Here is a 72089-nt window from a genome sequence, read left to right as displayed (position 1 = left end):
CGCTGGATGGCGCTCTTGCTTAAGGAATAGTTTAATTTTCTATTCCAACACCTTCCCTACTGTTACGTGGGCTGGAGTTGGAATAGAAAATTAAATTATTCCACAATCCTGCGCCCTCCAACGCAAGTCGTTGTAACGACTTGCGTTGTGAAAACCGCGTTGTAAAGTACCGTGATCAAAATGATTGCGTTGTACTGACATACCTCCCAGTGGGCTGCCTACGATAGGAGCTAGAGAGTTGATGGACCGCTCAGTTGGAGGAGCAGATAGAGCCCCTTGGAGAATCAGTGTGCTCAGTTTGGACAGATCGATGGTTCTCTGGAGCATGGTAGTCCCTTGATGGCAGAGGACAGATGCCTGCTCCTCTGAGCTGCTGAAATCAGTCTTCCCTCCAGCAGGTGGAGATTGAGGAGTTGTGGATCGATGAGAAGACAGACCTATGAAAAGGTGAACATTTCGACCTCCACAGTCCTCTCCGTCTCCCAAATAGAATTGAAGGTTATCTGGAGCTGCCCTGTACCTCGTCCTGCTAATTGTGCTAAGACCTGGAAAGTTCTGAATACCAGTACCTTCTGGTCTCCTTGGTACTGGAAGATGGCTATTGCCTTCTGTGGGAGATACTTGCCTGCTGCTTTTGGCCCCACTGCTAGTCTTCATTGAAACTGTACACTGTCCCATTGGTTCTGTAAACTGTTACCAAAGGCTAAATGCTTAGTATAGTAATGTGCTTATGAAATTATAGTTTTTAGGACGTTATGTTTGTGTGTATACTAATTTATCTTTCACACTCACTTTATGCTTTTCTTTATTCTTTGTTTGTTTTAACCTCTTAATCTTTTTACCACAGATTTAAGTTTGTCTCCTTTTTTAGGCCTCGCCTGAGCCAGCGCATACACTGCACTGGCGAGACATTTAGTAAGAGGGCTTTAACACCATCGCTGCTGCAGCAATTCTCCTCATATGCTGACTCTTAATTTTCCCATTGTTCATGACGAGCTCAGTTCGTCATCAGCACAGCTCAACCGTGCCTCATGACGAGCTGAGCTCGTCATGAGCAGCGAAGGGGTTAAATAGTCCCACCACACGTTTTTGCTTGTGGCCTAAAGCTTGCCAATACTCGTGCGGCTACGCACACAGCCGCCATCTGGCTTTCCTATCTTTTTCTCATTAAGCGCATCGCTCACACGCACCCTTAAAGCGTGCGCACCAAATCAGCATTAGTTATTCACTTCTGCATGGCGTGTGCTTTAAAATATTATCATTAGCTATTTATATCGCTCGCAGGCACCCTTACAGCTCCTGCACTAAATCAGCATTTAGGTTTTGCTACATGGGTGGTTTTAAAGACACTCCCGGTGTTCCTGCAGCAAGGTCGCATAACTATTATTTAAAGTTGTTGAAACATGCAGACAGCGCGGCTTGTTTTTTATTTCCTTGTAGCGCTCCTCAAAGCACAGCGTAATATGCTTACTTATGAAACCCTCCATGTCGTGATGTTGTCTTCCTGTATACTGAATACAGCTTGTATGAGTCCTTGTTCAAGCCACATTACTAATGAAGGCGCTACTAGCGACAGCGGCAGAAGTCTCCCAGAGCTTTCGGAGTACTGCTCCGTCCATCACTTCCGTTCATTTGTCTGCAGTGTAAATGAGCAATCCATGGTTGGCTTCTTCCTGTCCACTGAATACAGCTCATGTGTGAGTCCTTGTTCAAGCCACAGTACTAATGAGGGCGCTGCTAGCAGCAGCGGCGGAAGTCTCCCGAAGCTTTTGTAATACTGCTCCGTCCAACACTTCCGTTCATTTGTCTGCGGTGTAAATGAGCAATCCATGGTTGGCTTTCATGACCAGTCCAGTGCTGTCCCTCCCTGAGACGCTTCCTCCCAGCATCACACTGTGCATCTGTTCTTTGTCTTCTGCAATAAATGTGGCCAACGTTGTGGATTGCTGTACAAACTGCGAGCTTAATCGAGGCCTTAAAATTATGGTTTCAAAAGTAACAAGCATTGGCAAAGCCGATAGGTTGCACCATCGAGACCAATTGGGATAGTCTGTGCTTTTTGACGATGCTGAGCAGCAAAAAACATAAGCATTGGCAAAGCTTTGGGATGCATATTTTAGCAATGACATTAGTGTTCCATACACTGAGCTTGTTCACTAAGACGTCTTTGGTGAACCCGAAAACATTCAGCAAAACAATATTAAATCATTGTTACTGGTCCTGTACATTTTCAAACCTACCACTTTTTGCAAATTTTCTGTTTTTGTTTTTCTGCATTTGAGCTCCTAACGGGCAAATACCATTGTCTGCAAACACTTTTTGATTTGTTCACTGTTAATACCACTGTGGGCATGATCATGTCCGACCTTCACGTTAGAAAGAACCGTCACACCCATATTTACATCGTCTTTAAATCTTGCTTTTTTGACCATGGCTGCTGGCTTTAAGATGCATACTTTGACAAGAAATTCTTAGCTGGATAGCCTCACTGTCCCCAGTAAACTTACTGTGAAATAAAATGCAGTGTTGACCATTGTCGTGAAAAAAGTGATGAGGTTTCGAATGAATCCATTGCCACAAGTTTCTAAAAAAAAAATAGTGCCCTTTAAAGCCCATCTAAACAGAATGTTGTAATTCATCATCATTTGACTTTATTTGGGTTCTAAATAAAACATAAAAGTACACATAGCAGCATAAGTTTAAAGACAAGTTGGAGTATAAACCTTTAAATTCAACAAACAACATTAAAAGTATACCCAATTTAATGAATTGTCTGAATGATGCTCCCAAAATGAACTAGCAAAGACACTATGTCACGGCAGCATTACTCAGCACCACCACAGCATCACTCAGTGCAACAGCAGCATCACTCAGCTCTACCACAGCATCACTCAGCGCCACCACAGCATCACTCAGCGCCACCACAGCATCACTCAGCATCACCACATCATCACTCAGCATCACCACAGCATCACTCAGGGTACACAGCATCACACAGGGCCATCACAGCATGACTCAGCCCCACAATAATATCACTCAGCACCACCACAGCATCACTCAGCACCACCACAGCATCACTACGCGCCACCACAGCATCACTACGCGCCACCACAGCCTCACTCAGCGCCACCACAGCCTCACTTAGTGCCACCACAGCATCACTCAGCGCCACCACAGCATCACACAGGGTCACCACAGCATCACTCAGCGCCACCACAGCACCACTTAGCGCCACAACAGCATCACTCAGCATCACCACAGCATCACTCAGGGCCACATCAATATCACTCAGCGCCACCCCGGCATCACTCAGCAACACCACAGCATCACTCAGCACCACCACAGCAACACTCAGCACCACATCAGTATCACTCAGCATCAACTTTGCACTAGTACACCACCACATCATCACTCAGCAAGACCTGACTATCATTCAGCATCACCTCAGCATCGTCTCCGCACCAGTCACTACCACCTCAGCATCACGCAGCACCACCTCAGCCTGCTCTCAGAATCTGGCATCTGTTGATTCTCCCCTAGCATCTGGCCGCTGCTAGTTTTATAATACAGGAACTAGTTCCCAACCTTCACCCTCCGATTGTTTATGCCCCCTCAGCTTTAACAAACAACCATTGGAATAGGCAGAAACAAGTTGCCAGCATTGCAATAACAAAAGAAAACTGAGGACATTTTTTATTGTAAATACTGTTTTTAATATGGCCGTTCGGTTGTACATAATGCCTTCTTGGTCATATATAAGGTAACTGTTAGACCTGGCACCATTGGCGTGGGTCTCCGTTCCATTTTTGCTGTTGCCTCAGGTGTTTTTGCTGGTGTTAGATGCTTTGGGCACTCTGCCACTGCTGTCCAGTGCCACAGTGCGAGTGCTCCCTACTGTAAATGAATGTATTAATTTGTGATTCCATGATTGACTATTTGGTTTACCTGTCAGACCCTAGTACAGTGCACTGAGTGTGCCCAGCGTGTGTAAAACCAAATGCTGCTAGTGGGCTTGCAGCACTGGTTGTGTCACCCACAGAAGCGGCCTTATAAAACGTGTCTAAGGTCTGCATTGCAGAGCTTGTGTGCAGTCTGGTACTGTCATGCTGACTGGGCAAGTGCACCCACTTGCCAGTCCCTAAACCTTCCCTTTTCTTCATATTAGTCACCCCTATGTCAGGCTCAAGGGCAGGGTGCATTGTAAGTATAAGGTAGGACAAGCCCTGATGTGTGTGGCATGTCCTAATAGTGAATTACAGCCATTTTCATTTTTTCACTATTGCAAGGCTACCTATTCTCTACAGGCCAGAATGGGCTGTTAGATTATTACATGTTTATAATCCTAACAGACTCAGAGAAAATGGTAAAATTTGAGTTTAGTATGCCTGGACTCAGAATAATAAAATACATATTTTAGTGAAGTTTATTTTAATATTCTGTGTTTGCAAATACCACTTTTAGAAAATAGGTATTTGCTTGCCTAACCATTTCAGCCTGCCTCTGCTAGGATGTGTAATCCTTTGTCTGGGGTTGTGAGTGACAGGGCTGGGGAATTCCAGGAGACAGGCTGGGGCACCCCAGTGGTGAATAGAGAGATCTGCATCTAGATGGGAGGGAGGAGTTGCACCTGGGATCTGAGTAGGACTGGGCCTTCCCTCTACAATGCCGGCTCCACCCCTGTGGTGCGTCTGATGTCTCTGCCCTGCACACTGAAAGAAGAGAAGGAAGACTGTCAACCAAGTGCTCCAGGACTGTACTTGCCTTCACAATGCGGGCTCCACCTCCTGTGGGGAGTCTGATATGCCTGCCCTGTGCTGTGAAAGGAAAGGAGAAGTCTGGTAAACAGAGTGCTATAGAACTGGTTTGGACTAGGTACATGCCCCTCTCTCCTCAGAGAACAAAGGATTTTGGGTTATAAATGTTGGGACCCTGATCCCATGAAATTAGATCACTTCTGGACTTACAAGACAAAACCTCTGCTGAGGGGAGGAACCTGAAGAAACTGAGGAGAGACTATTCCCAAGCTGAAGTGCTGCTAGGGGAAGTGGCCTGCAGTGGTTGCCTGACTGCCAAAGAGAGGAGAAATAACTTTGTGGACTTTACTTTCAACTTGTGCAAAGATCTCCAAGGGCTTGGAAGAGAGCTTGCCCCCTGATCGAAGTCCCAGGACCAGTGGACTTCACCAGCCTTTGTGAATTGCTGCTGGAAATGCTGTTTCAGTGGCTACAGAGGCAGGGAGCTGTGACCAACTCTCCCGACCGGCCCAGTGTCCTGTAGGCACCGCATCAAGCAACATCCACCTCGAACAACGCAAGTTCTGAGCTCACTGACTCCATCCTGACGCCGTCACGAACCGTTGCCTGCACCGTGACTGGTGGACACCGCGACGTGCAACGCCTCTCTACACCGACAAGTACTGGTCTGACCGACGCGGTCACTGCTGCTGACTTCGAGTCCTGTGACTGCACCAGAGTTGGGCACCGCCTCACACGCTTTGCGACGCACCGCCCGACTCGCACCACTGTCTGGGCGGATCGACGCCAGCTCCTGAACTGCAGGCTGCAAGCACCACATCGAAGCACCGCCTCGCCCTGCAATGCACACCTTGGATCCACCGACTCTGTCAATGGGCCGCTGCCTGCACCGCATCGAGGGACACCGCGTCCTGCAACACTTCCTTTTCTGCACAGCGACGAACACCGGAACCAGCTCGCACATCCGTGCCGGCCGCCTCAAGTGAAAGTTACTGTGACTGACTCTGTCGACATTTGAGTAGGCCCGTACCGACGCAGTCCGCTGGATTTGCTAGACTCTGTGTTATTTCAACAACGCTGTAGCCAGACAGGGCTACCGACTCGCACAGAACCATGTTTTAAGCCTTTTAACCAGAACTCTTGAAATCTAATAGTACTGTAGATTATTTTTGTTGTTTATTGGTCTTGTGGTAACTCTATATAAAATATACTTATTTTTGATATACAACCTTGTGTGATGTCCATTTGTAGTGTTGTCACTGGGTTACTGTATGTGGTCACAAATGCTTAACTTACAACGCCTCTGAGATAAAGCCTTGCTGCTCGTGCCAAGCTACCAAGGGGGTGAGCAGGGGTTATTTTGGGAGTGTAATCCCCTTATCCTGACTAGAGGAGAGGGTCCCTCTTTGTCACAAGTACCTACCTGCACCAACTAGAGAACCCCAATTCTAACAGTAACGAAAATGCTTCTGACACTTTTTTATTAAAAACTTTTCAGCATGCTGCACAGCAGCCACACTTCTCCACAGCACAGCTTAAAGACATTGGCAAAGTCAATAGCTCTTGCTAAAAACTTATAAGGCCCCAAAGGTGAGACCTATTGGCTATGCCAATGCTTGTTAAAATGGTTTTTGTTTTCTTGTCTTCATTTCTGTTTTTCTTCTTTTTTCCTCTGCCATTCCTTCTCTTTCTGTTTAGCTTCTTTTTGTCACGCTCACAAGCTTGTCTACCTCTCCCCGAGTACACTGCCCCAGTCCTCTCCTACCTGAGCTGCATGACTAACCACTTATAAGGTCCCAAAGGCGAGACCTATTGGCTATGCCAATGATTGTTCTGCAGGTTATGGTCCTATTAGCTCTGCAGCCTGTTTCGTCGTCTTAAAGGTTGTGCCACCTCTTTCGCATTATTAGAACTGGCTTGTGGGTTTCTGTGAACAAAAATCAGCAGGAAGAACTATCCAACTAATGCCCCAGCAAAGGCCTGCAATATCAGAAACAGCTGAACGTTCACATGTTCTAATTAATGTGAAGAGTTTTATAAGGGATTTCCTTCACTGTCTGTGTGGCAAAGAGCTGCAGATTCAGATAGGGTAGAGAGAGGCATAGTGAACGGTTCGAAATGTTCGATTTTGAGTGCTACATTGACGAGGAATGTTTTCACTGCCTGTGGGGGCCATGTCTCAGAATACCGTTGCAACTTAGGCAGGCTACTTAAATGAAAAGAGAAGGCTATTATATCCCATTGGTTTCTTTTCCCCCGCTTCTTTGTGCCATTATATGGAGAATTCAAGTATATACTGGGTTGTCATTTTCCGGTTGGAAACAATATTGATTTGCATACCTGTTAATTTGCTTTATTGGATCAACACATTAAAACGTGGTGAAATATTTTGTACTGAAAAGGGTTCCTCATGGTTATCATCCAGTTCAAGCGTTTACAGCCATTAAATGTTTTTGTTTATTGCTTTTAGATGTCTGCTTCACATTAGTCTGTGTAGAGGTAGCAAGCAGTATAGTTTCAGGGGTTGTATTGAGCCAGGCTGAGTCTCTCAAATGATGCTGCCAGGCATTTAGTACAGGGTAGGAACGGATCACTGAAATAATATCGAGCCCATTAATATCGACTTGCAAAAATATCGATGAGAAAATATCGAGGGACAAAATATCGAGTTTCTATCTTCATACAGGTAAGTACAAAAATATCGACTCTAAAATATCGACTGTAAATAATATAGACTGTCAAAATATCGTCTTTTTATATGTCTTTAAATTAAGTTAAAAGTAATATAAAAATAAATATATTTAATATAAACTTAGTTAAAATGACTAAATAAATGTAATATTAATAAATTATTAATGTAAATTACATTTTATTTTTATAAATATATATATATAAATACATATTATTAACTAAACATATATAATATTTTTACTGTAGCATAGCAAATTGGTTAAAATTTATTGTAACAACTATAGTGAATTCAACAGTAGAAAAACTCTGGATAGTGTAGGGGTAAAAATTACTATTCCCACTCCAGTGGGTGCAACAGTAGGGAAAGCGTTGGATAGCGTAGGGGTTAAAATTACTATTCCCACTCCAGTGGGTGCAACAGTAGGGAAAGCATTGGATAGCGTAGGGGTTAAAATTACTATTCCCACTCCAGTGGGTGCAACAGTAGGGAAAGCGTTGGATAGCGTAAAGGTTAAAATTACTATTCCCACTCCAGTGGGTGCAACAGTAGGGAAAGCGTTGGATAGCGTAAGGGTTAAAATTACTATTCCCACTCCAGTGGGTGCAACAGTAGGGAAAGCGTTGGATAGCGTAGGGGTAACAATTACTATTCCCACTCCAGTGGGTGCAACAGTAGGGAAAGCGTTGGATAGCGTAGGGGTTAAAATTACTATTCCCACTCCAGTGGGTGCAACAGTAGGGAAAGCGTTGGATAGCGCAGGGGTTAAAATTACTATTCCCACTCCAGTGGGTGCAACAGTAGGGAAAGCGTTGGATAGCGTAGGGGTTAAAATTACTATTCCCACTCCAGTGGGTGCAACAGTAGGGAAAGCGTTGGATAGCGTATGGGTTAAAATTACTATTCCCACTCAAGTGGGTGCAACAGTAGGGAAAACATTGGATAGCGTAAGGGTTAAAATTACTATTCCCACTCCAGTGGGTGCAACAGTAGGGAAAGCGTTGGATAGCGTAGGGGTAACAATTACTATTCCCACTCCAGAGGGTGCAACAGTAGGGAAAGCGTTGGATAGCGTAGGGGTTAAAATGACTATTAATTAATTAACAATTAACAATTTTAATTAATTTACATATTTAATTATTTATTCTTAAATAACTTCCCACCCTATCCCCCTATAAACTCACAACCCACTACAGAAAATAATTTACTAAATAATAATTATTTATCAATTAAATATTTATAATTAATTACCAATTATATTTTAATTAATTACCAATTAATAATAATTTATCAATTATTATTAATTAACATAATTAATTATTTATTATTTAAATACTTCCCACCCTATCCCCCTATAAACCCACAACCCGCTACAGAAATATGTTACTAAATATTAATTAAATATTAATTAAATATTTATAATTATTTACCAATTATATCTTTATTAATTACCTATTAATAATGAATTAACAATTATTATTAATTTACATAATTAATTAATTATAATAAAATTACTTCCCACCCTATTCCCCTATAAACCCACAACCCGCTACAGAAATTAATTTACTAAAAATTCATTATTAATTATTTATTATTTTTTACCAATTATATTTTAATTATTTACCAATTATTAATTAATTAACAATTATTAATAATTTACATAATTAATTAATTATAATTAACTTACTTCCCACCCTATTCCCCTATAAACCCACAACCCGCTACAGATTTATATTACACAATTATTAAAAATTATTAATAACTACCTTATTTTCGATTTTTTTTGTCTATATTCTATCTAGTCGATATTATGTCTAGTCTATATTTTTGATTCAATATTTTGGCTATTAATATCGATATTACTCGATATTTTTGTAGTCTATATTATGTCTGGTCGATATTTTGGCTAGTCTATATTTTTTACTCGATATTTTGTCCAAACGATATTTTGGAATCGATATTATGTCTGTTTACCGGTAGGAACACAGAATTGTGGGTGAAAGGAGGCTATGTAGAAAGCCAGTTAATTTATGCAGTGTTTTGGAAGTATATAGATTGGTTTCTGTTTTGCGCTTGTAGGTTTTGTGTGTCTGCAACTACTAATAGTGTCTTGAAGTAGAGAGCTACAATGTTTTTCTTCTTCTGGTATTTCATTTATTAAATGCCTGGTTCTTTTAGGAAATGCTTAGTGTGTCTTCTGCGTACACAAATCTTCCCTTTTTATGTGTCTGTGGCCCGCCGTCCCCTTCTTTCTCGCTTTGTCGCACACACTTTCTGCTCCTCTGTCTCAAGTTTATTCAGCACTTCCTGCACAAACTACCTATCCCTCTCGATCTTCCTTTCCATCTATTCTGTGCAGCTCTCGCCCCTAATTATTCACCATACCACATAATTCCACTACACAAATATACTCCTCACTACGCAATTCCACCCCACACAATTCCACAACTAACTACCCACAGAAATCCACTTCAAACCAAAACGTATAAGTAAAAAACATGGCAATTTACACCGCCAATAGTTTTAACTCTTGCAAATGTGAGACCTATTGCATTGCAAATGCTTTTTTTAATTTGTTTTTTTACCCTAAGCCAAAACCACACATTTCTAATCTAAAATCATTTGTGGTCCCAAACCAATATAGAGGCTTGTTATTGCTTGATGGTCTGCAGCCGGGGCTCCTATATAGGAGTTCACCATTTAAAACTGGCTTGGATGCAGCAGAGGAAGATCATTACATGCGTTTTTTGTCAAGATGACCCAAGACGCTAACAGAATACAAGTATTTTGGAAGTAAGTATTTTATTCACTGGGTACAATGGATTCCCAGCTGCCCTACCCAGAACCTGTATTTTCCATTAATCCAGAGTAGATTGATAAAAACAGTGACTAGATATAATACACATTTCTTTCTTATACAATAGGCGGAAAAACAAATGCAAAAGCAAATGCCATTAGGAACATAAAGCAGCATAAATCATTTAATAAATACGATAAAAGACAGATTCAATACAACACAATCTTACAACTGATTAGCAATACCTGTTCTGTCCTGTCCAGTAGGCACAACAAGTGACAATGCACTTGGAAGTGCACAACCCAATTTATAATAATAGCCAATCAAACCTTTTAGGTATTCTGACATAGGTCCTTCCAATGGTGCAGAGTGATCCTAGTCCTTCCTCAATCTTTCCAGCTCAAACTCATTGCACTTGGACATCCACCTAAGGATCCGTTTTTTGCATCCCCACCACCACAGGTTGATGTATATATATATTTATTTTTTTTACTTTAACTGCTCGGTTCGGACCTGTTGGAGGCTCCCTTTCATTCATTCAATATTCATTAATAACTTTATTTCAGTCAGATGACCATAAAAGTGCACATAAAATACATCAGCACGATCAATAAAACAATAAATAGTCATAAAATGTTAAAACAGAATTAAACTACAAGTTATCAGAATACAAAGGATAATAGCAATAGGTACAACAATTAAGTTAAAAAAAGTTTGTCTCCTACACCACATGCTGAAGAGATAACGTGAAACCGCAAACACAATGGGAGGATGGGTATCATAGGTCAATATCCTGCAGGCCTGTGTAAAATGCAAGAATCCCAAATTCTTACAAACAATTGCAGAATAGGCAGGGCAGAAAAACAATACATGAGTTACATTCTCGTTTTTATAGTTACATGCAGGGCAAGCTTCATTATTAGGTTTTAACCATTTATATGTGAAAGACCTAATAGGTAGAGTGCCATGCCTTAGCTGGAGATATAGCTTTCGAGCAAGCGGGGGTTCAATTATGTCCAAGAATTCCTCAATTTTGGATTCAGGTTTGACTAGGAAGAATTTAGATGTCAACCTACCCAGTGATGTAGAGCTCGATAGCATCTGAGCGTTCTGCATGTGTATATGAGAAAGAAGTTCCTTCTTTGATATCCCTAGGCAATAAGTCTCAGGGTTTTCCCACAGTTTCAAAAAGACCTAACCGGGTACTGACAGCACAAATGTGCCGAAGCCAAGGGAACTTTTTGTGTATAAGAAGAGACAAAATCGCAGAAAATTCCGCTCTATAAGCGGCCAGTTCGGGGACTGACCACAACCTCTTCCAGTACATAATTGGCCTTGCACTGATGATCTCTTCTATTGGGACCATGCCAAGATCGAGTCTAAGAGGGATCAAAGGCGTACTAGGCGGTAATCCAACTAAATTTCTCACAAAAGACTGCTCTACCTTTTTGAGGTTCATTATCTGTGTGTGTCCCCAAAGTTCAGCCCCATAGATTGCCGCCATTCTAGCCTGGCGGCAATATATTTCCAGAGTTGGTGACACCGGCCTAAAGGTTGACTCCCTAAAAACTTTGCTTATACCCCCAGCGAGCTGGGATAGCTTGAGTGTGGACTTAGCAGTCTGCGTGTTCCAATCAAAATTCTCAGTTAGAGTAACACCCAGATAAACAAATGTTTTAACCCTTTCAAGGGGAGTACAATGTAAGACCGGATTTGGGCGTACCCGCTTAGGGGGGGTCAAAAATCATAAACTTAGTTTTTCCAAGATTGATTTCCAATCCCCGAAGCTCACAGAACTCCACAAATCCATCAAGTGTTTTTTGAATACCCGATGATGTTCTAGACAACAACAGAGTGTTGTCTGCGAACATCAGAGCGGACACTCTACCCGTGGCCAATTTAGGGGCATCATTGTTACCCACCACATTCAAATGCTCCACAAGGCCATTAATGTAGAGGCTAAATAGTGTGGGTGCCAACACGCACCCTTGGCGAACTCCTTTTTGAACAGGGAATTGGTCTGTGAGTTCGCCATGCCTACCACACCTGACCTGGGCAAAGTTGTTTGCATGAAGCCTAGATAGAACGTTTAATGAGTATGGCGGGAGTCCCAGGTCTGCCAGCACCTTCCACAATTTATCACGCGGAACCAGATCAAATGCCGCCCGCAGGTCCACAAACACAAGGTAGAGGCTGCCACCCTCTACCTTTGCTGTTTTCCAGTACAGGACCTGCAGGCGAAATATCTAGTCTAAGGTAGATGTACCAGACCTAAAGCCTGCCTGGAGTATAGAAAGGATCCCATTCTCTTCGATCCACCCGAGAATCCTATCAAGGATAACCCTCCCCATCAGTTTTTGTGATGTATCAATTAAGCTGATGGGTCTATAATTAGAGGGGGTTAACGGGGAGCCCTTTTTTAGAATAGGGACAATTTCTGCTCCTAGCCAAGTAGGGGGCAGGTCGTCTCCCTGCAGAATACCATTAAATAGAACAACCAAATAAGGGCCCAGATTTTGGGTTGTGACCTAAACAAATCCCCGGCAGTTTATCCAATCCTGGAGCCTTATTAGGGAGCAATTTGCCTATAGCTGTCTCGACCTCAATCAAGGTGAAGGGGTCAACTGGAGCGGGGTGCGTAGAGGCTTCAAAGAACCATTATGGCCGGATTTCCCCATCTCTTCGATGAGCGGAATAATGGTCTCATATAATTCAGCGAGTTTGGTGATCGACGCTTGTAAGTCTGGCCATTTAACCCTTTGCCTACAGTTTGTTATTGTTAGTGGCACAGTGCTCACCCGAAGTTGAGCCTTTCAACCCAAAGCTCCCCGATTTAAGGGACAGAACTAAGGCATTATGGTCGCTGTCAAACCTTTCAATGACCCTAAATTCATACAGCCTATCCCAATGCCTAACCTCAATAAAAATATAATCGATTATTGAGGTCTGATTTAATCGATTAAATGTGGCTCTCCCTGGTCTGTCAGGCTCTACCCTCCCATTGCATGCTCGTAATGATGTAACTAGCGCAAATGACTGCATTTGCAATGCAAGAGGGGTCCATACCTTGACTTGAGGGGTCAATGGCTCTGGGATAGCCCAAAGCAAATCCACATCGTCCAGGTCACCAAAGTTCGGGTCCATAAGGGGCTCAAAGTGACAATTACAGTCTCCACCCAAGATGAATACGGTAGAGGAATCAATCGAGTGGATGAGGGTTATCAATGTTTCGATAGCTTCTGACTCTAGACCCCGCCTGACTGGCCTTGAATATACATTAATCAAAGCAATATTTGGCCCATTAGGCGAAATCAGTAAAACACACTGGACATCCAATGAGTTAGTTAGGATTGGTGTTGCCTTCACTCCCAGGTGCGTGCCAACCCATATAGATAACCCACCCGAGGGCCTGCCCCTGTCACCCATGCTTGCCAGGATATGGTATGTTGCAAAACCCTGGGCTACACTTTCTTTTAGCGCCCAAGTTTCCTGCAACATACAAATATCGTGCAAAGCCATAAAGGAGCCCCACTATGGAATGGGCAATTTGCTCTTAAGTCCCGCCACATTCCAGGATAAAATTTTGACTTGGGCATCAACCAAATCATGCTTGGTTTGTTCACAGTCCAAGGGGCCAGGAAAATCGTTAGAAGCAGACAAGCTAGCTGCTGCGCCTTGCTCAGGCTCTCAATTCAGTAGTTATTGATTATCAGAAAAAGAGACAAATGCAGGCTGAGTGATTTGTTCTGTTACCTGTTTTTTTGCTAATGGGCTTAATTTTGCATTAACAACTATGTTAGCAGTGGTGGGTAGCATATTGATTGGAGGCCCCGTCTGTCAATCGCAATCATCAATGCCCAAAAAGGCATTGAATCTATTTGCAACTTTCAGCGGGGTAAACGGCGACAAGTAATCCATCCTCCTATTTCTATTTCTGTGGCTCCTAAATGGTTCAGTGTCCCACCCAGGTAAGTTTTAAAAATTCGCAGGGTTGAATACATGCGTCCTATACCGTTTGTTAAAAGGTATAGAGGGGTTAGTCTGCAGGCAAGATAAAGCCCCAGGGTATGTTATAGGGGTCACTAGAGGTCTTGGATAGAAATAGGTCAATTCACAGGGAACAATTGGGTTTCCGGCATTCCCTGGAGACCAATTTAAAATGTATCTAACGGCTCCAGGGTCTCTGAAGTTGATAACAATTAGGTCCCCCTTTATATCTTTTACTCTGCTTCCTAACCATTGGAGTCGCCGGACATGCAGGATCTCACCATTGATATTATAAGGGAGTGGTCGATTTTGGCTAAGCCAGTGCATAGTTTTGTTTTTTAGCTGAGAGAACCCTTCCCTCTTGCCATCCGCTAATGTGGGGACTCCCGTGAGAACAACCACAAAAGGTACCGCTTCTGGGGGTAATTCAAATTGGCGCCCCCTATGGTTCCCTGCCCTAACAGGCCTAGTACTTCTCCTCTCATCTCGATTGTCTCCTGTACATGATTTTTTATTATCTACCTTCTGTACTTCACTGACATCAGGTAATGCCAATTTTTGGGCTAATTTAGAGGGTATTGTCCTGTGCTGTTTGGGGTTTATAGGCTTGTTGGTTTTAATTACACCTTTATGGGCAACAGGAGTGGAAGATAATACTATTGCTGCGGGAGGCGGTGCCGGCTTCGGAAGGTACTTAATCAACCCAGCGTTGTTACTAATAGCCAGCTCTAAATTCCCCAACCGTTGCTCAACCCTCTTCAGCCTCTCTATTATAGGTAATATAAATGACCTAATTAAGTGTTCCAGACTTTCCAGAGGAGCAGTAGTGAGTGTTTCCTTTGGCGGGCAATGTAGAGGGGTGACTAAGCCTGGTGACGTTGGTACTGTTATTATGGGGGCTTTTGGAATTTGTGCAGTTGTGATAGGGGCCGTTAAAATTGGCACAGTTGTTTCAATAGCCTTTGTGGTTTTACCAAAGTCGGAATGGCTAATCTTGGTTCTTTGCGGATCACCACCCCTCTTTCTTCTTTTACTTGGTGGTGGGCCAAGAACTTTAGGCATCACAGGTTTCTTGATCTTCTTCTTGGCAATCCCAACTACTGGTAAAGGTGGCTCGACTGTCACATCTGATCCTATAGGAGAATTACTGCTAGGAAGAGATATGACGTTCGTATACAGATCATTAGACACATCAGGTAAAGGAGATATGTCTCGCAGGAGCATAGGAACGCTATCTATTGAAAGAGGATCATCAATTTCAATGTGGGAGGTTACATCAAGAGGGGTAGTTTGTTTCAAAGGGTCCAAGGGAGGTCTATTTTTCATACCTTCAACAGAGCGTCGCCGCTCAGCGCGACGTTCGGCCAGTACAGTCTCCCTTTCTATATCTGGGATAACCTTAGTGAAGTAGCTATCCAGTATACCTTTACAGGTTGCTCCTGACTTCACCGATGGAAGTTTTTCAGAGTTCGAGGCCATGGTTACACAAGCAAAGAGAACAAACAGATAGTCCTTAAAAATAAAATGTTAGGGTATGGGCCCAGCCCGGCCTCCTCTGGCCTCTGAGGGCCACAGAGGGCCCGTCCTTTGCCCGGGCTTAGCCCGGCGCCGCCCGCGCGCCGCCCGCGCGCGTCCCGCGACGCGGAGGAAGCCGCAGTGTTTTGTGTGCCTCCGGGCGGGTGAAAGGGCGTAGGTGGGCGGAGCTATCCCAGCCAGGGATTGTGGGGCCTGTAGTCCCCCCGCTCGGCAGCCGAGTCCGATGTAAAAAGCGGCGGCGGGGGGTACCAGTAAGTTAAGGCAGCGGCGCTCTCAATAGCACGGACCCCAGCGGTAAAGCTCCCTCAGACCCTGTAAACAGGCAGCAGTCTCAGCATAAAATGGCAACAGGTCGTGACAGGTAGGCAATGCGGGCTCCCTTTCACAAAGTTATGCTTACTTTCACTCGAGCAACACATCCTCTCAGCAGACTCCTCCAATCTATCATTAGGTTTCCCGGGATACCTACTTTGCGTCTTTTGGACCGTTACATAATGAAGCTGTATCCACTTCACACAAATTATGGACCTACCCTTCCAACCTTTGACATTCCATTACAGGACATGCTTCCCTTAAGCCAAAATAAAGGAGGCTCCTCCGCTGTAGAGTGTGGTGAGGTTCACGCCACAGCATCCTCTTCATCTCATTCCTCTATTTCAACCCAGTTTGTACGACTCGTTGAACACATTCCCCTAACACTATATTTACTCTTTTCACCATTCTGTTTTCTCTCGCGTGGGATAAAGCAGTTTTGTGATGTTTGACACATTACTGTTGCGATTAGATCTCTAACGCTGTGGAAATAAACTTTGGGATGTTGTCTGTAACAGTCTATTCAGGATAACCCTCTCTGCTAAATATCTCTTCGGAAGAGTCCACACCATTTGCAGTCTTCACTTCATTCAAGTCTACTGGTACGATTGGAATATTTCATCACATCCGACTTGTTGCTCCAAGCCATTCAGCTTCTCATATGCTGCCAGGGGCGGCTCCTTCACCTGGGCGGAGGAGCATCGCCCCACTGCTTTCTCGCAGTGCGAGAAAGCCTACACATAAAATGGTTATAACTTTTAGGTATTACCATTTTGTTTGCTTTGCGAATTGCGGGTGGGTGGCAGGGCTGCTCTGCTCTTTGGGCAGGGTAGGAGTGGTTTGCCCACTCCTGAGTGCCCAAAGACTGTTTGGTCTGCCCTCTCGGGCTGCCCATACCAGTCATGCGCACTCTGTCCTTGGCTTAGGGGAGGGAGCCTGGCTGCCTGCTTCCTGTTCCTCTCGGAGGCAGGGGAGCAGGAGCAGGGAAAATGCGGGACCCGGTGGAAAGGTAAGTTTAATTTTTTTTTTATTTCCCCGTGATACTCTGCGATCCCCCTGTGAATCCCCCCACACGCAGCCCTTCATGCCCCCCCACCGCGAGCAATGCCGGCCATTACTGTATGCTGCTCTATGTACCGGTCCATGACTGGCCACCAAAAGGCAATACAAGCCCTTGTTGTCTTGGCAGACATTCCACCGTGATGCTCATCTAACAGTGACATCAATTTGACTGATCAGAATCATTAGCCTCTCAAAACGTCTCATAATTCCTCTCACATTGAATCATTCTAAAGATACTGCCTTGTACTCACCCAAACCAGGGATCTCATTCAAATCTCTGGACCGTCACTTGGTAAGATGTTTGCTTACCTCAATAACACCTCCTCTCTGGCTGTCTCTGACACCCATGCTTCAGCTATAACAGCCCCCAAACATGCTAAATCAATGTCTGGCACCAACTTTTCCTCTGCCCTGTCATCAGCCTCTACCAGTAGATGAGACACAATGTAAGAAAGTTGTTTATTTTGGGAGGGTGGTCATACACTTCAAGGAATAATAACAGTAACTTATCAGGGTGAACTCCAAATCTATTTATTTTACCTGAGCTCAGCCCCCTGGTGACTATGACACAGAGCAGACAGGCTTAACATACGGCAAGTATTTTGAAGTACCAAAATAGCAATTACAAAAAAAATCAATAAAAATTCCAAATCAAATTTTAAAAATAGAGTAAAATGTATTAAACAAAATAAAAAAAATCCAATAAGGGGAGCTGGAAATAAGGATTTCAAACTTCTTAAGGAAAAGTATCACCAAAAGCACTACCACCAATGATAGTCTATGGAAGCGATAGGCTTGCTTGATTTCAGGCCGACTGCAATGGAGGGAGAGTCTGATACACCAAGTGGATTTTACCTTCTACCTTTTTTATGTAGCTTAAAATCCCCCGGGGGGACGGGGGGCAAGCTGTTTATTAATGTGAGGCATGGCCTTACCACTTCTTTTCATGACAAGCAGATCAAACAAAGGTTTAGGATTCGTCCTTGGTTCAAAATGAATTCCCCATACAAAAGTTCTAAAGTGCTAGACTCTCCAGCTGCCTGCTATCTTCTCGATTGTAGAATACCTGGCTTCCACACCCCTCAAGGTCCTTGAGGCAAAAGCCAGCCTTGGCTTGCATAATAAACACAGCACCATTGCGTTCCTGGCATCAAGAACTATAATTGTTCGTCATGTGCATTGTAAGCATTTACAATGCTATTCCTGATATTAAAAAATACCTGTTGGCACTCTTCTGACCATTCAAATTTCACTTCTTTCTTCATCCATGACCTCAAAGACTTCGTAAGTTCGGAAAAAATGATCCAAAAACTTTGTATAGTACTCCGTTTATGAAGGACGGAACAAAGTTGACTCTGTCCTTCATGAACCCAGCAGTGGGGGTAACTGGAATGAGAGCATGTGACTCATCTGCCTTCAGTGTCTTTCGATTGCCACCAGTTCAATCACAACACTAATGGCTTCCGGCCATGGAAGACAATAAAGCCCAGAAATGGTCTGCTGAAGCTGTGGACTTTGAGGGCGTGAAAGATTATGTTCCTCGCTTAGCGAATGATGTTGGCTAACAAAGAGGGGAAGGGGTGGGGGGGATTCTGGGCAAGTCTTAGGGCTGGTGTGGCTCCACAGGTCTTCCAGTGTTCAGACAGCTCGTCACCAATGTCATGATTAGCCACAAATGCAAGTAAGTTTGCAGTAGGTATTTCATTCACAAGATACAATCAGTCCAGGCAGTGCTTGATTTCCAAATGCTGCAGGCAGCACCCTTCATCCTCAAAATTCGCTAGCCTTTTGTCCCTACCAAGCAGGTTCTTAGCACCAGAGCATGCTGACATTCTAACAATGTGACCAAATATAACCATTTTATGTTGGAGGTTGCATTGAAATTTGGACACAGATCTATTTTATTGTACCTGTAGGTATGATTTGAGCTGAGATGTTATCTCATTCTTTAAATTTGTACAACTTTTACTCCACATTCTCATTGAGCAGGGAGGATGTATTCTAATATGTGGCCCTTTCTGGACACTAGCCATCCGGCACTTGCAGACATAATCTATGTCCTGCTTTGTTTCTTCAAACCTACTTTGCCCAATCATCTCTGATTTCTGTCTGGATTACCAAACTTACCTTCCATTTTGTTTCTGATAGGATGTTCTTCTCGGGTTGTTGAACACACCTTTGGAAGTCCCTGCTTTGGATGTTAGCCCTTACTATTTAGCTTCCCGAAAACCCCCGACCTCCATATTTCTAAAATAATCAGTCTTTCCTCAGTCCTGTTCCTGCAGTGTCTCCTCCGTATTAGATAGATAGTTTATACATTTTCTTCAATGACCAGCTCTTAGAGACAATTGCATTTGATGAAATTACATGAAAATCGACTAGGTGGTTTGGTTTGGTTTAATTGTATTATGGGGAGCACAGGTTGTAGTAACGTTTCACTTTTGATGTTTACTTCAGGACAGCTTTTGAACAGATCGGCAGAGTGGGCTAAAGAACGGTGATGGATTAAACCCAGATCTTTTGACTGGGTGTGAGTGTTTGATTGGTTCAGATGCTCCGTCCATTACCACCCCCTTTTGAACCTCTTTTGGCCGCCATAAGTGTCGCAGTGTATGCTCAGACGTGAGTCCCTTGCTCACTTTGCCACTGGATTCAAGCAAGCCGGGCTGAAGATAGCTGGAATGCCAGAAACCGGTCCTCGGAAGCTTGTTTCCGGTCCAGGGAAGGAATGGCTTGGCAGTTCGGGCTGGACTGTTCCCATGAGGCACAGGGTCAGACTGATTTGCATATAGCCATGTCTGAACTGGGGTGGCAGAGTGGGCTAAAGAACGGTGATGGATTAAACCCAGATCTTTTGACTGGGTGTGAGTGTTTGATTGGTTCAGATGCTCCGTCCATTACCACCCCCTTTTGTACCGCTTTTGGCCGCCATAAGTGTGGCAGGGTATGCTCAGACGTGAGTCCCTTGCTCACTTTGCCACTGGATTCAAGCAAGACTGGCTGAAGACGGCTGGAATGCCAGAAACCGGTCCTCGGAAGCTTGTTTCCGGGCCAGGGAAGGCATGGCTTGGCAGTTCGGGCTGGACTGTTCCCATGAGGCACAGGGTCAGACTGATTTGCATATAGCCATGTCTGAACTGGGGTGGCAATGTGGGCTAAAGAACGGTGATGGATTAAACCCAGATCTTTTGACTGGGTGTGAGTGTTTGATTGGTTCAGATGATCCTTCCATTACCACCCCCTTTTGTACTGCTTTTGGCCGCCATAAGTGTGGCAGGGTATGCTCAGACGTGAGTCCCTTGCTCACTTTGCCACTGGATTCAAGCAAGCCGGGCTGAAGACGACTGGAATGCCAGAAACCGGTCCTAGGAAGCTTGTTTCCGGTCAAGGGAAGGCATGGCTTGGCAGTTCGGGCTGGACTGTTCCCATGAGGCACAGGGTCAGACTGATTTGCATATAGCCATGTCTGAACTGGGGTGGCAGAGTGGGCTAAAGAACAGTGATGGATTAAACCCAGATCTTTTGACTGGGTGTGAGTGTTTGATTGGTTCAGATGATCCGTCCATTACCACCCCCTTTTGTACCGCTTTTGGCTGCCATAAGTGTGGCAGGGTATGCTCAGACGTGAGTCCCTTGCTCACTTTGCCACTGGATTCAAGCAAGCCGGGCTGAAGACGGCTGGAATGCCAGAAACCGGTCCTCGGAAGCTTGTTTCCGGTCCAGGGATGGCATGGCTTGGCAGTTCGGGCTGGACTGTTCCCATGAGGCACAGGGTCAGGCTGATTTGCATATAACCATGTCTGAACTGGGGTGGCAGAGTGTGCTAAAGAACGGTGATGGATTAAACCCAGATCTTTTGGCTGGGTGTGAGTGTTTGATTGGTTCAGATGCTCCGTCCATTACCACCCCCTTTTGTACCGCTTTTGGCCGCCATAAGTGTGGCAGGGTATGCTCAGACGTGAGCCCCTTGCTCACTTTGCCACTGGATTCAAGCAAGCCGGGCTGAAGACGGCTGGAATGCCAGAAACCGGTCCTTGGAAGCTTGTTTCCAGTCCAGGGAAGGCCTGGCTTGGCAGTTCGGGCTGGACTGTTCCCATGAGGCACAGGGTCAGACTGATTTGCATATAGCCATGTCTGAACTGGGGTGGCAGAGTGGGCTAAAGAACGGTGATGGATTAAACCCAGATCTTTTGACTGGGTGTGAGTGTTTGATTGGTTCAGATGCTCCGTCCATTACCACCCCCTTTTGCACCGCTTTTGGCTGCCATAAGTGTGGCAGGGTATGCTCAGACGTGAGTCCCTTGCTCACTTTGCCACTGGATTCAAGCAAACCGGGCTGAAGACGGCTGGAATGCCAGAAACCGGTCCTCGGAAGCTTGTTTCCGGTCCAGGGAAGGCATGGCTTGGCAGTTCGAGCTGGACTGTTCCCATGAGGCACAGGGTCAGACTGATTTGCATATAGCCATGTCTGAACTGAGGTGGCAGAGTGGGGTAAAGAACGGTGATGGATTAAACCCATATCTTTTGACTGGGTGTGAGTGTTTGATTGGTTCAGATGCTCCGTCCATTACCACCCCCTTTTATACCGCTTTTGAACAAATCGCGGCATCTATTTGTCATGGAAACCTAAAAAAACACTGATCGCAAACTGTATTCTTAATAATTAAGCTAATAGACTAGCAGGAGAAGACACGTCTGCCTCACTGCTGTAGCGAGTGAAAACTTCGTCAAATCCTCTATATTAAAGAAACCGTCACAGGCCTCCTAAAACATGCTGATAGCTACATATATGCCAGGATTTGTGAAACTGGACTGGTGGGGGTAGTGGACTCGGACATACTACGGAACAGACTAATGTAAGTAAGTAAATAAATAAAACAATTTAACTTGCGCGCGCTGCATCGCTCAGTTGTCGAGGGCAGGAGGAGAGGAGTGGTTTACCCACTCCTGAGTGCGCAATGGCTGTTTGGTCGGCCCTCTCGGGCTGCCCAAAACAGTCATGCGCACTTTCCCACAGCCTGCATGGAGAACATGCCCACCTCTCTCACCCTTGTCTGTCGCCATGTCACGTCTCTCACACTATTGATTGGCTTATGGGAGGGAGCCTGGCTGCCTGTTCTTGTCGGAGGCAGGAGACCAGGAGCAATGAAGACGCGGGCCGGCCTTGTGGTAAGATTATATTTTATCATGACCCTCTCCTGTGAACCCTCCCCCCCCCGCACGCCTGCACCCCCACCCGCATGTTCCGACTCAGGAAGAATGTCTGGAGAGTGTGGCTGGCACTCCCTGCTACATGAGCATCTGATCTATAGGTTGAACAATCAGGAATACATATTTACCGCCATATGGGATTCCCTTATTTGTGAAAAGGCATAATGGCCTTACTACTTTTTCTAGGTTTCAGGCTGACACTCCTGCTTCTGACACATCATACACTCTCTTGACTTGCTATTGAGATGTCTACATTCTTAGTTTTGTGTTGGAGAAGAGGACTCTACTGACTTGTCATTTACCCATTCGAAGGGCGACATCCTCCTACACAATTTTTGCATACCGGCCTTAGACCTACAGTTGTCACATATTCGCTGGATCGTAATGACTTTATTCCATTTGTGTCTTCTGTACCCATGACCTCTCGTATGATTCGCTGTAGATCTGTCGTTCTCTTTCCCGTAAGAGAATTCCTACCATTATATGGATGACATCTACTGGCTACCTCTGTGGCCTTTGTATTTGTTTTGTTACAGTTGTGAGTAAGGGATGAAAACTGTGTATGCATTACTTGTCATATAATGATGTACCTGTATTCGATCTGTTTAGTGCTTTCTTTTAAACTGACATGTATACATTTATGATGTATACTATGCAAATAATTGACTTGTAACTGCAATAAAAATAGTTTAAACCAAAATGTCCAGGTTAGTACGATTTTATACCTAATAAAAATAATAAATGAAATTGAAAACAATTCATTTAGGAGTCTTGCTGCTCGCATATGGTAACAAGTGGAATCCCAACAAGCAGATGCACAACCTAAATAAAATCCCTTAAATAAACAACGAGAGAAAGGTTATATCTCGGTTAATGGTAAAGAAAGAGCCCGAGTGATCTCCTGCAAATAAATAATCGGATCTAGAGCTTGCAACACAATTATGTTACAGTGAGAACCAAGCGAAATGGCTCTTGTGCGCAAAGGATTGGATTATAGATGCTGGAATCAATACCTGTCTGGGGCCATTGCTGTATGTAGGGCTAAATGGATATGAACGGCCAGGGCAACAGGACGCTTCAACCATTAGATAACTTTGGAAACATACTTTGGAAGGAGCAGAACTTCTGCATAATGATCTGAATGCAGCAACAGCCTCTGAGAAAAGCATGGAGGTCAAAATGAAGTCACTATAAGTGCAAATGTTGGCAGCAATCTGATCTATGTTGTAGCTTCTACATCCCGATGCTTGGAACGACTCCTGGTGGCCCCAAGCTCTCAAGAATCCACACCCACCCATGGACCACGCATGCAACCTTGGAATCATCTTGGACTCCAAACTCAAAATGGAGCTCCAGATCCGCGCTGTCACTTCTACCTGTTTTCACACCCTCTGTCTCCTACATAAAACTTTCAAATGGATCCCCACGAACACAGGAAAACCGGCACCCACACCCTCATCAGTAGCAGACTGGACTATGGCAATGCACCCTACACCAGGATCAACAAGAGCCTCAACCGCAAACTCCAGAACATCCAGACCGCCTCTGCAAGACTGATCCTTAACCTACTGCTCCATTGCCACATCACCCAACACCTGCGGGCACTACACTGGCTCCCTGTCGAGAAGAGAATCACCTTCGAGCTTCTCAGCCACGCCCACAAAGCCCTCCACCACACCGGCCCTGCCTACATGAACCACCGCCTCTCGTTTTACGCACCCCAAAGATCCCTCTGCTCAGCCCAGCTTTCCTTTGCTACGGTACCACGCATCAAGAAGACCGGAACAGAAGGTCATTCCTTCTCCTTCATCGCGGCAAAGGCCTGGAACACCATCCCTCTCTACCTCCGCCAGCCACCCACTCTCCCCAAGTTCCTGAAGGACCTCAAGACCTGGCTCTTCGGCGAATCACCATGAGCATCCAGCACCCCACGTACCATGAAAGGCCAGGGAAGACCTCTGACCCACTTGGCCTCTGACCATCCTCCATGAGCGCCTTGGAGCTGGGCGCCCTCCAGCGCCTTGAGATCCTTCCAGGTGAGTAGCTGTGCTTAACAAACCCTTGATTGATTGACTGATTGATACATTAGGCTGTATTATCATCCATGCATCATGGATAAAGACAGACATTCTGAATCTTGGGCCCATGATGCTCCATTGGAAAAGAAACTCATGGTCTGAGTCCAGTTACCACTCCAGTCAATTGCTGACTGTGTCTTGGCCTCAGACCCATGTTCTGTGCAACAAATATCTAACAGGTTTTTGATGTGTTTAATTTTGCACTAAAGGTTTTAATTTTAATCTTCATGTTTGCAAACCTGCTTGCTCTTTCATTCGAAATAGCTATGCAATGTGGTTGTAAGTGGTTTGAGGGAAGGTCATGGTGTGACCATGTAATATATGGGATAAAGTACTCCCTGGTGTACATGATAAGGATATTGCAAGTCATCTCGGAGCTCCATAACCTTATAAAGGGACTTGGCCTAAGATCTTGCTCCTCTATACGGTTATGGAACTCCTCCTGACTTGCGATATCCCTATGTACAGCAGGGGGTACTTTATCCCTTATATCATATACACACATACATACATACACTCTTTTGGACATTTGGGGTCTGGCTTAAGTGTGGGTTTAAGTGGAAAAAACTGCATAGAAATTAACTAGGATATTTTAATCTATGGGAACAGTAAATAGCAATTTAGAGTTTGGGAAATGTGCAACTAATTTCTTATAACAAACAGTCCCTAGAATTTTTGCCAGTAAGGAGAGGCTAATCAACTGGAGCAGCTGTACAAAATCCACTGAATCAGGAGCGAAAGGTGAACCAAGTTAAGGGAAAGTCAAATTTTATGTCCAAAATGTATCCCACGCATTACATGGCAGAAAAACGAAGTAAAAGGCATTTTATCTAGTTTGCCATACGCAATACTGAACACAAGTGACATTAAAAAAAAAAGGATGGGCTTAGCAATACACATACTCCCTACTACGACAGTGTATGTTTTATTTTGCAATTCACATCTAGAGTACACAAATATCCTTCTGTTAAACATATTCAAGCTCACTTTGCCACTGGATTCAAGCAAGCAGGGCTGAAGACGTCTGGAATGCCAGAAACCGGTCCTCGGAAGCTTGTTTCCGGTCCAGGGAAGACATGGCTTAGCAGTTCGGGCTGGACTGCTCCCATGAGGCACAGGGTCAGACTGATTTGCATATAGCCATGTCTGAACTGGGGTGGCAGAGTGGGCTAAAGAACGGTGATGGATTAAACCCAGATCTTTTGACTGGGTGTGAGTGTTTGATTGATTCAGATGCTCCGTCCATCACCACCCCCTTTTGTACCACTTTTGGCCGCCATAAGTGAGGCAGGGTATGCTCAGACGTGAGCCCCTTGCTCACTTTGCCACTGAATTCAAGCAAGCCGGGCTGAAGACAGCTGGAATGGCAGAAACCGGTCCTCGGAAGCTTGTTTCCAGTCCAGGGAAGACATGGCTTGGCAGTTCGGGCTGGACTGTTCCCATGAGGCACAGGGTCAGACTGATTTGCATATAGCCATGTCTGAACTGGGGTGGCAGAGTGGGCTAAAGAACGGTGATGGATTAAAACCAGATCTTTTGGATGGGTGTGAGTGATTGATTGATTCAGATGCTCCGTCCATCACCATCCCCTTTTGTACCACTTTTGGCCACCATAAGTGAGGTAGGGTATGCTCAGACGTGAGTCCCTTGCTCACTTTGCCACTGGATTCAAGCAGGCCGGGCTGAAGACGGCTGGAATGCCAGAAACCGGTCCTCGGAAGCTTGTTTCCGGTCCAGGGAAGACATGGCTTGGCAGTTCGGGCTGGACTGTTCCCATGAGGCACAGGGTCAGACTGATTTGCATATAGCTTTGTCTGAACTGGGGTGGCAGAGTAGGCTGAAGAATGGTGATGAATTAAACCCAGATCTTTTGACTGGGTGTGAGTGTTTGATTGATTCAGGTGCTCCGTCCATCACAACCCCCTTTTGTACCGCTTTTGGCAGCCATAAGTGTGGCAGGGTATGCTGAGACGTGAGTCCCTTGCTCACTTTGCCACTGGATTCAAGCAAGCCGGGCTGAAAACGGGTGGAAGGCCAGAAACCGGTCCTCGGAAGCTTGTTTCCGGTCCAGGGAAGACATGGCTTGGCAGTTCGGGCTGGACTGTTCCCATGAGGCACAGGGTCAGACTGATTTGCATATAGCCATGTCTGAACTAGGGTGGAAGAGTGGGCTAAAGAACGGTGATGGATTATACCCAGATCTGTTGACTGGGTGTGAGTGTTTGATTGATTTAGATGCTCCGTCCATCACCACCCCCTTTTGTACCGCTTTTGGCCGCCATAAGTGTGGCAGGGTATGCTCAGACGTGAGTCCCTTGCACACTTTGCCACTGGATTCAAGCAAGCCAGGCTGAAGATGGCTGGAATGCCAGAAACCGGTCCTCTGAAGCTTTTTTCCGGTCCAGGGAAGACATGGCTTGGCAGTTCGGGCTGGACTGTTCCCATGAGGCACAGGGTCAGACTCATTTGCATATAGCCATGTCTGAACTGGGGTGGCAGAGTAGGCTAAAGAAAGGTGATGGATTAAACCCAGATCTGTTGACTGGGTGTGAGTGTTTGATTGATTCAGATGCTCCGTCCATCACCATCCCCTTTTGTACCGCTTTTGGCAGCCATAAGTGTGGCAGTGCATGCTCAGATGTGAGTCCCTTGCTCACTTTGCCACTGGATTCAAGCAAGCCGGGCTGAAGACGGCTGGAATGCCAGAAACCGGTCCTCGGAAGCTTGTTTCCGGTCCAGGGAAGACATGGCTTAGCAGTTCGGGCTGGACTGCTCCCATGAGGCACAGGGTCAGACTGATTTGCATATAGCCATGTCTGAACTGGGGTGGCAGAGTGGGCTAAAGAACGGTGATGGATTAAACCCAGATCTTTTGACTGGGTGTGAGTGTTTGATTGATTCAGATGCTCCGTCCATCACCACCCCCTTTTGTACCACTTTTGGCCGCCATAAGTGAGGCAGGGTATGCTCAGACGTGAGCCCCTTGCTCACTTTGCCACTGAATTCAAGCAAGCCGGGCTGAAGACAGCTGGAATGGCAGAAACCGGTCCTCGGAAGCTTGTTTCCAGTCCAGGGAAGACATGGCTTGGCAGTTCGGGCTGGACTGTTCCCATGAGGCACAGGGTCAGACTGATTTGCATATAGCCATGTCTGAACTGGGGTGGCAGAGTGGGCTAAAGAACGGTGATGGATTAAAACCAGATCTTTTGGATGGGTGTGAGTGATTGATTGATTCAGATGCTCCGTCCATCACCATCCCCTTTTGTACCACTTTTGGCCACCATAAGTGAGGTAGGGTATGCTCAGACGTGAGTCCCTTGCTCACTTTGCCACTGGATTCAAGCAGGCCGGGCTGAAGACGGCTGGAATGCCAGAAACCGGTCCTCGGAAGCTTGTTTCCGGTCCAGGGAAGACATGGCTTGGCAGTTCGGGCTGGACTGTTCCCATGAGGCACAGGGTCAGACTGATTTGCATATAGCTTTGTCTGAACTGGGGTGGCAGAGTAGGCTGAAGAATGGTGATGAATTAAACCCAGATCTTTTGACTGGGTGTGAGTGTTTGATTGATTCAGGTGCTTCGTCCATCACAACCCCCTTTTGTACCGCTTTTGGCAGCCATAAGTGTGGCAGGGTATGCTCAGACGTGAGTCCCTTGCACACTTTGCCACTGGATTCAAGCAAGCCAGGCTGAAGATGGCTGGAATGCCAGAAACCGGTCCTCTGAAGCTTTTTTCCGGTCCAGGGAAGACATGGCTTGGCAGTTCGGGCTGGACTGTTCCCATGAGGCACAGGGTCAGACTCATTTGCATATAGCCATGTCTGAACTGGGGTGGCAGAGTAGGCTAAAGAAAGGTGATGGATTAAACCCAGATCTGTTGACTGGGTGTGAGTGTTTGATTGATTCAGATGCTCCGTCCATCACCATCCCCTTTTGTACCGCTTTTGGCAGCCATAAGTGTGGCAGTGCATGCTCAGATGTGAGTCCCTTGCTCACTTTGCCACTGGATTCAAGCAAGCCGGGCTGAAGACGGCTGGAATGCCAGAAACCGGTCCTCGGAAGCTTGTTTCCGGTCCAGGGAAGACATGGCTTGGCAGTTCGGGCTGGACTGTTCCCATGAGGCACAGGGTCAGATTGATTAACATATAGCCATGTCTGAACTGGGGTGGCAGAGTGGGCTAAAGAGCGGTGATGGATTAAACCCAGATCTTTTGACTGGGTGTGAGTGTTTGATTGATTCAGATGCTCCGTCCAACACCACCCCCTTTTGTACCGCTTTTGGCCACCATAAGTGTGGCAGGGTATGCTCAGACGTGAGTCCCTTGCTCACTTTGCCACTGCATTCAAGCAAGCCGGGCTGAAGACGGCTGGAACGCCAGAAACCGGTCCTCAGAAGCTTGTTTCCGGTCCAGGGAAGACATGGCTTGGCAGTTCGGGCTGGACTGTTCCCATGAGACACAGGGTCAGACTGATTTGCATATAGCCATGTCTGAACTAGGGTGGCAGAGTGGGCTAAAGAACGGTGATGGATTATACCCAGATCTGTTGACTGGGTGTGAGTGTTTGATTGATTTAGATGCTCCGTCCATCACCACCCCCTTTTGTACCGCTTTTGGCCGCCATAAGTGTGGCAGGGTATGCTCAGACGTGAGTCCCTTGCACACTTTGCCACTGGATTCAAGCAAGCCAGGCTGAAGATGGCTGGAATGCCAGAAACCGGTCCTCTGAAGCTTTTTTCCGGTCCAGGGAAGACATGGCTTGGCAGTTCGGGCTGGACTGTTCCCATGAGGCACAGGGTCAGACTCATTTGCATATAGCCATGTCTGAACTGGGGTGGCAGAGTAGGCTAAAGAAAGGTGATGGATTAAACCCAGATCTGTTGACTGGGTGTGAGTGTTTGATTGATTCAGATGCTCCGTCCATCACCATCCCCTTTTGTACCGCTTTTGGCAGCCATAAGTGTGGCAGTGCATGCTCAGATGTGAGTCCCTTGCTCACTTTGCCACTGGATTCAAGCAAGCCGGGCTGAAGACGGCTGGAATGCCAGAAACCGGTCCTCGGAAGCTTGTTTCCGGTCCAGGGAAAACATGGCTTGGCAGTTCGGGCTGGACTGTTCCCATGAAGCACAGGGTCAGATTGATTTACATATAGCCATGTCTGAACTGGGGTGGCAGAGTGGGCTAAAGAGCGGTGATGGATTAAACCCAGATCTTTTGACTGGGCGTGAGTGTTTGATTGATTCAGATGCTCCGTCCAACACCACCCCCTTTTGTACCGCTTTTGGCCACCATAAGTGTGGCAGGGTATGCTCAGACGTGAGTCCCTTGCTCACTTTGCCACTGCATTCAAGCAAGCCGGGCTGAAGACGGCTGGAACGCCAGAAACCGGTCCTCAGAAGCTTGTTTCCGGTCCAGGGAAGACATGGCTTGGCAGTTCGGGCTGGACTGTTCCCATGAGACACAGGGTCAGACTGATTTGCATATAGCCATGTCTGAACTAGGGTGGCAGAGTGGGCTTAGGAACGGTGATGGATTATACCCAGATCTGTTGACTGGGTGTGAGTGTTTGATTGATTCAGATGCTCCGTCCATCACCACCCACTTTTGTACCTCAACATATTCATGCAGCCAGAAAAAATAACCTTTCCAGGCCAACCATCTAATATTTGGGTGGAAAATGTCTGCCCATATGTTTTTTATCTGTTATTTACCTCTTAGTTTAGAGTGTCGACCTAGTTACAGGAAATAGAACCAGCCTGCTAGAGAGAAGATTTTTTTGTACCAGGAGCATAAGTGTTCTGTGCCTTGTGTAAGTGTAGATCCCAGCATTGTAGAGTAGTAGAAAAGAAAATATAATTTGGGCTTGATTAGATAACACACTGTAGTATATTATATGTGCACATTTCATCTTTTGCAAAATTATGCGCACAAAGATGAAAGTCTCCCAAGTGATAAAAATTGCTGGTCTAGTCCAAAGGTGGAAATGCAACTAAAGATTCCAGTTGCAAAGATAAAACATTTAGTCACTAGTACACCTTAGCCACCACTTCCGTTCCTGCGCATGAGTCAATATGGTAGAGGGTGACTTATTCACTCACATAACTGGGGACATTTGAATCGTGCTTGTGGAATGGGAAATGGCCCTTGAGACAGTGTATGCCTTTCTTTGAGTTATATTTTGGAGTACCCTCACCACTTCTACCCAACTACATCAAGGTTATTACATAGTGGACAATATTTTTACCAGTGATATATATGTGTAAATATATTGCCATAGAAAGAAATGTTTTTATTTTGGTAATTACTTTGGCGCAACTTGATTAATTTTCATGAAACTTTCTAAAAAAAGTTCATCCATCTCAACTTCTTCCCCGATCGTTAAGCTGGGGCCCAAAAAGTGATGAGGGTCTAACAACATTATTATCCCATGTTAATTCCTATAGGGAACTTCTGCAACAGCTACAGATTAAACAGCTCAATGCAATTACACCAAAATTTGAAAAAAGTTAGAACTTTATTCAAAAAGCGTGCTTTTTGTGATTTGGTGTAAATCCATTTACACAGTTTCTGTCAGGTCCCTGATTCCTGAAAATGTATTATTTAAAAGATATATGGGGCAGGATGAGCACACCCTGACCCCAAAGGACATGTGGTATCCCCCTATGATTGGTCATCCGCAATATGGGCAACATGTTGCGGCGGCCAATGGAGGACTCAGTGACGTGGTCTCCGTTGGAATACATGTATGTAAAGTCTGTTTTTGAGGGCCGCAAAAAGGAGCACAAATAACAGATTTTAGTCAGAATAGGAATCATTTGTGAGTGGTACCATAGTAATTTTAGAAATTGTGGTGTGCTCTAAAGTGATTTTATCCTGTGATCACGGTGATCCTCTGCAGGATTTTGATAAACCATGTTTGAGAGAAAACTGTTTTCTCTTATGATTTTCTCATAGAGGTAATGGAAGGCATGCAGGAAAGAGAAATGAGAGGACATTTTCTATAAGTTCACACTGTCTTTCTCAACCATGTGAGAATAAAGTCAGATATTCTGAGTGAAATACATACTTCCAACAGCTGCAGTAGTCTTTCAGTTGAGTCCCTGGTGTTCTAATTTATGACAAAACTGTGGCATACCTGAAGCCATCTTGCTGGCATCAAAGCTGTAAAACATAAAGCATTTCCTTTAAAAATGAACATAACAAGGGTGTTCTTTTTGTCACAGAAATTATGGTTAGTGTCTCGAATATCTTTCTCATCCATTTCAGTAAAACATTCTTAGATGCAGAGTGAAGCTCACTTTTAACACCAGCCGCCTGTCAGCTGACTCCCAGTCCCTAGCGATCAACTGCAGCTTTACCACAAAGTTCGAATGAGCTAAAGCTCTGAGTTTATGACAAAAGTGTGGCAAACATGAAAGCCATCTTGATGGGATCAAAGCTGTTGAACTGAAAACATTTCCTACAGAAGATACTGTAGTAAATGAAAAAATAAGGGGTTTCTTCATGCAGAGAAATTATGGGTAGTGCCATAAAAAGCTAAAATGAGGACACACTTTCTATGGGTTCTCAAATATCCCCCCTTCCAATTCAGTAAACCATTTGGGCATGCAGCGTAAAACAGGTTCTTAGGACACCAGCAGCATTCTGTCAGTTCACTCTGTAACAATCAATTGCAGCATCACCATAGTGTGCTAACATTTTGGGGCAGATTTACAAGGTCTGGCGCATCTCTGCAAATCCGCAGGGTTGCGACACGCAAAACCACCTGTGCTCCACCACTGATGCGCCGCATTACAATGCGGCGGGCTATGGCGCATGGATGGGCAGATGCGTGTCGCATCCCCCAGCGTAAAGGCGGCACATTGCTAGAGTCGCGTCACCAGCACGACGCGGCTCCAGCAAGGCTTAGGGGTGCCCTATGCCTAACATGCTGTGTCACTCCTTACGCCTGCTTCAAGCAGGCGTAGTGTTTTGACGCATCATGGCCGTAAAAGTGACTCAGTGAAATCTTGTAGATTTCACTGCGTCACTTTAGCGAGGTGAACCTGCGAGGGAACGCCCAGCCTGCGCCAGAATGCCCACATGAAACCTGCATCAGGTTTCATATGGACATTCTGGCATAGGGTGGGCGTTCCCACAGGGCTTTAGAACGTGACGCATCTCCCTAGATGTGTTACGTTGTAAATACGGCGCAACATGGTGCATGGTTTACGCCGCCGCTGCATCACAGAAGTGACGAAAAGGTGGCGTAAATGTGTCTCAAGGGGCTTGTAAATGTGCCCCTTTGTATTTAACCCCTTCGCCGCAGGGCTAAGTCCCCCGTGGTGCGGGGAGAGGGGGCCGAACGCGGCGCCCGGTGCTCATGACGAGCTCGGCTCGTCATGCAGCACGGTGGCGCTTTGCTCATGATGGGCTGAGCTCGTCATGAGCACCAAAGGTGTTAGGATAAATGAGGGACTCCAGAATGCCATCTTGTTGAATTTAATTCCTTTCTTGAAAAGCAGGCAGTAGATGAGATTTGAGTAAATGAGCAGGGAGATGTTAATGCAGGCGTGAAATCAAAGGGTTGAAAATATGAGGGGAGGTTTTAATAATTTGAGGCATAACCTTTAATCATTTAAAGGGAATAAACCTAGTTAAAAAGGGATGTCTGTTCAAGTATGGCATCTCCTTTTCTGTTTACTCAACCTACCCTTTTTCTGAATCACTTAACAGCTCCCTAATTTTATATAATAACATGTTGGTGGACAATTCAATACATATGTATATTCACTGAAAGAATGGTTAAAGTGACATTATAATTAGGTATGCTAATAAGATCTTAGTTTATGGAAAAAAATATAGAAAACAGTAAAGAAAACAAAGATTAAAGTGGTGGTATAGTTAGATGTTCAAATCAAGTAAACAATAATGTTTAAAAACAAAAAACATACTTCTGAAATTCACCAGTAATAGTTTACGAAGCTAATTATAACTCACGCACCACCATGCACTGGTCATAACCTCACATATTGCATCAGCCATGACATTTTAAATACATCATTGATGACCAATTCAAATATTTTAACCTAATTTTTCATCATCACAGTAGTTTGTTTTTTGTTTGTGTTCTTGTATGTGATCCTTGGCGAAATTTGTTACTTTAAAAATGTTTTATTTCATAGCTTGAATATGTATTAGAAAATAATTATTTAGATATACTAGAAACCTTGCAACATTTATTGTAATAATTTTTAAAAATGTTAATATTTTAATTTAAAATGCATGTTTTACAGTTTTTTTTAAATAATGTAATATGTGTATGTATTTTTTATATTTATAAACATTTTATTAAACAAATATAACAGACTAGCAGCCCGTTCCGATGTTGTTCAGGTATGAATTGCTGCCGGCCAGTATTATATTGTTTTGTAGGATTTCGTTTTGAAAGCATTTCTTATCTCTGACAGGCTTGTGAAATGCTCCGATTCACAGTGCACTGCTGATGCACTTAAGAGTGCGCGTTCAGTAGTTTGTGAACTCGAGTTTCCCTACTTTATTTTTCCTTGCAATATTATATAGTGCGAACTCGACAACATGGCATGAGCACAATTTACATTACAGAAAAACACATTCATTTGTGGTAGGCACGGGTAGACAAAGCGATTTGCCTGGAATCACAGGATTTTGAGCTGATGCTGAGATTGGAACGTAGCTCCCCAGCTCTAAAGTTCGCAATTCTAGAATTTGTGTCGGAAGGTGTGTCTAAAAGTGTATGTCGGTGCTGGCCATCAATGAGAGTGACCTGTGCATTTTTCAAATGGGTGGTGAAAAAATATGAGTATGTTGCTGGAGATGTGGGCCGCCGTGCCACCAGTGTACTTTCTTTCCGCATACCATCACTCCGCATACTTTCATTACGAAAGTACCATGACTCCGCAATGCCGTTATAACGCATGGCATTACATTTTATATGCTTTTACCACGCATACATTTACAACGAAATTAGTTATGTTTTGGGGTGTTTGGGTATTTTAAGGGTTCAGATATATTTTTGGGTCATGGGGTACAGAGGTAGATTTAGGGTTTAGAGATAGGTATTGGTTTTGGGGTACAGGGGTGTTTTTAGGGTTCAGGGCTAGGTTTGGGTTTTGGGGTACAGGGGTATTTTTAGGGTTCAGCAGTAGGTTTGGGTTTTGAGGTAGAGGGGTATTTTAAGGGTTCAGGGTTAGGTTTGGATTTTGGGGTACAGGGGTATTTTAGGGGTCAGGGGTAGGTTTGGGTTTTGGGTACAGTGGTATTTTTAGGGGTCAGGGCTAGGCTTGGGTTTTGTGGTACAGGGGTATTTTTAGGGTTCAGGGGTAGGTTTGGGTTTTGAGGTACAGGGGAATTTATAGGGTTTAGGGCTAGGTTTGGGTTTTGGGGTACAGGGTAATTTATAGGGTTTAGGGATAGTTTTGGGTTTTGGGGTAAAGGGTATATTTATAGGGTTAAGATGGGTTAGTGTTTAAGGGTGTAGGGGTATTTTAAGGAGTAAGGGTGGGTTATGATTATGGGGTGCAGGGGTATTTAAAGGGAGCAGGGTGGGATTAGCACACGATATGAGACATGGCATGAAAGGCAGAACATACCACACACCCCCAGCTTTTGTCACGCCCCCAGCACACGCCCACAGCACAACGCAGACACACCCACAAGAGACTACTTTGCTAGCACGGTTCTTTTACCTTTTAAATGTATATGGTGGGCGTCTGCATAGCCTGTGTCCTTCTGCTGCAACTGCCCTTTCCAACGCTGTATTGGGTGTTGTGATTGTGGTTCCTGAGATTACCCGCCTCAAAGGTTTGGGCTCTCTCTTTATTATATTAGTATGGATATACAGCACAACTGTGATATATCTTTTGTTACATATCGTTGAACCTCATCATCGTTTACGTTCGGCTGAAACTAAGGGTACGTACAAGCCTGGACCCTCTACTCCATCATCCTTGTGTTGTCTTGTCTTCACCTCGCCCACTACACATGCCACTCCCAGTGTCTTAACAGCTGCTCACAAATGCAACATTAGACCCACCCTTTCACAGTTCTTGTGTATCTGCCATCTGTGTTTGCAGCAAGTATTGAACCACTGGCACCCACATGTCCTTTGGTCACAAGTTTAGGGGCATCAGGTCCCAATAGTTTGTCAGCTACTCATTGTAATAAGCCACATCTCGTAACCAATTGGCAGTCTTTGGTGTCGGGCCACGACTCCATTTCATTAGCCAATCCTAACAATGGTGAGATCAGCTTCCTGTTGGAGACTTAGAAAATGTTACACCTCAAGGGGTGTAAGAGTGATTGGATTGTCTACTATGTCAGAAATCACCTGTCTCACTATTAGGTGTGTCATCACGGGCTCAGCCAGCCCAGTTGCAAAAAGTCTCCAGGCTCCCACTCTCACCTGTCGGATTTGCTTGTTTCTCTAAGCCATAATTTGTGCAGCTTGTCAGGTGTGTGGTATATTCTATGTATGAAATTAAGGTGTATGAGTCAGAGTTTATAATTTGCTGAGAGTTCTCCGGTCTGCTTCAGCAATATCCCCAGTGTGCATCAGAGAGTAGCATTTGCAAGTCTCCCTCCCATGTGTGCTGAGCCAGGAGATCCAGTGTCTGGGGTTCTCTCTCACTATGGCCATATATGCCACCAACCTCATAGTTGAGCGGGAGGCCAGTATTTGCTCTAATATGTTGAAGCGCGTACGTGGCGGGAAGTCATATTCAAGCTCACAGCTTGCTGCTCTGAGTCTATAATATACCTAGGCTGAGGGGTTTTAGGTTTAAACCTATAAGAACTGATAAAACCCCACTGAAAGAAAAATAGCCCTCACCGGTGAAAACAAATAAACACTGGAAAAACACCTGCACAACTACAAACTAAATGCCATTCAAAGAAAGGAAAAAGAAAGTGAAAGAGTAATTTTGTTCTTACTGAAGGGGTCAATAAAATGTAACTATGTTATACAAGCTAGTAGTAAGAAAGACTAGCTAACATTATTCTACTTGAGTTTTGTTCTTTGGGGATGCCACTAAAATATTGTTTCTTCTTCCTTTTACTTTTTTCAGTTTTATGGCCTTTGGTCTAAAGATGCAGGGTTTAGTTTCACATTATAGGTTTAGTTTAATTCTTTTATAAACTGGAGAGAATCAGGACATATCAAACTTACATTTCATATTTTGGCTACATTTGATTCTTTCACTGATAGGTAAAATGGCTAGTTTCATAAAAATCTTTCCTAATATGTGTCATCACATTTACTCACAGAGAATGGGTAAAAACCCTTAATACATCAGACCATAGTTTCTAGTGGGACAGTATTGATAGTAAGTGAATTGCCAACACCTCAGGCTTTAAACTTTAAATGCAAGGTATAGTGACAAGTATATATATCACCAAGCATATGGGATAGTGGTGAAAACGTGACACCAGACTTTTGGAAAACATGGAACGCAGTGTCACTTGTTATGCTCTGCAAAAAAGGTTCTTCCCAAGTTCAACAAAGATTGGAGTGATATTGTTTGTATTTGTAGTGATTCAGCTATTTATATAAACAATGTATGTGATGACCTGTCAAAATTGATACCCGAGCTGAAGTGATTCCCTGTAGGAGATCCTTGCCACTTGTTAGATGGTATGCTGAAAGCATCTTTACAATCTTCAGAGTTAATGAGGGATGCTATTGACTTTTTAGTCCATTCTGGTGCACTGTTTTCTTATTCCCAGGAACTAAAACGCACATATTTATCAATTCATGCTCTATGTGGCATCAAAGAAAGAGTCATCACAACTGTGTCCCTTAGCTGACGGTTCTCAGCCCAAGTGGCTATGAATGCTGAGAGGGCCTTTTCACAGACGTTTACTTGGGAAGGAAAGCATGAGCGCACATGACCAAAGACTCACTGAAGAAGTATTGTATGGTGTACTACAATAAGATTCATTTGCAAAAATCTCTTTGGACCTCATATACGCTATACGTACACTGTCTATATAACATGTTTTTTTAGTGCAGAAAGCAAGCAATGATAAAAGTAAAACGTTCCATAAACACCGGAAAAACACTTTCTCTGTTGTTTTTAGTGGCGTGAAAATGTGTAACCACTGATAACAACTGTTTTTTAAGATATTGAAAACACTGAAAAAACCCCACTAGAATTTACCAAAAATAGAAACTGAAAACAGGACAGCCTAAATATACCAAGGTGTCCATTGCTCTGTAATCCTCTCTGTTAGTGAATCTTTCAAGAGGGATAAAAGTGTCTGCTGCATAGAGATCTCCCACAGTGGTAAGGAGCACGGTAGTCTGTTGTTTATCTAGGCTTGAGTCACAGAATGGTGGGAGCAACAGGTTGTGGGTAAGTTGTGTGCTGGGGGCATACATGCAGTTTTACCATCTCTGAGGGAGGATCCTTCACCAGGTCCACAGTATTCCCCCTACCATATGGAACTCTCTTGTGTTTTTTTATAGTCAGCCCACAGCACCTTGTTCAGCTTCAGTTGCGTGATTATGGCCACCACTATTGCTTAATGGGGCTGGAAGGGTGGAAGGTATATCCAGTAATGTAGGTATTGTGCACTTCTTTCCTTGCCGTATGGCAGTGCTAGGCACTCCCATTTTAGGTGGAATTGCTTCCCAGTCCACACCAGTCTGGTCGTAGTGGAGCACAGTGAGTTAAATAAGGCCTTCTTTAGAGGTATGGGTATATTGTTATACAGGTAAAGGTACCTCGGAAGAAGCACCACTTTTTTCATTCTATCCGTTTGGCCAGTGACAGCCTATGGTCCGTAGGTTATTTCGGTGTGATCGCACCTCTAGGTCCTCGTTTTGCACCTGGTGTACCGCGAGCCACCTGGAGCAGCTTTTCCTTTTGTGTATTAGTGACATCTGAGTCCGATACCCATTGCTCCAGCTGACCAATGTGATCCCAATGATGGTTGACAGCCTATTTCATGAGGTCCAGGTGGTCAGTGAGGGTATGCGTTTTGGAGCCAATTGTTTCAAAGCTTTGCTTTATGTCTAGAAGTGGGGTTTTATGGTCGGGATTCGGGATCTGAGAACACAGTGGAAGTCTGATGGACTGCGGTTTTATCTGCTGCAGTTTGTGTGCCAATGCCACGTCTGCTCTCGAGGTGCAGCTTAGAGTGTTGCCTGTTTCATTGTCCCTAGTGGCAGCTGGTCTCCAGCGCACCATAGCCGTTCAGACCAACTGTACAGCTTCACGTCCTACCCTCTTCAGCAGCTACACTTGTGCCTCCTTGCAGTGTTTGTTGATGCAGTGTTTCTTGGCACCATTCAGCCATCATTGAGTGGAGGGGCCCTGGGCGGCATGTAAAGCAAGGTTCCTCGGTCCCAACCTCGGCGAGTAAGGCCTCTCCTCACCACACTGACTCCTTGCGGCAGAACCAGCAGAGCACTGCAGGTAAGGCGCAGCAGGTGGCCATGCCCGCAGCAGGCCCATACGTCTGCCACCCGTGCTTACTCATCAGTTTGCCCACATAAGGTGGCAGAGCTTATCTCCCCAGCAGCATCGGTAGTGTAGTAACTGGTCAGTTCTTGCGCCACAGCATGACAAGATGGCTGCGCCGACTCCATGGCTTTTCTGGCCCCAGGCATTTGTGGTGCGCCAACATCTCCCATTGTCACTTTTGCATCCCACAGTCACCCCCAGGCCCTGCCCAGGACAATTACAGGCTAAGCTCTCCAGCGACAAAAAGTAGGGCAATGCTCCAGTTGCTGGCTGCTGCCGCTGTATGTCAAGAAGGTGGTGCCAACTTCGCTGCTTCAGGCCTCCAATATGTACGGCTCAGACACGTACTCCATCTTGGTTTCCGCTACCTTCAGCTAGCCCAAGTCTTTACCAGGACGATGGCGGTCGCCTGCTGTCCGAATGATTACTGAGGGTCAGGATGATTGATGTATCTTGACGCCGGCTGGCATGCAAACATGCAGCATCGTTCTCTAGCGCCCCGTGTACACGTTATTTGGGTGTTTGGGTAAATCTGACACTCCAAGGTATCAGTTCTGCAAGTGCTTATTAGACTACAGTTAGAATAGGAAATTGGACCCTCCAATTAATGCACTTTCCTTACGGTTTGTTGGACTGGAGTTTGAATAAATATTCTGCCCCTAACATTGTAAGCATTTTTCATAGTGTTTGTAAGATTGTAGTTAAAATAATTTATTCAAATATTTTGTTATTGATTTATTGTTTAATGGTTTTGGATTACGGTTAGGTTACTACATGCAACTAGATTTTATAACAAGATATTTACAGTGATATATGTATTTAAAATTTTACTTTTATTTGATTGTTTCTAGTGTTTTTAATTATTTTCTATTGTTTATTATGTTTTAGGATTTTACACATATTACATTTTGTTAAATATTCCCAAATATGTTTTAATGGTTTAATGAAATGATGTTTTTGAGTTTTATAAATACAAACATAACCTTGTGTATTGTTATGTAATATCTTAAAATTTTGTATTTTTATAGAAGATGTATATGCATATACTTTTTTGGATTCGTTTAAATAATTGTTTCTAAAGTTATGTGTTTTTAGAATGTTGTTTAAGGTTAGCGAATTAAAGTTTTATGGTTTGATGTGCTATATATTTTATATACTATTTTTTCAAATAAGTTAATTATAATTTTCAATTATATCAATGTTACCAACAACTAAATATATATACTTACCAGTGTACTGGTAGCTTTTATGTAACTCATGTAATCCTAAATCCTTAAGTATCGCAACTGGTTCTTATGTAAAGCGCTCTGACACCTTCGTGTAATGTTCGCGCTATATAAAATCGCATTAAATAAAGAAAGAAAGAAATAAAAATAGTAGTTTCAAAGGAATGTTTACATTTTTTAATTTCCTCAGAAAGATGGGTCGATTTAATCTGTGACTGAGTAATCCAGGAAGGAAGCATAAAGCTGCTTTTCCGGGGAATGCTGGGTCTGTTGACTCAGTATGCTTAAAGCAAGATGCCACCAGTTATTTCAAAGCTTGTTTGATAGAATGGTAAAACATTATTGTCTTCCTCCCAAGTTTCACGATGTACTCCATTTTTGAGAACAAGTTTTTCAATCACTATCCAATAGGCAATCTAATGCTAGTCCTTAGGGTTGTTGGGGTTCCCTTTGTTGAAATTTTTAAGTAAGATTAATCTCTTTCAAGATTAAAGGATCATCCACGGATTTAGTATCCATCCATACTAATATAATAAAGAGAGAGCCCAAACCTTTGAGACGGGCAATCTCAGGAACCACAGCACCAATCACAACACCCAATACAGAGTTGGAAAGGGCAGTTGCAGCAGAAGGACATAGGCTATGCAGACACCCACCATATACATTTAAAAGGTAAAAGAACCGTGCCAGCAAAGTAGTCCCTTGTGGGCGTGTCTGCGTTGTGCTGTGGCGTGTGCTTGGGGCGTGACAAATGCTGGGGGCGTGTGGTACGTTCCGCCCTTCATGCCATGTCTCATATCGTGTGCTAATCCCACCTTGCTCCCTTTAAATACCCCTGCACCCCATAATCATAACCCACCCTTACTCCTTAAAATACCCCAACACCCTTAAACACTAACCCATCTTAACCCTATAAATATACCCTGTACCTCAAACCCAAACCTACCCCTGAACCCTAAAAATACCCCTGTACCCCAAAACCCAAACCTACCCCTGAACCCTAAAATACCCCTGTACCCAAAACCCAAACCTATCCCTGAACCCTAAAAATACCCCTGTACCCCAAAACCCAAACCTAGACCTGAACCCAAAAAATAACCCTGTACCCCAAACCCAAACCTACCCCATAACCCTTAAAATACCCCTGTACCCTAAAACCCAAACCTACCCCTGAACCCTAAAAATACCCCTGTACCTCAAAACCCAAACCTAGCCCTGAACCCTAAAAATACCCCTGTACCCCAAAACCCATACCTATCCCTAAACCCTAAAACTACCCCTGTACCCCATAACCCAAAACTATATCTGAACCCTTAAAATACCCAAACACCCAAAAACATATACCTCAGTACCCCAAAACATATACCCCTATACCCATACTTACCTTATCCAAACATTAAAAAAACATAATGCTTTTACCATTCATGCATTTACAACGAATTTCGTTGTAAATGTATGCGTGGTAAAAGCATATACAATGTAATACCATGCGTTATAATGGCATTGCGGAGTCATGGTACTTTCGTAATGAAAGTATGCAGAGTGATGGTATGCGGAAAGAAAGTTGCGGAATAATGGGTGTTTACCCTCCCCCGGTAAGTACATTGGTGGCACAGCGGCCCACATCTCCTGCAACATACTCATATTTTTTCACCACCCATTTGAAAAATGCACAGGTCTCTCTCATTGATGGCCAGCACCGACATACACTTCTAGAAACACCTCCCGCCACAAGTTCTAGAATTGCGAACTTTAGAGCTGGGGAGCTAATTTCGAATCTCGGCATCAGCTCAACATCCTGTGATTCCAGGCAAATCGCTTTGTCTCCCCGTGCCTACCACAAATTAATGTGTTCTTCTGTAATGTAAATTGTGCTCATGCCATGTTGTCGAGTTCACGCAATATAATATTGCAAGGAAAAATAAAGTAGGGAAACTCGAGTAGGTATCAAGAGGATCCCTGGAAAGCACAATTCATTCACTCCTTCATACTAGAAGTAATCACTGGTCATAAACTATTTTATACCGTTCACAGACTTTTTTATTTAAAAAAAAAACATAAATAGATAAAACACAATACATTACATAGTAAATGTTGTCATTAAAAACAAGAAGAATAACATTTCATACAGTAAATAAAAAACGAAATTGCAAACTAGTTAATCACTATATGCTAATAAATCAACACAAGGAGTGGCACATTTTCAGATGTCAACAAATCCTAACTACCTTAATTCCGGCTAGATCTAAGGAAAATAATACCACTTATGTGTATCCAAAATGAAACGAAACGGAACCCCCAAGAGTCAAAAACAACCGTTTCCGGTCCTGATTGTAAGATTCATGAAGCCCTTATGATGTTTTTGGAACAAATCTCGTTTTCTACTTTTGATCTTTTACCAGAGATTTACTGGGCTTGAATTCTATAAACAAGAAAAAATGCATCGACGCGTTTCGGTGTCACTGCCTTTGGATATCGGCACACTTTCCTCAGGACAAAATTCGAAGTCCCTTGGGGTTACAATCATGTGTCCTTCCTGTATGTAAGAAAAGGATTGGTTCAATGCATTTTTAAGGGCATTTCTATATTAGAGAAAAGAGCACGCCTATTTCTATGATGTTGTAGTTACTACATACATTGTGCCATATATCTTAATTAAAATGCAAGGTATATACATTTTCACCTTATATTCCGTTTGTTTATACATAAAACACTGGGATTCAAAAGGCTAGCCCTCGTGTCCCTACTGCCTCATTCTTCTCCCCCTCCGTTATAACCTAGTTAATGACCAGTTTGGTATGAATACACTCAGACACTCATGCAAACCATTCATTCCTATTATTACTGACCTTCAAGAAGGTCTATTTCTTTATAGATCAGAAAGGCATCAGATCCGCGTTGGACTAAGTCCTTGATAAATGTCTCTGGAATGTACGTGGTCTGGAAAAGTAAAGTATTATTGTTTGCAAAGCTTTTAAATATAGGGCTAAGGCGTAAAAAGGCCTGCAGATGCAAGCTCTCTATAGACACAAAACAGCTAGGTGTATACTCGAGTACACACACTACTGAACGTGCACTCTTGAGTGCATCAGCAGTGGACTGTGAATCGGAGTGTTTCACAGGCCTATCACAGATAAGAAATGCCATCAAAACGAAATCCTAAAAAACAATATACTACTGGCTGGCAGCAATTCATACCCGGACAACGTCGGGACGGGCTGCTAGTGGCTGTATAAAATGGGATGAGCATTTTGACGAAAATAGTAGGTCATGTTTTAAAACGTGTCCTGGAACTCTGCATGACCCTGGAGCTTTGGCATACCAGCCTCTTCTAATAGTTTTCTCATTTCTGAGTGGTTAGCTTTATCTTAACTTCCACAATAGTTGGGCAGAAATTATGAATGTTTTCATCAACCAAAGATGCCATTGCAGCCTTTGTCAAATGTACTGCATTGTGAACCCGTTATGTTACCAATGTTTGATGTGGCACACAGTTTGATGAATCTGTGTCAAGAGCTTTAATAAATCTCCAAAGCTGATTAGCACCTTTATATCCCGTCAAAGAAATCATCGTTATCCATCAGGATTCTGTTAACTTTTGCTTTGCTCCCCAGCTTTTTATAATGCTTTTTTCATCTGCTTGATCTATATTTACTGTTTTATTTGTGCACTTAAAATGCTGCCTCAGACTTTTATATAGAAATTTTCGTTCTAGATTCAACTAGTTTCTGAACAATGTTAGATTATGGGGTGAAATTATATTGGGGCTAGGGTGCCCCTTTGTGTCGTTTTTATCAACCAAGTTGCCATACACTTTATGATCCTTGACAAAAGAAAGAGATGTCAAATTAGATATTATAAAATTCTACTCCTGATCTAAATCTACTCAAACATTCATTTTTCCTTGCTTAGTGGATTTATTATTTGAGTACCGTAGTCTATCTCATGCAAGGTATACCACTAAAAATCCTCTAGCTGTCCAAAAGCAAAATGATTGTAATCTCTTGTTTCGTGTTTTGTGCACCATTCAATTATTTGTGGCAAGTATCACATTCAGATACTAAAGCAATTCACATAAGGTAAAACAATAGGAAAGAACAAATGTGCAATGTTAAGAACCCATACACAATAATTAATGCAAATTGGACTGTGGGGTACCTCTGCCGCTAAGCGCCTAATAAGCGAATGTAAAGCAAGGGCTTGCAATTAAATTAATCAATTCTAATGAGGCTGGTATTCATTTGAGGATTATTCAGTAGAGAGTTAGTTTAATCTACTTTCATATTAACTAGAATGTTCATATTGCAAAATGCATAAATGTCATCAGTTACCACTACTTTGTTATCAGAGATATTCACTTCATTTGGTATGTCTAACATTTCCCAGGTCGTGATTCGTCCTGGTCCTCAAGAAGGAATGCAAACATTGGTCAGGATTACATTTTCTCTCCTGTTCAGACAGTCCGTGCTGGAGTAGCACATTGTTCTCGTTGTTTTCCTGCATAAAGCAGATATGAGCTGCCCCAGAGTCCAATTCACAATTGCAAACGAGACACATTGCTGTGGTGTTGCGCTCTAGTCTATGAGCGTGAACGCGATGACGCGTCACGCCATAGACGGGAGCGTGGCACGCGCGCATGCGCGGAGAGAGCTAAGAGGAAGGCGCGAAGAGACTGAACGGCAGTTGGCGACCGGAGCAGTTGCAGTGAGACGCTCGGCGCTCTATGTGCATATAAGTTAAGCTGTATATCAATAAAGCCGCTTTAAACGATATCAAGTCTCAGAGCACTGTGTGGGGACGCTATTACAACATTACAGTGGCGACGAGGACTGGGATCACCCCACTGTCCACGCACAGCCGAATTGAGAGTCGATACCCTGAACATCAGAAGACCATCCCATGCCAAGAGATCTGCATGTGTGAAGCGGCGCCAACGTCGAAGCATAGAGCGTGGCAGCAGCGCACCACCAGCTCCAGAACCTGAGGACTACTGGAGCTCCCCACCACTCGGCAGAGGACAAACCGCAGGCCACTTCACAGGTCAGTGCTGTCCCGGAGGCGAGGGGTCCCTCAGCCAGCACACTGGCAACCAAAATAACAGTCCAGGAACCTGAGGAGGGCGAGCAATCCTCCAGCTTACCGCGAGGTACAGGGGATACCGCCCCAGGCAGCCCCAGAAGCCAAGGGGACGCCGCAGGTGGAGCGGGAGCCCCCAGAACACCCGATAGCCCAAAGGCCCAAGCGGAAGCACCCAAAGACGAACCCAAGATGGCGAATCAGGCCTCCGCATTGATGGCGCCTATCCCCTTCCTACCCAGACCAGGCGAACCCCAGATGAAGTGGGAAGACTGGAGGGAGTATTTCAGGAATTACGTAGAAGCGCTAGAGGACGAGAATGGAGGACCATACGCCCCGGCTCGGAAGAAGAGGTTGTTGCTCCACAACCTGGGCCCAGAAGGGGTGAGGGTGTTTGCCAACATCGTGCCCAAGGAACGCGAAGCAACAGAAGACGGCGTCTTCAAGAACGCGCTGGAAGACCTAGATAACCACTTTCGACCAGCAGTGTGTGTATCCATAGACCGATACAATTTCCAGCAAAGGAAGCAGGGGAGTCAATAGATGACTATGTAGCCGCGTTGCGGCGTCTGGCCATCACGTGCAAATACGGAACCCTGCAAGATGAGTACATAAAAGACCAGATAGTTATGCATACCACCAATAAATCGGTCCAGCATAAATTATGGGCACAGAGTGAGACATCGCTCAAGGACGTCATAGCAATGGTGAAGAAAGCTGAGATGTCGAAACGCTGCGCGGACGCAGCCAAACGAGAAAGCACGCAGAAACAGATGGTCAACAAGATCGATGAGGCCTCAACCACACACAAGCAAAAAGGACCATATGGAGACCAGAAGCAGGAACCTAGATGGACAGGGAAGCAAACGGGACGATCGTCCACAGACAACAAATTTTCGTGTTGCAGGTGCGGGAGCACAGCTCACTCAGCACAGGACAAACGTTGCCCGGCGTTTCGCACCAGATGCGCGTTTTGCAGCCTGGTCGGCCATTTTGAGAAAGTGTGCCGAAAAAGGGGGAAGAGGTCCACAGTAAAGTGTGTTGAGTCAGCACCGTCAGAAGCCGGGACAGAGGATGATCTGGAAGACGGGGACATGGTTCTGTGCATAGAAGGCCAAGTACTGGAGGTAACAGGGAAACGCACGGACAAACCGCGCACAGACATGTTCATCGGCGGAGTGAAAGTGCACGTCGCGGTTGACTCTGGATCTCCCGGGACAATAGTGCAGCGGTCCATATGGGAAGGTGACTTTGTACCCGTAGTAGGACCTGGTCTAAGTCCGCCGGACATTCGCGCCATCTCCTACACAGAAATTCAGGGGAAGATCGGCAACCTGCAAGTTATATGTGGCAAAAAGAGGTCCCTCTGTACTCGGTTGGAGAGACGCTGGAGACTTAGGAATCAAATTGGATCCTGGTGGCAAAGAACAAATCCTCCTCACAGAAGAACCGCAGACTACCAACGGAGAAGATTGGAAACTGATCTATCCCAAGGTCTTTGACGGAACAGTAGGGAAATTAGACAAATTTGTCCACAAAATAATGCTCAAGGAAGGGGCCACACCGGTGTCCCACAATGTCAGGAATATCCCCATATCCACCGTTGGGGCAGTGCCACTGGAACTCCAGAGACTGGAAAGTCAAGGCATTATAGAACCGATAGACAGTTCAGAGTGGTTTTCCCCCTTGGTTGTGGCCAAGAAGCCCAACGGCAAAGTCCGTTTATGTGTGGACCTCCGCGAACTCAACAAGTGCATCATTGTGGAAAAGTTCCCTCTGCCCAGAATTGAAGAAATGTTAGCGAGAACCAAAGGCGTCACCCATTTCTCCACTATCGACCTCACGTCGGCGTACCACCAAATTGACCTGCATCCCACAAGCAGAAAATACACCTCCTTCATCACACCCTTTGGGTGCTATCAATTCCGCCGCATGCCCTTTGGCCTGGCATCGGCAGCCGCCATCTTCCAAAAGTTGATGCATCGCTTATTCAAAGATATACCAGTAGTCCAGTATTTCCAGGATGACATCCTGATAATGGGATCCAACCAAGAAGATCACAACGGAAAACTGACCAAGGTGCTCACTGTGCTACAAGACAAGGGCCTCACGGCGGAATGGGACAAATGCAAAATAGGGATGTCATCAGTCACCTACCTGGGACACGAGATTGGGAGTCATGGCATAGCTCCCAAAGGACAGAACGTGAGAGCCATCAAGGAAGCCAGAGCCCCGAGAACCAAAGAAGAGGTACGGTCGTTTCTCGGAATGGCCGAGTACTATAGTAAATTTGTGAGACACTTTGCGACCAAAACGCACAGAATGCGCCTACTCATTAGGGACAAGTCGAAATTCGAATGGGACACTGAAGCTCAAAGTGAATTTGACACCGTGAAGAACGACATCAGTGAGGCTATTCCATTGCAGGGCTACGACCCCTCAAGCAGCACCATACTAACCACGGATGCCAGTGACAAGGGCCTTGGAGCAGTGCTAGCGCAGGAGAGGGCGGATGGCTCAGTGGAAACCGTCAGTTTTGCTTCACGAGCCCTGTCTCCCACGGAACAAAGATATAGCGTCATCGAGAAAGAAATGCTGGCGGTCACGTGGGCAATGGGCAAGTTCAGGCAATTCATCTGGGGCACCAGGTTCAAACTCCAAACTGACCATAAGCCATTGGTCAAGGTCCTGACGTCTTCCGGCCACGTCACCGCCACCCCACGCATTGCAAAAATGACGCTAAAATTATTGGATTATACGTATGATGTTGAATACCTGCCAGGAACTCAGAACAGGGTGGCAGACTACCTCAGTAGAGCCTCCGCTATGGAAGATGCTCCTGCAACCGCACCGGACATGGACGAGATGGTAGAGAGCATGGCAGACAATGAGATGACGATAAGCGGCAGCATACGAACAAGACCTGGAGAAGTCAGAAGTCAAGCGACACCTCACGTCAGGCTGGCCGGACAAACGGAGGCTCAAGGCGGAGATGAGGAAGTTCTATGAAATCCGTGAGGAACTGTCCCTGAGCGACTCAGGAGTCTTCCTGTACAGAGGAGAGAGAGTCATTCCACCAGAAACCCTGATACCGGCATTATTGAATCAACTGCATGAAGGACACTTAGGCATCGTAAAGACCAAAGCCCGAGGGAAACAAATGTATTGGTGGCCTGGCATGGATAATCAAATAGAAAGGCAGGTGAGAGATTGTGAGCAATGCCAAGGAGCAGATAAGATACTCCGACCTCTCAGACCGGTCCTGGGGAAATTCGAAAACCCCCAGAACCCTTGGGAAGACCTAGCTGTTGATCTCCTGGGACCAGTACTTGATAACAGAGGAATAAATAAATTCTTGTGTGTGGTCATCGACAAATACTCAAAATGGCCAGAAGTAGACGTGCAAGAATCCATGGACACCAACACAATTTTGAAGTTCTTAACTTCCCTATTCTTGAGGGAAGGAATACCAAAGACAATACTTAGTGACAACGGACCCCAGTTTTTCTCAGACAAATGGACCAAATTCATGAAGAGGAATGGAATCAAATCGAAACATACAGCAATCTACCACCCAGCGTGCAACGGCCAAGTGGAACGGTTTAACCGTGTACTAATGGGCTCCATACAAGCGGCCATCATGCAAGGGAAGGACTGGGAAGCAGAAGTACAGAGCATGTTATGGGCATACAGGATCACCCCTACCGTAGTAGGATATAGCCCTTTCCAAATCCTGAGAGGCCGTCTCCCGTTCACCCGGGACAACGTGGTGTGGAGAGAAAAAACAGTAACCAGCAAATGGTCCCCAGCAGTGGTGCAGCACAACCTAGAAAAGGCACAAAGGATATATGCTGCTTACTATGACAAGCGACACAACACCAAAGAAACCGTGCTGGAGGAAGGAGAATGGGTCAGAGTCAAACTTCCCAACATGCAAAAGAAAGGAGAGAGCAAGTATAGCCAACCCTTACAAGTCAAGGAAGTGCGAGGTAGAGCAGCCCTACTCAGCGATGGCAAAGTGTGGTCCCAAGACCGCATGGCGAGAGTCAACAGGATTGTAAGGTGGCCCAAATCTGAGGAAGAGGAGATACGTATTGGAGGAGAAGAAGAGACATCCATAAACGGGGAAGGCCTGAGAGGTACCCCAGGGGACAGTGACGAAGGTGGGGATGGTGAAACACTGACAACCGAGGTAGCAGTAAACCACGACATCCCGGCTGCTGATGGAGAGAGAGAGAATCTGAGAGACACTGAGAGTACTCCTGGTGGTAACGAGGGTGAGGAGAGTAACCCGGTAAGGCGCACCCGCATGGGCAGAACTGTCAACCTGCCTGCCAAATATAGAGACTATGACATGAGTGGACATTAGAGAAGGACCCCTGAATAGTTGATATTTCAGTGTGTCAAACGGGGGAGATATGTGGTGTTGCGCTCTAGTCTATGAGCGTGAATGCGATGACGCGTCACGCCATAGACGGGAGCATGGCACGCGCGCATGCGCGGAGAGAGCTAAGAGGAAGGCGCGAAGAGACTGAACGGCAGTTGGCGACCGGAGCAGTTGCAGTTAGACGCTCGGCGCTCTATGTGCATATAAGTTGAGCTGTATATCAATAAAGCCGCTTTAAACGATATCAAGTCTCAGAGCACTGTGTGGGGACGCTATTACAACATTACAATTGCCGCTTGTCAGCTGTTCAGTCCTTATCCTACCACACTGTTTTGGGGCACGGGAAAGACCGGGCAACTGAATGTCCTCACACATTGCCAATCCCTGCAAAAGGGGATGCCAGAATGTAAAAATATTAATCAATCAATACAACTTTGAGTTTCTTAAACAAAATATTTTATTTGCACCCATTAAAAAATGCCAGCAAATTATAAATGCATTTACAATAGCATACTTCAGGAAACATTATACCAATAATTACAATAGTTAGCAAAGTATGTGAAAAGTTCAACTTTGCTGAGAAAATGCATTGACTATTTCTAACTATAAATACTATATATTATTGCATAACCCAATACTGGAAAACATCATAACAGTTTTGGGACAACTTAAAATATTAATCTTTTTAGTGAATCCCAACAAATGGCACCAATGCATGTGCCCACAGACAATCCAATTAGCATTTTCTGCAATTTGAAAAAAGTGCAAAGCCCCTGCCGGCTACCCAGCCAGCACCCCTAAGGGATGCCAGCGGAGATAGCCATTACTTGTAAATTGGGTCCTTGGTGCCCACCCGGGGCACCCACCACCTAGCCACAAACATTGTGGGTTGAAGGAGGAGCCCCTGCAGCCCTATCTGCATCCCCAGCCTGCACCTAGTTTGGGTGCAGAGGGAGCCAGCTCCATTCCGTTGCACCTTGGCAGGAGCAGCTTTTTTCTGTGCTTCCACTCCCTTCCTGGGAGAGTGTGGGCAGCGACTTACATTTACATTCCCTGCATGCACTCTCCGGGGGAGGGAATTAGTCAGTGTCCCGGGGATGGGGTTCCTAGGACACTGCACTCTTCAGGCTCCAGTGGGTAAGGGCCAATGTGGTTTGGGTATGGGGACCAAAGGATGCCCCTCTCCCCAAAAAGAGTAAATCATCGGCTCCAGGGGATGGCCTCCTAAAGGCTCGGGAGAGGGGGGACACACATATGTTCAACCGTTTTTGCAGTATCACTGTTCAGTTTTCTGATGGAAAATTGCATGCAACAAAAGCTCCCCATTTCTCGACCTTTGCTTTGTAGATGACCCTGAAATGTTCCAGCAAGGAGCTGAAGTGGATGAACTTTTCATTTTTTTGGAAATGTTTCATGAAGACTTGACAAATGCCACCAAAGTTATAGCCAAAACAAAAAAAAATGTTTTACTTTGGAAACGTGGTTCCAACTGTAACTACCCGATCAGATATATATAGAAACACCTCCTGCACTTCTTTAATCCAATGCACTAGGCACAGACACCAGAATCTTCACTTCATAGAGTTTATTTCTCCACGTCCGCCATTATGCATTTCGATCAACCCTATGAACTTACGTACACACACACATCTATATATATCTATATATATATATATATATATAGATATATATATATACATATATATATCTATATATATATATATATATATCAACAGCAGGCAATGCGATCCTGCATGCGAGCAGTTCACATCCGGGTCATCTTATAAGGAGCATCTCCTATGGGGAGTTCCTGAGGATGCGTAGGATCTGCAGCTCAGAGTCTGATTTAGAGATCTGCCAAAGTGAGGCGTTCAATAGATTTTGTGCCCGTGGTTATTGTGCCTCATCATTACCGAAGGCGAAAGACAGGGCTAATAACTTTAGTAGAGAAGAATGTCTCACTGTTGGCAACATGAGCACCACTCAAGAGCTAGACAAATCGAATGACAGGATCAGCCTTATCACTACTTTCAATTCAGAGGAAAGGAAAGTGAGGGGGATACTTAAGAAACATTGGTCTTTACTCAAAACTGACATCAGTTTAGCTCCGATGTTGCCAGATGAACCTTCTATTACTTTCAGGAGAGCAGCCTCTATGAGGGATGTTCTGGTCAAATCTAGTCCTGAAGTAATAGTGAAGAAAGATTGGTTATCAAACAAATCTGTTTTTTATAAATGTATCTCATGCAGAGCATGTAAGTTCGGCATCAACACCAATGAGTATCACTCTGCATTTGATCCTAAGCCTATACAGATTAAAGCACATTACACCTGCCGCACTGACTTTGCGGTTTATGTACTTCAATGTACTTGTGAGCTCAAGTACATTGTAGTACTAAATTACAGGCTTTTAACCTTACCCTCCAGCACCTCAGAGCGATTGTTAACTCAGATGAGAGTTATCCAGTTGCGCGCCACTTTGAACTAGTCCAAAAAAGAAATTTGAATGATTTAAAATATTTCATCATTGATGCGGTACCCAAAAACATCAGGGGCGGCAACAGAGAAAGACAACTCAGACAGTTGGAAAGTAAATACATCTTACTTCTTGATACCAGAATCCCTAAAGGGATGAACAGAGGGGAAGACTTGCACTGTTTCTTGTAATGTTATATCATAGTCCTGTTGGATTAATCTTTTTAAAAATCCTTTTTAAATATTCTTTGGGATAGTGCATCTATGCTGGCTTCTCCACCCTGTGATACGATTTCAAACTCCATGGTATCAGATATTAATGTCACTGTGAGTTGTACTTTCATATGTCAATCTTGTTGCCTTCGTCATGGGTGTCCCTATCTTTTTCAATCCTTGATAGGCACATCAGTGTGTAAAGTAACCTTAGATAGAGTAGGGACACTAGTGGGGAATTTGCCTTCCAGTAGCAGCATCACCAGACACAAATGGGAACTATGCCACAATATTCTAGTCCAATATGCCATAATATTCAATTTTGGGCATATGAATATCCTTGTACTGTTTTGCTCCTTTACGGAGTATTAGAACACGTAGATCACCATTATAATGATTTTGAACATGTTTTCTTCTAATGTTTCCCTGCTATCTATTGATACACTTTTAAACTTGGTGATGTGATATGGTGATTTCATATCGGCTTCCAAGTTCACTACAATTTTGCACTATGCACTAATTTGCACATGTACATATTTTTTGCACTAGCACTTTCAGTCTGTGTTTGGGCTATTTTACATTTCAGCGCTACAGCATTGAACATAAACTATGTTTTAAGATATATGCAATTTTAGCTTGCTGCACATTCTTTAATATTCCGGTGTGGTTAGATATTTTAACGTATTTCCTTTCAAATGTGGTTTTATTCAGATGTATGGCATTCCACTTAATAGAAATAATGTTTAATTTGGTATTTATGAAATGTGTTATTTATGAAATTGATTGAAATATGGTGTTATTTAACTACCACATCGGACATGAATGCACGTCAAATGTGTTGTCTATGTCTATGCGATGTAAACGCCCAGCCACTGATTGTACACAGTATTTAAACACTGCTATTGGTTACTTATGTCATGTGAACAAGGTTACAGTGACTAGTCATGCTGGAGACAAGGGGTCAATAAACCACCTTTTGCATTGAATTTAAGCACTTTCTTTGTGGTCTGTACCTGTATCGACGTTGGCATCCAGGACTGACAGGCAGGAGTTGGAATCGTATATATATATATATATATATATATATATATATATATATATATATATATATATATATATATATATATATATATATATATATATTCCGGAGCTGGAATATATATATATATATATGTACACACACATACACACACACATACAAACAGGCAACACTCTAATGTGAGGATATTTCAAAAATGTATTGCAACAAACTGGATTGTTAGACCTTTCAGCAGTGGCCTTTCACAAACAGTAAGTACTACCCAACTCACAGACACTTTCTATTATCATCATACAATGATGAAAATGAAGAACAGACTCATTGTCTTCATGCAAAATAATAACGCTGTGAAAATAGAGATAAACAATAGAAATATTTTGTCTCAAGTTAATACAATGTGGGACTTGGACCCTGGTTCTGTATCATTGCAAGCAGCACACTTGTTAATGTAGCAACTATCATTTACATTTGGAGGCAAATGTAATACCTTTGTACCAAGCATAAACATGAATAATTAGATAGTATTGAGCCCAAGTGGGCCAGCTTCGCGAAATGATCCCCAATAACTCATGTCCGCCAGACACCGTTCCAACCTCCAGTTGGCGATCCCAACACTGCAATTACAGTGCATCCACACATGGTGCGGTCACATACTCCCACTTCTCTATGGGAGCTTGTGCTGTGGCCGTAAACTGGCCGTAGCACAAGCTCCCATAGAGACATAGAATCCTGTGTAAATACCCACACTGTTTGGCAGGCACCTCATGGTGCCTGCAACACGGTGCAGGGATTTACCGGGGGCATCATCAGTGCTCCCCCAGCCCCTAACCAGAGGGCCAGTGGGGAATGGGCCCCCAAAGGGAGTTTCCGACAGCACATCCATGTCAGAAAGTCTGACATGGATTTGCTCACGGAAAGTGCCATAATAATCTCGAAGGCGTAAACGTATTTTTCACAGGATTAAGCAACCCTTCCGACTGACCGTTGGGCTCCTTGAGCCCATGGGAAGTCATCCGGATTGACCAGCCGGTTTGAATTCCTACCCCCGTAATTGTAATACCCCGGTTGGAAGTCAAACCAGGCTTTTCGACCGACATCCTAATTAGCCCCATAATTGTTTCTCAGCAAATATTGTTTAGTCAAATATCAATCAAACATACTGTATCTGCAAATAAATAGAAGGAAACTATTAATTCAAGGTTCATACCCTCTAACTTACAAAGACTCCAAAACTAAAAACAATGTCATAAAAATGTTGCACCTTCATCAATTTATACAGCCATGCTTCTATAATTCATTTCAAATGGGTGGCTAGTTCCTCATCTGTGTTCATACCTTTTTTGCCACAAATATCAAGGGCAATGATATACAGTGGTTCTAATTGTTCTCAATTTTAATTCCTCAATATCCCTGGTTAGGATAATTTCTCACTGTCTCAAAACAAATATAGACCAGTTCTTCCCAACACTTTTATTCTTCTCTTGAAAATGTGTTGCCACCGAGTAGGTTTTGACTTTATGTATAATTGCCTCTGGTGTTCCAAAATTTGTTTACTGACACAAATATATGTGTCGCTCACAATTTAATAAATCAAGTGAAAGATCCACAGGAGTGCCGATTCCATCTTATTTTGAAATAACGAAGTGAACTGTTTTATTTACATATATATATATATGTGTAAATCGTGGTGGTTGGCAAACGCAACAATACTGTCCTTCCCCAGTCGAACACTAGTTTGCATCAAAAGGGTATTTTAACTAGCAAAGTTCATAGGCAACAAAAATTGCTCCACTCGACGCGTTTCGGGAAAACGTTCCCTTGATCACGAGTGGCCAAGGGAACGTTTTCCCAAAACGCGTCTAGTGGAGCGATTTTTGGTGCCTATGAACATTGCTAATTAAAATACCCTTTTGATGCAAACTAGTGTTCGTGTTATACTGTTCCCGGTAGAAGCGACTGGTGAAGGACAGTATTGTTGTTTTGGATATATATATGTGAATATTTATATTACCTACTGGTGGTAACCAGTAGGTAGTTATAGTTAGGATTATTTTCTATAGGAAAACCGCAACATTCTATTGGGAATAACTTTGGCGTCGATTGAGGGATCTGCCTGTAATTTTCCTGAAATTTGCCTCGCAGCGCTCCGCTTCTTCCCTGAAAGTTTGGGGAGGATTCATCAAGCGGGGGCAGAGATAAAAGGGGGGTCCCAAAACGTATTTTCCCCATGTTAATTTCCATAGGGCGGTTGGACTCACTTTTAGCCCGAACGGCTGAATGGATTTCCACCAAACTTGGCAAAATTGTAGGGACTGGTAGCCCGATGTGCCTTTGCTATGTCTCAAGATATGAGCTCCAGTGGATTTTGAGTAATTTAGGTTCAAAAAAATATATATATCTATAAGCGCACCCCGGTACGCGCACTGGGGCGCGCTCCAGCGCGCTACACGAGTTCGCGAGCGGAAAGCTGATTGGCTCTCGGGTGTCTGTCAACATTCCAAACAGTCCGGAGTGGCCGCCATCTTGTGTCTCGGTAGGATCGAGACACAAGAGGTGGCAAAAGCAAAGGGGGAAATGACCAAAAGGGGGCAGGGTAGTCCCCCCGTAACCCCCTAGGGTTGATGTGGGGGCCATAAAAGGGCCCCGCGGGGCAAAACCCCCCCCCCTTTTTTTTTATTTGCGTGGGGGGAGGCCCGGTACGCGCACCGCGGAGCGTACCAGGGAGCGTACCATGGGGAAAAAAGAATGACAGAGTTTTTAAAAAATGTAGCACTTTTTTATAAATTGGAGGTAGTTCTAAAAATAACTGTTTTTTTAATTCTTTTTGTTGTTTTATATATTTTTTATTGTTTTTTGGAATTTTTTTTACTTTTTTGGCTTTTATGAACAATTTTATATTTTTTTTGTAATTTTTATGGGGACAAACAAAAAACAGGGAATTGTAAACGGCTCAACTGGAGCAAAAAAAACCAGGAAAAAATTAAGGTTTCATTTTACAGTTGTGGTTGTCTCCAGCACGGTTGATGAGTTTAATACTTTGCTCTCCATAGCAAATTGTAGTCCCGCAAAATTTAAAAATGATTTTAAAATCTCCAAACTGGGTTTGGATGTTTGGGACCATCTCCCTTGTCTCTGGACCCGATGGAGTGGGTTGTTTACTTTGGGAGGTGCTGGAAGAAGATTGGGGAGGGTTTCTGGTCAGTTCTCTGACCTCTGCCGCAGCATAGTTGTTTGGGTGCCGCCGTTGCATGTGGCGAATCATAGTGTTGTTGCCAAATGAATACTTTTTGGCAGGGTTCCCCCTGGAAAGTACAGTGCCACAGATCAGACAAGTAACCTTTGGCGCATTAACTTTCTTGAGGCCCCTTGGGATTTAAAAAAACTCCCTGACAATGTGCTCCTTTGGCTTATAGGGGGTAGTATCTTCAGGCAGGAATCGCCTCTGCTCCTCCTCCTCCTCCTCCTCTTCTTCTTCTACACCACTGTGGTGTTGTGGTGGTCCTTGTGGTGGTGGTGGTGGTGGTGGTTGAGATGCTCCTGCTGCTGCTGCTACTGTAGCTCAGTACAAATAGGTCTGCAAACAGGTCTTCCTCAGTCAAATTACAAAGTGAGAATGAGGAAAAAAGGTGGGGGCTTTCATCATTTGGAAAACAAAACTGTCCTGAACCAATGAAAAGTGTTATTTTCAGGTCACATGATCCGGGAATTCATCATTTGGAAAACAAAACTGTCCTGAACCAATGAAAAGTGTTATTTTCAGGTCACATGACCCGACGCGCTTACGCTACACTCCCCGGGGCGCTTACGTAGTGCGATCGTATGCGCTAGGGTGCTCTCGGGTGCGCTTACGCCGTGCGTATCACGCGGACGCGGCTACGCGATACGTCACGATGATGTTTTTGTTCGCGGCAATAGCGCAAACGGGACGCTCAACAGTATGCGCACCAGGGCGCGCCGCAAGACTGCGCTTTCCGGTGCGCACACCGGTACGCGCACCGGGAGCACTCCAGGGCAAAAAAAATAAATATATATAGACATATAAAAAATAGTATTACATAAATATACAATATAGGATTCATTATAAAAAATATTATATTTGATAGAAATAGAAATTTGCTATTAAAAAACCTTTGAAATTCACTGAAAAAACCATAGGTTTCACACCAGTTATAGTTAGGAATTAGCATTTAAAAAACCTATGAAATTCACTGAAAAAACCATAGGTTTCACACCAGTTATAGTTAGGAATTAGCATTTAAAAAAACCTATTAAATTCACAGAAAAAACCATAGGTTTGACACAAGTTATAGTTAGCTGGAAATTTTACTGACATAAAACCATTGAAATTCCCACGTTATAGTTAGTTGGACTCACTATAACTTGCGCGCCTGCAATGCACTGCTGATGGCGTCACATATTACATCACTCATGACATGGTCAGTGACATCACTCATAACATCACTGATGACACCATCCTTGTGACAAAGTGACAGACCTCCTTTCAGTGTAAATGTAACCCTTGAAACACATATTCAAAAATAGAAACTAACTTCAGAATTTTGGATTGAGGGGAGTAACGATTTACTAATCATAATATAGTCAATCCTAGAACGGGTATGATGAACATTAGAAAAAAAGGTATATTCCAACACATCAGGATTACATAATTTCCATGAGTCAAATAAAGGACGCGAGGCAATGGCCGATTGAAAACTCTTATGGGAATTATCTGGTTGAAATTTACTGGAAGAGAGTCTATCAGAAAAAGGGTCTAACCATTGGTTAAAATCACCGGCGACAATAAAGTCAGGGGAATCAATGGATGAAATCAAAGTTTTAATGTTGCTCCAAGACCCAGGGTCAGGACGTGTCGGACCGTATATATTTAGTAACACCAGAGTCTTGTTATGGATAATCACCTTAGCCATTGCCCAGCGTCCTTCATCATCATTTTGAGTAGAGATAATCTGTACATTTAAAGCTTTATGAAAAAGGATAGCAACCCCCCCTTTTTTATGAACAGCAGGATAAAACACAACTTGGCCCACCCACTATCTCTTCAGTTTTAAAGATTCTACATCAGAACAGTGCGTTTCTTGAAGGAAAGTAACCTTTGAAGTAAGTTTAGATAAATGAGACAATACCTTTTGACGCTTGACAGGATGACCAAGACCTCGCACGTTCCATGAGACAAATTTACACACCATGGGGGGAGAAGGAGATGGGCGACACGTGAATGGAACACATGGTAAGGAAACATCTACGGAAAGGGAAATAACAGAGACAAAAAACATAAGAGGAAGGAACTCCCAGAAAACTCTCTACAGAAAAACATGGCTGACAACGATTCAAAGAGGATGTCATGAAAGAAAACAATTGAAGAAGAGACCGCATAGGAACAGAGAAACATTAAACAAAGAAGAAGAAGAAAAAATTAAGGATGAAAAGGCAAACTAAGAAAAGAGAGAAACATATAAACAGAGCAAGGCAAAGAAGCCTGGTCTGAGAAGCGAAAAGCAAGAAAGACACCTGGAGCGAGGATACGCCAGATAGGGTACAAACCCCACGAGCTACCGAAAGAAAAGGACAAAAATAGTGATAAAGAAAATTTTGTGAGAGCGAAAGCAGTAGGATATAAATGACCCGATTTTTATGAAGAAAAGTGTGGAGTTTTTTGAAGAGTTCTTTTCCTTTAATATCCCCTCTGACACCTCCATTCCGAACAACTGGGATGCTTTTAAGGCTGCCTTCAGGGCATTTACTATTTCCTATGTTGCTAACAAAAAGAAACTCAATAGGAAAAATATGAGGAGCAACTTCAAAAAATTAAATCCATGGAACATATATATTTTTCTTCTAAATCTCCCTCCTCCCTTCAAGACTTAATTTCTGCCAAAACAGACTTGAATAAGATTATTACAAATGAAGCCTGTAACACTCTGCTTAAAGTAAAGTCCAAGTTTCATGGTGTCCAAAATAAAGCAGGAAAAATGCTAGCAAACTATTTGAAAGTAAAGTCAGAACGTAAAAATATTGGTCCAGTTTTTAATGAATCTCTAAACAAATTAGCTTATGCGGATGAGGATGTTGCTGAAGTTTTTCATAACTATTATCAAGCCTTATACACTGATGATACGCATCCCTCCACTGTTAATTTACCGTCATTTTTTGCTGGTCTTCCACCCCCCGTCCATTCCAGAAGAGTTTGCTCTCTTGGAAAAAGTAATCACAATCCAGGAAGTAACTCGGGCCATTAATTCGCTTAAGAAATCAAATGCACCTGGTCCTGATGGCCTTCCTGTAGAATTGTATTCCTCTTTCCATACTGCTTTTGCTCCCAAACTCTTACAACTGTTTAACTCGTTTATTTTGGATGCGAAGGCCTCTGGATCCTTTTTGGATGCATTAATTAATATCATTCCCAAACCTAACAAGGATCACTCCCAATGTAAAAATTATCGCCCTATTTCTTTAATCAATTATGATTGCAAAATTTTTGCAAAAATTCTAGCTTTACGTCTTGACTCCCTTATCCCTTGTTTAATTAAAACTGATCAGGTTGGATTTGTAAAAGGTAGACTTGCTGCTGATAACGCCCGCATGTTCTCCAATGTCATTTCCAACAGTAAAAAATTTAAAATTCCCCTAGCAGCCCTTTCCTTAGACGCGGAAAAGACGTTTGACCGCATCAACTGGAAATTTCTGTTTCATACCTTACAATGGTTTGGATTTGGTCCCTCTTTTATCTCAATGGTCAAACTCGTTTATTCCTCACCAAGTGCTAGCATTTTTGTTAACAATCAATTTTCAAATTTTTTTTCCCTATCAAGAGGTAATAGACAAGGATGCCCCTTATCCCCTTATTATTTATTTTGTGTCTCGAACCTTTCCTAGAAAGAATCCGTTCTAATCCCAAGATCTCTGGGTTTAAATTGTCATCTAATGAGATTAAATTGTCATCTTATGCAGATGATGTATTGGTTTATATGTCAAACCCGGAATCCTCTCTTCCCCCTTTTTTGGAGGAGGTCCGTTTGTATTCCGCTATATCGGGTTATAATTTGAACTTGTCCAAAACTGAAGTGTTACCCCTCAATACGCTATGTTATCAATACATGTTTAATAACACTGACTTTGCGTGGTGTCCCACCAAAATTAAATACCTAAGTATTTGGTTTGCTCCCTCCCTGAAAGAAACCCTTAAAATTACATTTGCTTCTCTTACACAGAAACTCCAATCCCTTCTTCAAAGTTGGTCTCCCCTATTTCTCTCATGGTGGGGTCGTTTAGACACGATTAAAATGATGATTGTTCCTCATGTCTTATATACTATCTCTATTCCCCTTTCCTTTTTCACCCGTATAAATTCTCTTTGCTCCAAATTCTTATGGAATAATAAACATCCTCGTATAGCCCTGCTTAAGCTGATGCGCCCCAAATCGGAAGGTGGAATCCGTTTTCCCAACTTTAAGACTTATCATTTAGCCTTCCTGATTAGACAAGCTTTTTCGTTGGCCTATGATTTTCAAGACACCCCTATACCTGCCTGGGTTCTTCTCGAACGCTCTCTCTTGAAGGATTTTTCCTTCCAGCATACTGTTTTTATGTCAAATTGTTATTTTCTGACTAAATTCCCTATTTTAAAGCACTCCCAAACTGTGATATCCAATGTATTCTCCTCTTTCCTTTCCCCTTTGCAATGTTTTTTAGCATCTGTTGTATGGTATAACAAATTCCTTCGTTACAAAGGTAAATCATTTTACTTCAAACACTGGAAGGAGAAGAATATTGTGTTTGTTTATCAGTTTTTTGTTGATGGCTCTCTCATTCCCTTTTTGGAATTGCAAACCATATTTGACTTGCCCTCTTCTTCTATTAATGAATACAATATTATTACGTCTGCCATTCTATCTCATTTATCCTCCCTTTCACCTCCAGCTACCTTTCCCTCTTTTATACCTACCTCCCCTCTCTATCCTTTATTCTCCAGCCATCAACCCAAAGCTGCTCATGTGTATACAATTTTGACTTCAAATGTTGGTGATCGTCCCAAATCTTCTGTTGAGATTGCATGGGAAAATGACCTTGATACTAATTTTCCTGTTTTGTTGTGGGATCGTGTCTGGTCTAAACTGTTCAAGACATCTGTTGCTGCTCGAATTACTCAATCTTTGTTTTTTATTTATCATAGAGTCGTTATCACACCTATTACTGTTCATAAGTTTTCCCAGACTTCATCTATCCTTTGTTGGTCATGTTCTAAAGAGATTGGAACACTTAAACACCTATTATATGCATGTCCCTTTGTTTTCTCTTTTTGGAAGGAAGTTTGGAAGACTTGTATGCATATATTCTCTTGTTCCGCTCCGTTAACCTTACAGAATGTTTTGCTAGGTTCTTTATCCGATGATGTTGATATTTTAAGTTCTTCTGCCAGACTGTTAGACCTGTTCCTCTCTATTGCATTCAAAGTCATTCTATTGTGTTGGAAAGATAATTCTAAGATTACTGTTCATACTTGGTGGAATTTTGTATGTGATGAACACAGGATCTCTATTGCTGCCTCTTCTTCTACTCCCCTAAAAATTAAATCTGATCTTCTTTGGCTTCCTTTTACATCCTATCTTTCTTCTAATTCTCCCTCTTGAATGCTTCCTATTTAATCCCACATACATTTTTCTCCTTTTTCTTTTTTTTCTTTGTATTCCTCTTTCTTTTCTTTTCATTCTCTTTCCTCTCTTCTTTCTTTCTTGTTCTCTTTCTGCTTTTTTACCTTTTACCTATTTCCTTTTCTCTTCTTCATCTTTATCCTTCTCATCACCCTAATTAGTTTTTACTGCATATGTTATGTACTCCTTATTTGCACGTATCATTTACATATCTTCTGTACATTCATAACATATGTACTATTGTTATCTTTAAATACTCAATAAAATTTCTTAAACTGAAAAAAAATAGAAACTAACATTTTCAAAAAAATGGAGATACCCATACCAGTTACAACAACCAATTCAGTAATTCCACCATCTATATACACATCCACTCATTCACCAACAGTTCTATATAGTCACTCATACATATACTCACTCATCATATGTAGTGATACACCTATACATCCTGTTACACACCGCCAGTCATGCAAACGTTACTCACACACATGCTCACACATGCAAATAAACTATTGAACATCCATTTATTTGCATATACAGCTATAAACACACTACCACCTTACTTCTAAGGAAACTTACACATACTTACTCTCTTAAACAATCACTTATAGAAACACATACTTATTTAAACAGGAACTCTTACAATCTCTCACTCTCACATATACTCACTTATATACATTAATACTCACATATACTAGATTAAAACATATGTAGTTACTGATAAAGACACTAGTGAGACAGTCATTCACTCACTAACACACACATATACACACTCATCCACCCATACAGTCCTGCACATATGCTGTCTTCAAAACACATACAAACAGTGAGTCAGTCATTGATGCATCTATATGCTAAGTAATACCCCCACCAAACCATACAGACATTCATACTGATACTAAAAAAAACATCTAATAACCCATATACACACACATGTAGCTACTCACCAACCCATGCAGCCACTTATACACAAAGTGAAACACTGATACATATATTTAAATATTTAAACATTACTCGCTAATATATGTATTCACTAAGATACACTTAATAAGCCAGTTAACCAATCAATTTTTTTTAAAAAACATCCATTTAGACACTTATTTAAACATTTATTCTTCCACCGACCTTTACATATACATATATAAAACATATTTATTTTTCAGAAAGACACACATTCACTGGATGGTGTCATCAGTGATGTCATGAGTGATGTCACTGACCATGTCATGAGTGATGTAATATGTGACGTCATCAGCAGCGCATTGCAGGCGCGCAAGTTATAGTGAGTCCAACTAACTATAACGTGGGAATTTCAATGGTTTTATGTCAGTAAAATTTCAGGCTATCTATAACTGGTGTCAAACCTATGGTTTTTTCAGTGAATTTCATAGGTTGTTTAAATGCTAATTCCTAACTATAACTGGTGTGAAACCTATGTTTTTTTCAGTGTATATATATATATACACACACACATATATATGTGTATGTGTATATATATATATATATATATATATATATATATATATATATATATATATATATATATATATATATATATATATATATATATATATCCATACTAATATAATAAAGAGAGAGCCCAAACCTTTGAGGCGGGTAATCTCAGGAACCACAGCACCAATCACAACACCCAATACAGCGTTGGAAAGGGCAGTTGCAGCAGAAGGACATAGGCTATGCAGACGCCCACCATTTACATTTAAAAGGTAAAAGAAACCCTGCCAGCAAAGTAGTCCCTTGTGGGCGTGTCTGCATTGTGCTGTGGACGTGTGCTGGGGGCGTGACAAACGCTGGCGGCGTGTGGTACGTTCCGCCCTTCATGCCATGTCTCGTATTGTGTGCTAATCCCCCCTGCTCCCTTTAAATACCCCTGCACCCCATAATCATAACCCACCCTTACTCCTTAAAATACCCCAACACCCTTAAACACTAACTCATCTTAACCCTATAAATATATCCTGTACCCCAAAACCCAAACCTATCCCTAAACCCTACAAATACCCCTGTACCCCAAAACCCAAACCTAGCCCTGAACCCTATACATATCCCTGTACCTCAAAACCCAAACCAAACCCTGAATCCTAAAAATACCCCTGTACCCCAAAACCCAAACCTAGCCCTGAACCCTTAAAATACACCTGTACCCCAAAACCCAAACCTACTCCTGAACCCTAAAAATACCCCTATACCCCAAAACCCAAACCTATCCCTGAACCCTAAAAATACCCCTGTACCCCAAAACCCATACCTATCCCTAAACCCTAAAACTACCCTTGTACCCCATAACCCAAAACTATATCTGAACCCTTAAAATACTCAAACCCCCCAAAACATATACCTCAGTACCCCAAAATATATAACCCTATACCCATACTTACCTTATCCGAACATTTTAAAAAAACATGCTTTTACCATTCATGCATTTACAACGAATTTCGTTGTAAATGTATGCGTGGTAAAATCATATAAAATGTAATGCCATGCGTTATAATGGCATTGCGGAGTCATGGTACTTTCGTAATGAAAGTCTGCGGAGTGATGGTATGCGGAAAGAACTTTGCGGAATAATGGGTGTTTACCCTCCCCCGGTAAGTACATTGGTGGCAGGCGGCCCACATCTCCAGCAACATACTCATATTTTTTCACCACCCATTTAAAAAATGCACCGGTCTCTCTCATTGATGGCCAGCACCAACATACACTTTTAGACGCACCTCCCACCACAAGTTCTAGAATTGCGAACTTTAGAGCTGGGGAGCTACGTTCGAATCTCGGCATCAGCTCAACAACCTGTGATTCCAGGCAAATCGCTTTGTCTTCTCGTGCCTACCACAAATGAATGTGTTCTTCTGTAATGTAAATTGTGCTCATGCCATGTTGTCGAGTTCGCGCTATATAATATTGCAAGGAAAAATAAAGTAGGGAAACTCGAGTTCACACACTACTGAACACGCACTCTTAAGTGCAACAGCAGTGCACTGTGAATCGGAGCGTTTCACAGGCCTGTCACAGCTAAGAAATGCTATCAAAACGCTAACGCGGCGCGTCATAAGACGCATTACGCGGCAACGCAATACGTCGCGCTTACATGACGCGTCACGATGTTGTTTTCGAATGCGGCAGTTGCGCTAACGGAACGTTTCCCGGTGCGCGGATCGGGTCGCAGCACCAAATTGAGCTAACGGGAAGCTACCCGGTGCGCGGACCGGTAGCGAAAAAAAAAAAAATTATATACATAAAAAAATTATATTAAATACATAAAAAATATATTTTTCCTTTAAAAGAAGAATACATTTTACAGCTTTTGATATTTGCAATTAAAAAACCATTGAAATTCACTGAAAAAACCATAGGTTATAGACCATATATAGTTAGGAATTAGCATTTACAAAACCTTGAAAATTCACTGAAAAAACCATAGGTTATAGACCATATATAGTTAGGAATTAGCATTTACAAAACCTTATTTTACTCACACAAAACCATTGAAATTCGCATATATAGTTAGTTGCACTAACTATATATCGCGCACCCGCAATCCACTGCTGATGATGTCACATATTACATCATTCATGACTGATGACATCACCGATGACTTCTCAAATGACATCACTGATGACATCACTGATGACAACATCCAGTGACTGTATGTTTCTGTAAAGTTAAAATATGTCTTACATATTGAAGAATGAGTGGATGTATAAGTGTCTGGATGAAGGATTTAGTAGGTGCATGACTGACTGTATGAGTGAGTGATTAAATGTGTCTCACTGAGTGCATGGGTTAGTGACTAAACTGTCCTAATTTGTGCATCATTATGTCTGTTGTTCTGTAAACTGCTGCATGTGTTGATCAGTAGCTATATGAGTAACTATATGGGTTATTGATTGGTTGCCCAAGTATTTGTATGGGAGACTAAAACCTGAAGCAATGCTCTCTGGGACTGGTGGTTCCGTAAAACCCAAGTGGGTCGCCGCCGCCATTCGCATGCAAAAAAAGTGTTAAAGGGATTGCCAATGTCCCTGCAAGCACCCCGCAAGTAAAGGCACTTCCTGTACCACAGAAATCTGTCCAAGTAAGGCAGCTGTGGACCCGCAGTTGTAAGCGGTAGTGCAACCCCGCGACCGGGCAGGCCGCAAAAAATGGAAAGAATAAGTTGTCGCTAGGTGGGGATGCACTTACAGGTAGGAATTGATGCCAGCGCAAGGGCGCGAGCTGCGAACAGAGTCCCTTTCCTGCCAGACGCGTTTCGGGCCAATGCCCTCTTCAGTGGCAGCACATGTGACATGACGGCAAGCTGCAGGCACCAGTAAATACCCTCAATAATTATGCACAGGTGTAAAACCTGAAGCAATGCTCTCTGGGAGTGGTGGTTCCGTAAAACCCAAGTGGGTCGCCGCCGCCATTCGCATGCAAAAAAAGTGCTAAAGGGATTGCCAATGTCCCCGCAAGCACCCGCAAGTAAAGGCACCTCCTGTACCACAGAAAGCTGCCCAAGTAAGGCAGCTGTGGACCCGCAGTTGTAAGCGGTAGTGCAACTCGTCGACCGGGCAGGCCGCAAAAAATGGAAAGAAAAAGTTGCCGCTAGGTGGGGAGGCACTTACAGGTAGGAATTGATGCCAGCACAAGGGCGCGAGCTGTGAACAGAGTCCCTTTCCTGCCAGACGCGTTTCGTACCAACGCCCTCTTCAGTGGCGGCACATGTGACATGACGGCAAGCTGCAGGCACCAGTAAATACCCTCAGTAATTATGCACAGGTGTAAAACCTGAAGCAATGCTCTCTGGGACAGGTGGTTCCGTAAAACCCAAGTGGGTCGCCGCCGCCATTCGCATGCAAAAAAAGTGTTAAAGGGATTGCCAATGTCCCCGCAAGCACCCCGCAAGTAAAGGCACCTCTTGTACCACAGAAAGCTGCCCAAGTAAGGCAGCTGTGAACCCGCAGTTGTAAGCGGTAGTGCAACCCCGCGACCGGGCAGGCCGCAAAAAATGGAAAGAAAAAGTTGCCGCTAGGTGGGGATGCACTTACAGGTAGGAATTGATGCCAGCGCAAGGGCGCGAGCTGCGAACAGAGTCCCTTTCCTGCCAGATGTGTTTCGGGCCAATGCCCACTTCAGTGGCAGCACATGTGACATGACGGCAAGCTGCAGGCACCAGTAAATACCCTCAGTAATTATGCACAGGTGTAAAACCTGAAGCAATGCTCTCTGGGACTGGTGGTTCCGTAACACCCAAGTGGGTCGCCGCTGCCATTCGCATGCAAAAAAAGTGGTAAAGGGATTGCCAATGTCCCCGCAAGCACCCCGCAAGTAAAGGCACCTCTTGTACCACAGAAAGCTGCCCAAGTAAGGCAGCTGTGGACCCGCAGTTGTAAGCGGTAGTGCAACTCCGCGACCGGGCAGCCGCAAAAGTTGCCGCTAGGTGGGGATGCACTTATAGGTATCCTTGCCAGGCTGTAAAATTAAAAAAGCCATTTACCACTCCAGGCACAGTATTACAGCTTTGGATTGGTAAAATACCATCCAAGCCCACCTGAAATGAATAAAAGCAACCCCTGACACGTGTTTTGCTGTCATTACAGCTCTTCAGAGAGGTTTAGCTTAGTCCAGACACAAGGGAGCACCCAGCATAAGTCGAAACGATACCCTTGCAGGCATAGAGTGATGCATAAATTATGCAAAAAAGAAGTAGAGAACTCTAGGTAGTTCCCAAGTTTAGGTGGAAGGCAGCTCCTGTATAGAGCACCCTCAACACCAGCGACACTCTAAAGTTGCTCACCTCAAATGTCTGATTTTCTATCAAAGCTTTTAAGCATAGGATTAGCACAGTGCTATCCATGCTGAGATAGAAATGGACAAAGTCTTTTGCCATTTATACAGCAAAGTCTTTAAGTATAGGATTAGCACAGTGCTATCCTCGCCGAGCTGTAAAATGACAAAAGCCATTTACCACTCCAGGCACAGTATTACAGCTTTGGATTGGTAAAATACCACCCAAGTCAACCTGAAATGAATAAAAGCAACCCCTGACACGTGTTTCGCTGTCATTACAGCTCTTCAGAGAGGTTTAGCTTTGTCCAGACACAAGGGAGCACCCAGAATAAGTCAAAACAATACCCTTGCAGGCATAGAGTGACACATAAATTATGCAAAAAAGAAGGAGAGAACTCTAGGTAGTTCCCAAGTTTAGGTGGAAGGCAGCTCCTGTATAGCGCACCCTCACCAATTCTGCCCGCAAGCTGTTGGAAGTGCACACTCAGCAAACTGTACCATCCGGTTTAACTCAGGGCAGGAGCTGGAACTGCTTCCATTAGATCATATTTGGTAGAGCTTACGCGTTTCAAGGCTTGTGCCTATCTTCAGAGGTCGCTTTTAAAAATGACTTGTGCAGCCAGTTCTGGTTGATTTATTTCAGCTGTATTCATGCCACACTCTCAGTGGGCCTTTCTTAGTGCTTGCAGTGCTTGATGGATTCAGTAGTTCAATCCAGGACAGTGTATCACCTACAGTAGGTACTGCTACAATTTCACAACTTTGAAAAAAAAAAGCATTATTCACCCACAGTGGGCTCCAGAAAGCAGTGCTGGCTGTTTTTTACCTCAGTTCAGCGAGCTGTATTCAAGTCTAGGCCCAGTACCGAACGCGCCCCCCCTCACTAATTTCGAGGACAGTGCTACTTCCCGCGACAGGGCTGCCGCGTAGTCATTTCACACCAATTCTGCCCGCAAGCTTTTGGAAGTGCACACTCAGCAAACTGTAACATCCGGTTTATTCACTCTGCTTCCATTAGAATATATCTGGTAGACCTGACGCGTTTCAAGACTTGTGCCTATCTTCAGAGGTCGCTTTTAGAAATGACTTGTTTAGTCAGTTCTGGTTGATTTACTTCAGCTGTATTCATGCCACGCTCTCAGTGGGTCTTGCTTAATGCTTGCAGTGCTTGATGGATTCAGTAGTTCAATCCAGGACAGTGTATCACCTACAGTAGTGCTACGATGTCACAACTTAAAAAAATATATGTATATATTTAAATCCTTACTACCCTTCCCATCCCTTAAACATACAACCCCTTACTAGTTCCTTACCCCATATCCTTCCCCTGAACTTTAAATACTCTTGCTACTCCCTTTACCCTTATCCATTCCTGACCATAAAAATGCCTTGTCAACCTTTACTCCTACCCTTTACTTAAAACTACGCCATTAGCCCTACCAATCACTGAACCCTAAAAAACCTTTATCACCGTTTACTTTTGGCAATCCCTTAAATTTAAAAACTCTTTACCATCCTTTACTCCTATCCATTCCTTAAACCTAATAAACCCTTATTATGCTTTTGTCCTATCCAATTAGTAACCCATAAAGCCTTAGGGTCTTACTGCGAGTTTGGTGGTCCCATGGACCATTGTATTGGCGGTGGTGGTCCAAGTACGGTGAGCTCGGGGGTTCGATTGCCATATTAAGAGTTGGGCAGATTGGCAAAGACCGGTGCTCGACCACCGGGAGAGGCAGACCTCTGTGTTTGCGGTCAGGGAAAGGCAGCTGCCATAGCTCGGTACAGGGGAGCTTCACCACCACCCGCATTACAATTTGCTTGTTCGATGAGTGGACCACGGCAGTCCGACAACCGCTTCAAGGTGTCGGTGACAAAGGAAATGGTAATAATAATAATAATCCACATTTGTAAAGCGCACAATCACCCGTTAGGGTCTCTAGGCGCTGGGGGCCGTCGGGAAGATTAAGCAAGCTATTGCCCAGAGTCACATGGTGCTGGGCTGAGCTGCCGCCGGAGCCTAGGATCGAACCATGATCCCCAGATTCCGGAGTCAGTCGCCCTGGCCGCGGCGCCACACCTCTTCCTCCCCGTACTCATCCCTCTCTTCTTCCCTGCAAATTCCAAAGTGAATCCTTTTCTCCATGTCCCCCTTTCACAGCAGAAACTTCATGCTGAGGATTACGATCCTGTTTACGGTGATCTATAGGTGAGTCTTTTACAAACCATATACACATTGCCGCTACTGCCCGCATGGGCTGAACCTCGGTAATGGATATATGATATTTTCCCCCATATATCATGCATTTGTGTGCGTCTGACACATCTGCAGTTGAAATACCCACACAGACATTTACATAGTTGTGAAAAGTACTCCCCACTGCTGAAAATTCCTGCCTCCAAACCGCCGGCTCTGTAGTCAACTTGTAATTCGCTGGTTTTTGGACCACCAGTGCCGTGGTCGGAGTCCTACGGTGGTCGGACTGCCGATATATAACATGAGTATTTTTATTAACTAATATATAAATAAATATATATATATATATATATATATATATATATATATATATATATATATATATTAGTTAATAAAAATACTCATACTCATATACATATATACTCAATACTCATATATATATATATATATATATATATATATGTATATATGTCTGAAAGAGTTTCTCAGTGGATGTGGTTTGAGAGAACACAAAAGACTCGCACTCCGGGGTCCGTGTGTGAAAGATCGTTTATTGGCGACGCGTTTCGACCAGGCAGTCTTCTTCGTTAGCCAGCCACATAAACACATAATCACCATTTTTAAGTGCACATAGAAAAGTGAACATAGACAAAGGATCACATTCCGAGACGAACTACAAATGAAATAGAGAAAAGACTCTGTTGTTTAACTGCTCTGTAAATGCATGCTTGCTAATGAAGAGACATTTTACATTTACGCAAGCCCATATTTGGATATTGATATTCTAGGGATGAATATTCAAGTATCAATTTTAATAACATAAATTAGAAGCAGTAAAGAAAATTAGTAAATGTTGAATTCATAACATAGTACATAATACTTTAACATTAGTTCCGGCCATGTGGCCTCGTTTCAACTCTCGGAGAGGATTGCATAAATACGGGTTGTGAGTTAGGATATAATTTCTTAAGAAAACTGTCCGGGCCAAGTGGCCAACCACAAATTGTGACAATTTAATATAAAGACAGAAGTGATTTGATTATTACCATGTTCATATTTCCAATTTCCAAGAATTATTCTATTAAGATTTATAATCCATGGCATGTGGTGCTACGTCTTTGGAGGGTGGAGGGTGGTGAAAGAGAATAAAGCTGATCCACAGATATAGCTAAATAAAACCTGCAGCACTGAAATAATTGTTTCAGCGCCGTGATTTGTGCAAAAAAGTGAACCCTATACTATCTGTTGACAGTCTTCTCAGACCTGCAGAAAAGAGTACTGTTGTGGGTGTGATTGTGTAGTGAAAACAGTGGGGTGTTGGTTGTAAGCAAAAAAGGAAATTAACCAAAAGTGAGATTGGGTGGGTTTCTCACGGAGAGCGTGCTCTCACATGTGCAGTACCAGATGGGTTGTCCCAAGGTAGTGGTGTCTAAGCTATAATGTGAAATTCCTAAATCCAAAACTGTCACAAGAGAGAGCCCTCTCCAGTATTACAGTATGGTATAGGAGGTTGCGATCACAACAGCAGAGACGAGGGGCGGGTAGAGGGTGGGGTACAAGGGCTAGGCAGAGTAGTTCCAGGGCCATCCGTGAGGTATTTAGCCGATGTGCACATGTAACTCCTCATCCTAATTCATGCCAAAGGGGTTTCTTGAATCCAGAGGGATGATGTACTGAGATTCCAGGACTTGTAGCTGTTTAAGTCTGTTACCCCATCTGGGATTTGCAGGAACTCTGTCAATACCAAAAGACGACAAATGATTAACATCATTGTTATGGAATCGCATCCAATGGTGTGCTGTGGCATAGCTCATGTCGCCATTTTTAATAGCCCTCATGTGTTCCAATATTCGTTTTTTGATTGGGAAGATGGTGCTCCCAATATAGAACTTTCCACATGGGCATACAATCACATAAACACAGAAATCTGTGTTGCAATTCATGAATTTCCCAATCTGTTCACTTTTGCCAGTAGGAAGGGGATACGATTTGACATTCTTGCTAGTACCACAGGCCTTGCATTTTCCACATTTGTAAAAGCCTTTCTGTTCCTTGAGACAAGTCTTTTTCTTAGTGGCCCCAAAGTAACTTCTCACTAACATGTCCTTGAGT

This window comes from Lissotriton vulgaris, chromosome 9 (assembly GCF_964263255.1).
Source record: "Lissotriton vulgaris chromosome 9, aLisVul1.2, whole genome shotgun sequence".
Classification (NCBI taxonomy): Eukaryota; Metazoa; Chordata; class Amphibia; order Caudata; family Salamandridae; genus Lissotriton; species Lissotriton vulgaris.
Note: the sequence above shows the minus strand (reverse complement) of the source record.